General features: G+C 32.7%; 2 protein-coding genes, 2 long non-coding RNA genes and 1 pseudogene across 4 annotated transcripts in view; 4 read left to right on the forward strand and 1 right to left on the reverse strand.

The window, feature by feature from the left end:
- LOC111369421 (ABC transporter B family member 1) overlaps window positions 1-1,003 on the forward strand; it is a 5,902-nt gene extending 4,899 nt beyond the window's left edge. The window contains exon 9 of the mRNA XM_022990935.1: window positions 1-1,003. This exon is cut by the window's left edge and continues 450 nt beyond it. Coding sequence (XP_022846703.1) covers window positions 1-840 — 840 coding nt within the window. The 3' untranslated portion in view covers window positions 841-1,003.
- Window positions 1,004-15,171: 14,168 nt separating this feature from the next.
- Window positions 15,172-16,865, forward strand: LOC111369207. Its single transcript, XR_002698073.1, has 2 exons — window positions 15,172-15,317; window positions 16,622-16,865. It is a non-coding gene; the product is annotated as an uncharacterized LOC111369207 (long non-coding RNA).
- A 17,487-nt stretch (window positions 16,866-34,352) lies between these two features.
- On the forward strand, window positions 34,353-58,331 carry LOC111368965 (annotated as a pseudogene).
- On the forward strand, window positions 43,215-43,997 carry LOC111369422. The gene is made up of 3 exons (XR_002698129.1): window positions 43,215-43,361; window positions 43,459-43,685; window positions 43,830-43,997. It is a non-coding gene; the product is annotated as an uncharacterized LOC111369422 (long non-coding RNA).
- A 7,488-nt stretch (window positions 58,332-65,819) lies between the features above and the next one.
- LOC111369423 (membrane magnesium transporter) lies at window positions 65,820-68,954 on the reverse strand. Its single transcript, XM_022990936.1, has 4 exons — window positions 68,788-68,954; window positions 68,645-68,697; window positions 68,422-68,522; window positions 65,820-66,231 (listed from the first exon to the last, which is right to left on the reverse strand). Exons 1-4 carry the CDS (start codon window positions 68,858-68,860, stop codon window positions 66,141-66,143), a joined length of 318 nt encoding a protein of 105 aa, XP_022846704.1. The 5' UTR covers window positions 68,861-68,954; the 3' UTR covers window positions 65,820-66,140.
- Between the last annotated feature and the right edge of the window lie 3,135 nt (window positions 68,955-72,089).

The raw sequence follows: 72,089 nt of genomic DNA on the forward strand, positions 1-72,089 counted from the left end.
ACCCCAGTCCCCGATCGACTCCGTGGTGAAGTAGAGCTCAAGCATGTAGACTTTTCTTATCCCACTCGGACAGATGTTTCAGTTTTCCGTGACTTAAACCTTCGCGCCAGGGCTGGGAAAACTCTCGCGCTTGTGGGGCCGAGTGGTTGTGGTAAGAGCTCGATAATTGCACTGATACAGCGGTTCTACGAGCCATCATCCGGACGTGTTATGATCGATGGCAAGGATATCAGGAAGTACAATCTCAAGTCACTGAGACGACACATAGCTGTGGTGCCACAAGAACCATGCCTCTTCGCGACAACCATTTATGAAAATATTGCTTATGGACACGAGTCAGCCACGGAAGCTGAGATAATCGAAGCAGCAACCTTAGCAAATGCTACCAAGTTCATATCATCATTACCCGATGGCTATAAAACATTTGTCGGGGAGAGAGGAGTTCAGTTGTCTGGAGGACAGAAGCAAAGAATCGCCATTGCACGAGCTTTCTTAAGAAAAGCAGAGATAATGCTGCTGGACGAAGCCACAAGCGCCCTTGATGCTGAGTCAGAAAGGTGTATACAAGAAGCGCTCGAGCGTGCCTGTGCAGGAAAGACAACAATTGTGGTTGCACATAGACTATCAACAATAAGAAATGCACAAGTTATTGCTGTGCTCGATGATGGGAAAGTAGCCGAACTAGGTTCTCATTCTCATTTATTGAAAAACTACCCTGATGGAATATATGCACGTATGATACAGTTACAAAGATTCACGCATGGAGAAGCCGTGAATATGGCATCAAGTTCAAGTTCTTCAGCACGCCCTATCGAAGATGAAGATCATAAAAGCCAGTGAATCAAAGGATAACACGTCTCCCCACGAGTGGTTTTTGGATCTCTTATTTTGTTTACCTTGTGATATAGTATAGCATGTGTATTATCTGAATTTACTGTAATATATAGTTTTTCATTTTCTTTCTAATCTACCCTGCAAATATCAATATCGTATCTTTTTGTTTCTTTTTAGAAGCATCAGCAGCCCTCCATGGAGTATATTTGTCCGTCCCTTTTTGCAGATGATAAAGATAATGTTGGAGTAATGAAAAACACTACTCAATGTTCATGATGAATGAGAGACTTGGGTTGGTTGCACATCATATCTACTATTTGATCAAAACTTTAATATATTGGACCCCTACTCTCCATTAATGGAGCTTGATGTACTTCGGGTACAAGCATAATAAAATAATGATATATAATGCCACCAATGCTATAATGGCAATGTAGGTAGTACCACGTGATAGATTCAATGAGAGGTGGAATTAAATGATAAATTTTATTGTATTTCCCATTTAATGTGAAGTTAGTGTCACTCAATATTGTGTTTTAACATCTTTGGCGCTAAATAGCATCACTCTGCATAATAATGATAAAATGCCTGTAATTTGATTGCACTATTGATCAAGAATGTTAGGACTTTCTCACTTTCTCTCGTAGTTTGTGCAGTAAGGAGGTCAAGGACCATACCCAAGATTAGGATATATGTTGGATTCGCAGACAAAGATTATGAATTATATTCCATTATCCATATATAATAGATAGAAAGCATTAAAGGTTGTTTTATTTTTATTTATTTATTATTATTTTTTTTTGAGTCAGGTGTCCGACCCCAACTAATCCTGAGGAGTAGCGACTTTCCCAACTACTGGTTTTATTACGGGACAACTTACGATGTTCATATCGATCTATTATGCGCCTCTACATTTAGCATTGGATAGTAAGGTGAAACTTAAGTTGTGTGTAATAACCACTTGAACACCTTCTCTTTACAAAGCTCGTCCATACTACAAATGGTTTGACCTGAGGGGTTGCTTTCCGTCCGTGAAGTTGTCAAACCCAAGCGCTTAATTGATTTAGTTAAAAAATGAGATTAAAATTTAAGTCAAAGTCAATAATTAATTTTAACCACACATTTAATGAGATCCACCACTTTTCAACCACACATTCCATCAATTTTTATCCAAAATCTACAAAATAATAATAATAATAATAATAATTTTTATCTACACCAAACATGTGCTGAGAATATAACCTACCACGAACACCAATTGTGAAAGGATGGGTTGAATGTAATAAATTCATATCTAGGGAGGTTACTTCCACTAGAAGACCAGTATGGTGAAGCCATCTAACAAGATATATGGATGAGGCAAGAAACGTCAAGTTCGAAAACAAGGGTAAAATGTAACGACTCTAATTATGTTACACAATTCACCCTACCGTACTATTTGATCATGTCAAAGCATCTAATATGTCTAAAATGACAATGACTGAGAACTAAATGAAAGTGGGGGGAACAACATTATTAACCAAATTCACATGATGGTTGCACATGTGAAAGAGGCATAGAAAAGAGAAATCAACTACCCAGGAAAAACACAATGCAAGAAAGAGGACAAAGTGCCTTAACCTAATATGAGTAAACTGGTGGTGGAGGTGCATGAGGAAAAAGGAGGATATGAAACAAGAAAATGACAGGGATTTGATGCTAATGATAGACTTTTGATATAATTGCATATGAATCTCTTTTTCCATGATGGAATTGATTGATTTTCTTTTAGTGGTCCATGTCTTGTTTGAAAAAAATGCCCAAGAAAAAGGGTGTTGATGAATGACAAATATATTATACATCACCGCTGCAAGTTGTAATTATAAATTGCTGTAAGAAAAGTAAAATGTTTGAATACGGTGAAATTGGTTCCGAAGGTAAAGTTCAATAATGATGAACAACAAAACTTTTCATAAAACAAGTTAAACCACTTCCACCTAAAATCGAAATACTTTTTCATATTTTTCTTATGATAATATTGTTGAAAGGAAGAAGGGAGTCCAATAGTTGAGCTTTGAACTCAATCCATAGTGCATATTAGTTAGAGCTACACAATATTTGCCTTTCGGGGCATATCTCAGTGGTACAAAGGACAATGGTGAGGTATATTCAGCCTTGCTGGCAGCCGCAGTGTGAGGATTCGATTCCTGAAACATTGATTTGGACTTTTTGTGGGCACCAGTATACATGCAGCTCTTGTTTCCTGACCTACTGGAGCACATTCCGCGATTAACCTCTCACACGATGCTGTAGGGATGGGCGGTGGGGGACCCTTAATTAAGGTTGGAGTTCAACCTTTTTTTTTTTTTAGAGCTACACAATATTTTAGTTAGATTATCGTATGTCAGAAGAGACAAGTCATTTGTTTCCTACCGCATCAATTCCTTGAAATATACACTGAATAGATAGCAGATTTCTTTAAAGAAAGCAAGATATCGATGTCTCTACATAATTGATTAGGTATTGCTTCTCAACTATATTTCATTATATCAAATTGTATTTTTCTCAGTTGAACAAAGAACGAATTTCAAAATTTTTAAAGAAATGAAATTTGCTTCTGATTATTAGTAAAGCCCCTGTTTAACGATCATTATTTGGGTAAAATGAAGTTTTGAATAGTGATTTTTTAGAAAATATAGGATTAAAAAGTAAGAAAAGCTTTGGTTCTGCATACAGAATATTTTATTGTGTGATTGTATGATTAAAAATGAATGAAAAAAGCTAAGTTAATCGAAAATGCCTGGTAGTGTCTCACATGCATGTGGGATCGACGTGAATAAAAAAATTTAAAAATTGGTCCTCACCTCTCTATTGTGAGTGTCAGGTCAAGGTTTTGAATAGTCGATTTCGGTCAGTGCAGTAGGATTAAAAATGAACTTTAAGACTTTTTTTTCTTTTTTTTTAAATAATAGTTGTCAAAGGGTTAAGTAAAGTTCAAAACCTATCTGCAAGCATCCTATGAGTTGGCATTGGACCCATATATTCAGTAACTTTGGAAATTCTGAGGTATATTGCTGTGTCGGTGTACCCTACTCTGATTTACAAGAAAATACAAGGAGTCAAGTCAACAACAATTTTGACTGGCGTAAAGCCCTTAACATTCTGACTCACTCTCCTGGAGGAAAAAACAGCTTTTCCTTCGTGGTTGTTTGCAATTGTTTCTTAAGAAAAAATTACTAGAACTGTTCACTTTTACATATTTATTTGCAAAAGCATTCATCATTGGAAATCCTTGCAAAAATGTTGTTAACAATTTATGATTCCACACAAAGATAAAAATGGACATTTTTGTAATTAAAAATTTTATTGATCAATAAAATTTTGAGAGATGACTTGTCCTATTTTATTTCAAAAGTACACACGTCAAATTACAATAAATATTATTTTTCCCATTGACACAGAAATGTTGAGAACTACATTTCGAATTGAGAGAAATGTCATGTTCAGAATAAAATGTCATTCTAGACATTTAATATGTCGGAAACAACATTTGAAATGTCAAAAACATTTAATGTTGTGATTTGACATGTGTACTTTTGAAATATAAACGGGGTTTAAATATCAAGAACGACATTTGAAATGTCGCGAACATCATTTTAATATAACTTCTCATGGAAGTTACTACTTGAAATTAGCGAAAAATTGGAAAAAAAAAAATTAATGGGCATTTGCAGAAAATGTGCAATTTTACATATGTCAAATTAAAAATGTTCACTTTTGATAATCTTTGCAAAAATGGCCAAATTTAATACAAAATTCTCTATTTTACCCTTAATGAAAGAATAAATAATCTCATATTGTACATATCGAATCACAATTAATGCTAGACACAGAAATGTCGAGAACAAAATTTAAAGTGTAGAGAAATGTCATATTTGGAATGAAATGTCATTTTAGACATTTGATATGTCGAGAACAACTTTTGAAATGTCGAGAATATTTAATATTGTCATTTGACACGTGTACTTTTGAAATATAAACGAATTCAAATATCAAGAACGACATTTTAAATATCGAGAACAACATTTTAATGTAGATTCGCAAAAATGGACATTGAAAAAGTTTAGATATTTTTGCAAATGACTATATCAAAATGGACATTTTTTGTAATTTCCCCAAAAATTAATTGCTTCATTTTTTATTAAGGGCATAATAGACTGTTTAGTACTAAATTTAAAAAGTGGACATTTTTCAATTGACACTTATGAAATTGGACATTTTTTAAAATATCCGTTGTTTTAAAGTGCTAATCAGTGAATCCAACTATGAGAATGATGAGGAAAAAAATTATCATTATTAAGCCTATGTTTGATGATCATTATTGAGAAAAAATGATGTTTTGAATAGTATTTTCTGAAGAATGTATAGTCAAAATTTTGGGTTTGTATGCAAAATATTTTATTATATAAATGTGTAGTTAAATAAAAGTACGAGAATTAACAAGTTATATTTTAAAAGTAGATGGTAGGGATTTTGATAATTGATTTTTTGATCGTTAGAGATAAAGTGAGTCCTACGTGTGAGAGAAGAATTAAAAAATGAAGGCTGAAATAATGAAATAACGGTAAAAAAATTGATTTTAATTGAATTAAAATCTCTATCAAGCAAGCCCTAAATAATATGGAATAATAACAAGAAACTAAGATCTTATTAATCGATATTGTGTATATTAGCCCTTATTTGATTTAGATAAAAATTAAACTTTTAGCAAATTTTGATAAAAATTCGTGAAATGTGGAGTTAAAAAATTTGATAAAAATTGTGGATCACGTAAAATGTATAGTTGAAAATGAATTTAAGGATTTTTTTTTCATTTTTATTATTATTATTTTTAAATATGGAAGTCAAATAGGGACTTGGGATAGAAACTTATATGTATTGCATTAAAATTTGTATAATTTATATTCAATTACAGTAAAGTTCCACTGAGACCAAGATCCATATTAAAGCCTAAATTGAAGTCATTACATAGTGAAAGACTAAATTTACTAGAGGAATAAAGTTTTGAAAATATGTCTCATATAGATTTCACAACTTTAATGCATAAATGACTGTGCCTTTTGAACTTGAATCTTCACGTAATAAAAAACGTCTTCAATTTTAACTAAGGTAGCATGCTAGACAAGTTTTGAACTAGAGACCCTATGTAGCTAACTGAAAACACAAAAGTTTCACACTCTCATGCGTTCATATAAACTCACACGTAAATACGCAATGTGTCGTTTATCCTAATTTTTTCGTGAATGTTTTAAATAGCTACGAAAGCAACCATAGAGACGGCAACATTCCTAACATTCATATTGGTTAACTATCGAAGAATACTAAACTAAAATATTCCATAGGTATACTAAGTCAATTAGTTAAGTAGCTTAATCTATCCTTATCGTTATGTATACCAAGCATAATTTCTTATGGACAAATAAACGGGCATTGAATCCAATATCTAGATATTTCTTGTGTTAGGATCGATGTTTCATTATTGATGAATGAAAAAATGGTTTCCATCCCTATGATATTTGATGAATAAGTGCCTACGTAAAATCATGTCATAGTCTGATTATTTATCAGTCCACTCTCAATTTCATTCACTTCTTGATCCGGATTTTTACACTTATATGGTGATTCATTAGTTGTCAAATATAGAAATCAAGATACAAATAATTTTGTATATAACCTTATCAATCAATCTTTCTTGCATTCAGTTATCTTATCAAAACTTTAATAATATCTTAGTATCTTTGTACCTTATTGAAGATCAACCCAGGTAATATTGATACGTTCTTATTTTTTTAGTATGCTTTACTTTGTAATTCTCTTTCGTGTGGGTTCCTTAGTTTTCCCTTCCGTCGGTTCCATTTATTGGTTCTATTTTATGGTTCATTTATTCTTTATATAATTCTTTTTATATAAATATGTTTTTATGAACTTTTATTCAACTATTACATGTTTCTTATAACATCTTAAACGAGACATCTAGTTACAAAATTATTTTGATCTCTCTTCTTTATTCTAGAATATGCCAACAAAACTAAAATACTCCAACAAAACTTCCTCTATATTTCTCTAGTCTTTGCAAATCTCTTCAAAGTTTTGTCAAATAAATAGGTTGAATGCGTATATCGTTAGCTAATTTAAACATTTGATCCCCTTACGTCTCACACACCTAGATATCACTCACTTACGGTGATGGATCTAGGAATTCAGGTGAGTATAGACGCCCATCCAATATAAGAAATAAAAAAGAAAAAAATCAGGTGGAGCTAGCACTAATGGCCACATCGAGGTATAATATACTGCTACTATATTTAAAAGTGCAAATGTATAATATATTAAATATCACATTAATAGAATTATTTTTAAACGATTTTAACCATACTACAATTCATTATTTCAATAATACTTTACTTTTCATTTTTTAATATGTAATAAATACTATAAAATCCTTAATCATATGTAAATTTCGTGTTATTTATTATCGATTAATAAACATTTACATTAATCTAAATTCAATGAATCTTGATCTATATGAATCTAGAGTTATATGATGAATTTATTTCTATTAATGCATCTAAGAATTTTAATGGTTGTTCAAATTCATGTATTAGCAATTAATTCTTATGTATCAAATATAAAAAGATTGTTCATTTGTAATATTTCATTATTATAAAAAATTTGAATCATAGAAGTTGAGTTTTGAGAGTATAATTTTTCTCTTAAATTTCTATTCCCAAATTTTATTTTTTAATTTGTTTGAGACTCATCAAATCCTTCCAACAAATTAATATCAAATATTACTTTCACAACACTTATAAAGTATTTCAGATAACGTGCAATGCACGTTCAACTCTGACTAGTATTCTTAAATATCTCTAACTTTATTTTGAAATTTAAATATATCACAGTTAAAAATTAATAGAATACAATGTTAAAGTGTTGATTGTATTTGAAGAAGCAATTGTCAAAAAGAAGTTACATTTATAAGAGGACAATTTAAATTATTTTTTAAAATTATTTTGTTTAATTTAAATGGTCATCAAACAATTATTATCATAAACAAAAATCACCAAACCACAATTACTGAATCAAGTTGATTCATTTTAAATTTCACACTAACCACATAATAGAAAAGAATTAGCATATTTTATTCTTTTAAAGTAATTCTTAAATTAGAGAATTTATTTGATGTTAAGTAGTTATTTAATTTTTATTTATTTAAAAACTAAGGCCTACTGAAAATTGTATCAGTTTATTTTCATTAATATTCAACAATTACATATAAATTTAGACAAACAATTTCTTGTTTGATCTTCATTATTTTCAAAATACATTTTTCTCTTTTTTCTTTTCAATCACATATCCTTAATAAATAATATTACACAAAAGTTCAAAACTTTTTCTTATTTTTCAATTACACATTCTCCATCAATCTATTATTCCAAAATTCATTCTTCAATAAAAACGGGGCTCAAATAGGCCAAGATGAAATGAATATCTATGTAAAGTTGGTGGACAAAGCCACAAAGATTGAGAATCACCTAATTTTGACTTGTTTACATCTATACATTCTCTCCCTAGTCCTCACTGTGGAGACCAATTCTCTCTCTCGCACCAGAGTGTAAATCCCAAACATTTCAAAATTCTCCTTCCAATCTCTCTTATATTCTATTTCTAATTGTCTTTGTCAATTCAATTTATTTTAAAAGAACAAAATATTATAATATTTTCCACATGTTAGTATAACTATGATCGATTTACTCATAAAGCTTATGATAAAGTATGTTTTGGATAATTATTTTAATACAATATTGTTCATGCACAATATTAGATATCGAACCACAATAAAACGTATAGATATTTTATTGGGAAAAAGTGATAACTCTTATATTTAACGTTACATTTGAAAAATGAGAAACATTTTGCAAAGCGATATAGTAGGTTTTTCCTATATTAAAAGATTTATACGAGAACTAATCGGTGGATATATGAAATAGTTAATTTCTTTTACATCTATGCCCTATAATATAGCAAATTAATTATTTTGTCTTTCACAAAAAGCTCGATATCATCCGTAATTGAAATCTTTTAGAGTTGGGCAAATCTCCCAAACCCGACGGTTCTTGTCAATTAAATACCCGAATGGGTATCTGAATTGAGAACCGACGGGTACGGTTCGGTTCTCGGTTCTAGACAAAGAACCGAAAAATCGAATAAGAATCGAATCTTTCTAATTTCTTTTTTTATATTTAGTAAATCAAATTATTTAAATTTTAATTTTTTCTAAACAAATTAACAAATTAACAATTTCTAAATCCAAATTTTTGGCCCAATAATTTGTTTCATTTCTAATTTTTTTGATTTTTGGCTCGATTACCTATTTTATTGTTTCATTTCTTAGCCAAACAAGATCAAATCCACTAAATAACCCTAAACACCTACACTAAAGTATATAACGTTGTCTCGACTCTCGTACTCACTCTCGCAGCCTCGCTAATATTCCAAAACCTATATAATCGTCGGCCGACACTGTGACTTCCGATCGAAGCTGTGACCTCCGCCGACCGAAGTTTTGATCGTAGCGATCATTTGAACAAGTTAGTTTACTAGTCTCTGACATTCAAAAATCATTGAATATATCAATAGTTGTATTTATATAATGTTGTTATAAATGTTAAAAAATTTAATTATAGTACAGAACCGAACGGAACCGAACCGAATCGAACGAAGCCGAACCCGAACGGTTCCATAATTATATTTGGACCCGACGGTTCCATTTACTAAATACCCGAAAAGTTTGGTTCGGTTCGATTTTCTTTAGAACTGAACCGAACCGACCCGTGCCCACCCCTAACCGAACCGAACCGACCCGCGCCCACCCCTAAAATCTTTGCACACAATGTGTGGTCATAGTACCCCTTCTACCTATTAATCGTATGTAATCATTGTGATATTGGATAGATTGTTTAACAAATAGCAATTGTGACCAACTCATTCTATTCATTTAATTGTGACTAATGATACAAGTTCAGGTGATATGCCATAAACAATTGTGACTCTAACTTCTATCTCACAGAATTACGAAAACTTCATATGACTCTGACCGTTGTGACATTTGATGGAATATTTAACCACATAATTATATGCATTGTATGATCTATCCCTTCTATACTGTAGATTTGCATGACCACGAACTTATGGCACTTCGAACTATTTACAAAGAATAATAATTATTTTTCTTAGTGCGAATTAAATGAAAGAATTCACTCTCTGTCTATATCGCAATAAAAATGAAAAAAGTATTGTTTAAATTATTATAATTTTGGGAACAGGGTCAGAAGTGTAAAAAAATTACAAACGAAATTCCGAAATTTTTGAATCAATTAAATTTCTAAATATCTGATTTAACAAGTTCTTAATCACCTAATTTGTTAAAAGTAAAATATTAGATTGGTTTTGATTCTTTTTATTTATTACTTGACTGATGCCCATCTAAAAAGAGATTAGAATTCAATACGAGCCCACCACGTGATACTTTTTAGTGGGAAAAAATTTGGGCAACTTATAAAAATACCTCTAAAATCAGGAATCTTTTGAAAAATTGGTGACAAACACTAAATAAAGTGACAGATAAAAAAAAAAGGGAGAAAAAAAGAAAAAAAAAAATGATACACTCAAAAAGTGATAGAAATTTTAAAAAGTGACAAAACACCAATTAAAATATTGGAATTACTTCAATAAATTGACTAAACTTTTCATTTAAATTCGTTATTATCTCATATGAAGAATATAACGTGGCTATTCTTTAACCAACATTGTTGAGGGATTATTAAATTTCAATTCTAAACCCCCCCTCTCTCCCCACCAACAAGAAAGAAAGTGACACTCAAAAAATAAAAAACGTGACAAACACTAAAAAAAGTATCAGACCCTAAGAAAAGTATAGATATTATATAAAAAAAAAAAAGTGGCGGAAAATTTTAAAGTGACAGTCATAAGAGTGACACAAATTAAAAAACAGTGACAAAAAATTTAAAAAAAAAAATCACAAACATGTAAAAAGTTACATAAATTCAAAAAAGTGACATATAGTAAAAAAAGTGACGAGTTAAAAAAAATTGACAGAACATAAAAAACCGACAAACAATAAAAAAAGTGACAGAAATTCAAAATAGTGATATATATCTTAAATTCTATGAGATGAAACAAATATCAATGTAGGAATATCATTAATTTCCAGACAAAAGCAACGAGTATTACTCCAAAACTTTATCTTCTATCTTCCACTTGCAATCTCACTGTATTAACTGCAAAACATGGAGAATGAACACTTTTATAGTCACACCATGATCTCAAACACACTAAATGTAAAAGATGACTGTAGGACTGCTTCTTAGCTTTATCAATTATTTCCTGTCATTTCCATAGGTATTATGCTTCGATATTGAAAAAATTAAAGGAGGCAGAGAAGGAAGAAAGGTGGGACATTTACCCATCATATGCTCAAAGCTCTTTGCTTGTTGCATCACATGAAGGGTTCCCAAAGCAATCCCCTATTTTTCTATAACCTTTCATCTGTTTTATGATTGCACTTAAAAGAGCTTAAACATAAAACACACTGAATGTAAGTACAAATAAATGGATAAGCAGATGTTGAAAGAACAACTGTTAGACAAGGGAACATAATAGCAACAATAAGGATACAAATAATCATAATTGCAGTATAAAGCAGAGAACTTTTACATCGTTATTTAGGAAAAGGATCGCATCTGCAAAACGAAATGCCATGCCATGAAGCCACTAAATGTACATCTAATGAGCTACAACCATCAACAATGTCATTACATGGAAGTAGAGATGTCAATAAGGCTTGTCGGCTCCACGGGGCGCGGCTTAGCTTGTAAAAAGCCCGACCAACTCCGCTCGTGACTCGGTCGAATCTAGCCTCATTTTTGTGTGATAGCTCAAGCTCGAGCCCGAGCTAGTCCACGTGGCAGGCTAGGAAGTAGCTTGCTTCAGGCAGTTACTGCGGATTGCCTGAAACAGTATGAGCAGGTTCGGTTCGATTCGTTTACATCCCTACATTAAAGAAAAATTCCAAATTTTGAATAAGGATGGTCCAAATTTTGAGTAAGGATGCTTTCCATTTGGACAATAAATCTACAATCATAGCATTTTTAAAAAATATAAATTAACAAAACAAAAACGCTACACGTACTGATATAACTAAGAAATTCGAATTATAGGCCCCAACACCACAAAATCCACATGGTTCGCATAATAATCAAAGGTTCATATGTGGAGACTTGGAATGGAATATCATACCAATTCTTCTTTGCAAATGGACCGACTCTATACATATACAAACACATAAATGCAAGCAAAAAATTTCAAGAAAAACAAAAATCTCAAGAAACAAATCTAATTGAAAGAAAATGTAACTCATAAAATAATTAAAAGAGCTCACGCTTTCTTCTTTCCTCCCATCAGTGTCTAACTCCAACATTATGAGCTTCAGTTCCTCATTTTCAATTTTTGAATCGAGCAGTTTCAAAATTTCACCGAATTTTGATAACGAGATTTTATGATCTCCGTTGGTATCAAATTTTTGGAAGAAAAATTCTACTTGTACATAATTATTGTACATAATGGTATCCATAATGTGATGTGACAATCATACTATTGTTAGTGTGAAAGTGTGAGATTTGAATTAAAGGTTGGATTCAGTGCCACGTGTAATTATGGATATCATTATGTAGACAATTATGTACACGTAGCACTTCCATTTTTGAAATACCTTCTCAACTTCTCCACAGCTTTCCAAGATTTTGGGTTTTGGGGATTTTGAGTGTATTAATTACAGTATAATGGTGTTAATTAGTTTTAAGGGTATTATTCTAATTTATTATATTTCGAGGGCGGTGGTTCAAAGTTGCCCAATATTTTTGGGGGAAATTAGGCAGCAAAATTGAATGATAAGCTTTTACACTAATTAAAAAATTTAAAACGTAATTAATATGTTTAAAAGCCCTAAAACTCAAAACGTAAAGAGAAAAAACTAGTTGTTGTTTCTTCAACTTTTTCCCATTTTCATTATCGTACATGATAGTGGAGCCTAGTTAGCAGCACTGTGATGCAGGTGCTGCCCTATTACCACCATTCTCAGAGTTGTCTCAAAACCCTTCATTTTCCTTTAATTTTCTATCTGTTGTTTCTGCCTTAATGAACGCTAAACAATTGCAAAAATAATTAGAAGGCAACGGTGTATCCATTCATCCTCAACAATCAACTCGAAAACCGAACCACTCAGACTCATCATCGGCCAAATCCACCCCAATTGCAGTCACTGCTTTTGCTAAACAAGCCATACATATGTATATATTACTGGGGCTGAACAACAAAATCGTCGAATCACCAAATCGAATCGAAATCGTTTTTTGAAATCGTTGGTTTGGATCCACATGAATTTGTCAATGTTTTGATTTCGAACCGAACCAAACCACTTTGAAGTGGTTTAGTTTAGGTTTTAATTTTTGATAAAAGTTTCAAACCAATTACATAAAAAAAAAAAAAATCAATTTTAATTTTATTCAACACTATTAAAAATTTAAAACCAATTACATCCCAATTAAAAAGAGACCTTCATATTAGACCCAATCCAATTAAATTCAATACCCAACTTAACCCAATTAAAAAGAGACCTTCGCATTACAAACTTACGATACTATGTGAATTGAGAAATTGAGAAACCTCTTCGGCTGTCTCCCAATCTCCCTCTTCTAGTATTTCCTGTCCCAAGAATCTAGATCCCCAATTTTCGCTAAAAATAAATATTGCAAATGCACGGGTCGGGTTCAAGTAATAAAGTGAACCTTTTGAGTCCGAGTTCTCGAATCTTCAAAGAATGTATACTTTCGATTATACAATTTTAATTAATTTAATTCTAACAGTAAAAAGAAATAGACAATAAAATTATGATTTTGGAAAATAACTAAAAATTTAGAAAATATAAAAATCTTAAAAATTTCGAAAGCAGTTGGGATTCATGGTTTCGCCTAACCGTCGCCTAATTAATTTCTCCACATGCCAATTAACAAATTACTCATTTACGATATTAGACCCGATTTTCCTAGTTTAGTTAATTACCTCTCTCAAGTGAAATTAACCCTAATTGATATATCGATTAAAACCAAATAATTACATTAAATCATTGTGAAAATAACTCATTGGGGTTCCACTATTTGGTCTGAAGTATACAATCTTCTCTTGAAAGATGTACAATTCACTAAACATAATTATTCATTGACCACATAAATAAAAATACAATAAATACAATAGTAGAAACACATGGAAACAAATAATTTAACATTAAAGAGTAAATATCAAAATTAATTAAAAGCTAGGTTAACCTAATACTATAAATCCCAACACAACTTAGCCCATATTGTATAAATGGTAAAAAGAAGAATATTTTATAAAATACATTACAAGTTTGACAAAATAATTAAGAAAATACAAAATTATAGATACAACCCAATTTGAAGCTTGACTTTTATTTTTTCAAATATTTCTCCACCTCCTTGAATGATTCTCCTTTTGTGCTCTATGATTTGCTAAAAAAATATCAAGGAAAAGAAAAGAAAACAAAGAAGAAGAAAAGAAAAGAAAGAAAATGAAAAGGAAAGTAAAAAGAAAGAAAAGGAGGCTAGGCTTTTCTTTCCAAGATGAAGAATGATTTAGAAAATGGTTGAATTTGCCTTTCAAAGGGCCCAAAAATCGTGTTTGGTTAATTACAAAATGGTCTCCAATTAAAAAATCTAACCAAACAGGTCCTAGTACGCGATTGCGGCGCCTTGAAGTGGCGCTGCAACGCCACAGCTCTTTTATTGTGCAGCATTGTGGCGCTGCGGCACTACTACAATGCCACCTCTCATTTTTCATTATTTGCAGCTCAAGTTCTCTTCATATTTGCACACTAGATCCCTCAACTTTGGACTTGTACACTTTTTGTTACAACCCAAATTTTTCTAGTCAAAATTCAAATGTTGATTAGTTAAGGTCAAAGTCAGTTAATGACTAAAATAAAATTAAATATTCTATTGGGGTTTATTTTATAATTGGCCATATATGAGGGTTAAATTGTTTACAATTTAAGTTGGGAATTTACTTATATATATTTTTGGAATTTTAAGATTTAAATGTTATATTCTATTAAAGAAGAGGGACCTTCCTATGCAATTTTGAACAAGCGGGCCTTTATATTCATCCTTTGACCATATTTTTCTCTCAAATCACACACAAACACATACTAGAACCTGTTGAGCGAGAGAGAACACAGAGAAGAGGGAAAAACCAAGGAAAAAGGGAAGAAAAGAAAAAGAAAGGAAGGAAAAAGGAAGAAGAAATCTTGTGCCAACTACTTCAATCTTGTTTATTTAATTCTTCAAGAGGTAAGGTTAATAATTTATGGTTTAGTTTTTGTAAATTATTGTTTAGGGTTTTAAATTTATAGCTTATACTTGAAAAATATGATAAGGAAGCTAACTATTTTAGTATTTTGAGTTAGTTATTCTAGTGGATTGGAAGAAATGATATTTAGATATTAGGGTTTTGTTATATGTGGGTTAATCCGAAAATTTGGGGAAAAATTAGCATTATTGTTATTTTTCCTTGTGATTGTTGTATGGTATTAAGTTAGTTTGGTTGAAAATAACTTATCTTGTGATTAGTTCTCAGTTTGGAAGAATATGGAGAATATAAGAAAGAAGCTTTTGATAAGATTTATGTATTTAGTTAAAATAAAATTTAAATAAGGAATGAGGATGATTATTATCATGAAAAGCTTGTTGAATCTTGATGGGGCAGCCAGGAAAGGTTAGTATTAACGAGTTAGGGATGTAGAGTGATTCAAAATTAAGTGAATGTATGTTTAAGTAACCAAATGAAAAATAAATATTAAGTCTTATCTTATTGCTTATTGAGGGATATATATTTTGTTTTGATGATAAGAAGGGGTTATTATTGAGAAATTCCTTGTAATTGTGTATGGATGGAATTGAAGTGGCTTATATTTATGATCGTTTGGGGGGGGGGGGGGATTTGAACGTGGGAACAACATACCAGCCCCGTTAGACCAGCCTACATCTGTGAGTGGAGAATCTGTGTTTTCAAAAAGAAGATTTTTCGTTTATTTTATAGAAGCATGTTAATTACATGAAATGCTTTATTTTCGAGAATTAGTAAATGAGCATGATTGTTTTGAAATTATCATAAAATAATTGATGTGATTATCTCACTCTAGTGCACTGAGGGGCTACGACCGTGTACTAGAGTCATGTACTTAACTCTTATACACTGAAGGGCTACGGCCGTGGGTAAAGGTATCCAATATACACCGAGGGGCTACAGCCTTATGTAAGGGTAACTCTTATCCACTGAGGGGCTATGGCCGTGGCTAAAGTTATTCATTATACATTGAGGGGCTATAACCGTTATCCATTTTACATGGGATATACTTTGTTGTGAATTTTAACTATATAGTGGATTATTAGTCTTCAACTTACATTTTCCCGTTTACAATTCAGCTCATGGATTTCAAATTATGGTTTTAGATTATTTAACTATCTAATGTACTTACTCATCTTGTTGTGTGTGTGTGTGTCTATATATATATATAAAGGACAGTACAACTATCTTTTATGCACTTTACTCACTGGGATTATTATCTCATATTTTTCTTAACTTTTCCTAATAGGAGGCTGTTGATTGGGCTGTGGTGAAGATTATTTTGATAGTCTTGCAGCCACTATTACCACCATTTATAGGTTCTTTTGTTTGAAATTGTGTAATCATCAAGTGACATATTTGCATCATATTGGAGGATTTTTTTTTGCATTTATATGTACCAATGATCATGATGGAATATTGTAATTTAAACTGCATTCTATTATCCTTTTGAGAGGCAGTTATGATGCGAATGATATGGATGTTTTTGGCTAGATGAGTGAATGATATTATTATGTTGGTATATTGGAGTTCAGAAAAATTTTAGTTGGTCAAATGAAGTTTTATCATTAAAGTTTAGTTACTTTTGCCTTGATGATGGGTCCAATGCCTAGCTGGCACTTATCATCAGCGCACGTCACGTCTTGAGTCTTGGGATTGGATGTGTCAATTTTGGTCCTCAAATTTTGACTTTTATTTCAATTTTGCCCTCCAACAATTGCAATCTTATGTCCTTGAACTTTCGGCCCTTTTGCATTTTGGTCCCCACTCCACAAAATTACACACTTTTAATCCTCTTTCTTCTTTTGGTTTTGTTCTCTTTTTTTAGGTGATTTTTTATCCAAAAAAGCAAATATTACACAATTGTGAATAGAATTTCATTCATGCAATCAATTAATAACATATTTAGATATTAAATAACTTATCACCCAATTTCAAGTTGTAATAGAAAAAACAATAGCATGTAAGTCTAAAAAATAACCTTTTATTTATTTATTATTTTTATTGTTTTTATTTTTTTTTGTAAATTTCAAATTTCTCTATTATTAGCTTTGAAGTTTTTGGGTCCTTGGAATTTCACATTTTTTGGGTTTGTTTTAGGAAAAGGGAAGAAGATTCTTAAGATTTGATGGTTTGCTTGAGTAGTTTATGTGCTGATTATTAACTATTATGTAATTATATTTGAACTTTTTTGCTTCTTAATTGTAAATTGGGTTTACTTGACTTGTCTCGCGAGTTATCAAACATTATCTATTTTGATTTTGCGTATTATTTGCAATTTTTGCATCATTATCTTAGCTGCAATCATGAGAGCATGTATGGCTAAGAAGTTTACTTGTAAGTAAATAAGTATTTGTTGGTAAAAATTGAAAATAAGTGCGCACTAATCTGCAACTTGTATTTACTAGTTATACTCTTGATTGTGAGCAAAGAAATAATGGCCGCTATGTAATTACTAAAAATAAGTGCTAGCCTTAGCCAATTCTTTGATGCAGCAAGTGCTAGCCTTAAAATGTCATTTTTGCACATAATACATTATTTTGTATATTAATTTTGTATAACATGATCGATTATAGTTGTCTTGTATAATATTAATATTCTTTTGTATATTAACTTCGAGGTCATGTTGCATAATATGATTTTTATTTTTATTTTTGGTATATAGATATTGGATATAGATTCGATTTTAGAAGAACAAAGTAATCATGAGATCGGTGATAAAATTCCAATGAAGAGTGAAATTGTGAATATGCAACAAGGTATGAAGGGTAAGAAGGGACATAAAAGATCTAATGTGTGGGCTCATTTTGATATAAAGAAGGATGGAACTACAGAATGTATTTATTGTGGACAAGTATATAAGCATCAATCTAAAGGGAGGGACTAGTATATTGCGAAATCATATCGAGGATTTATGAAAGAAATATCCATATAGGTTTCAAGACAAAAAGCAAAAGATATTGAATTTCTATGGTAACTCTAAAAATGATGAGATTTTAGAAAGTGTTGGTAGTGGTGGACAACTCGTCAAGTTTACTTAGAAAGGGGTGAGAGAACAGATTACTAAGTACTTTATATTATCTACGTTACCTTTTTGACACGTAAAAGATGAAGGTTTTCAGTGTTATGCAAGATATTTTTTTTCCATCTTTTGATTTTCCTTCAAGGATGACAGTTGTTAAGGATATATATTGTTTGTTACTCAATGAGAAGAATATATTGAGGAAAGAATTGAGTAAACACCAGGTTTGTTTGACTACTGATTGCTTGACTACTCATTAGGTTGACGATGATTGGAGACTTAAACAACGAATCACATGTTTCATCCAAGTCCCAAACCATAAGGGTGATATGGTAGGAAAAGAATTGATATCTTGCCTTCTGGATTGAGGAATTAATAAGATTTTTTGTGTAACAGTTGATAATGCCTCATCTAATGACGTAGCAATAATGAAATTGAAGAGTGTTTTTCTAGAGAAGAAGAATGGTCTAGTTCTTGGGAGATAAATGTTTCATATGAGATGTTGTGCTCACATTCTCAATCTTATAGTTTGTGATGGTTTAAAAGACATTAGCAATGCTATTTCATCTATTCACAATGTTGTATGGTATGTTAGATCTTTCCCAGTACAACTAAAAAGACTTTAAGAGAGCTGCAAGGATGCAAATATTGTTTTTCGAGGTTTCTTGTGTTTGGATGTATCAACTAGATTGAATTCCACCTACATGATGTTGCAGGTTGCAATAAAGTTTAAAAAATATGTTTTGGAAAGTAATGCAAACTATACAAAATACTTTGAAGAAAAAAGATCTAATGGGAAAAATATAGATAGACCACCAACACATGTCGATTGGGACCAAGCAAAAGCATTTGTTGGATTCTTGAAGACTTTTTATGATATGACCTTGAAAGTTAGTGGCTCTTCATATGTAATGTCAAACACTTTCTTTCAAGAAATATGTGAAATTCATGGAGAGTTGAAAGAATTAGCTAAAAAGCCAAACAGTATGATATGATCCATAGCAGTTAGCGTGAGAAGAAAATATGATAAGTATTGGGGCAATCCTAAAAAGTTTAATCAATTGTTGTTCATAACAATAGTTCTTGACCCCAGATGCGAAATTGCTTAAAGTTGGGTTTGAAATTATTTATGATATACAAATTGCAAACATGTTGTTAAAGAAAGTTGAAAACACGCTTCCTAGGTTATATGAACGTCGTAAGAAAATGTTGACTCCACCATTAGCCCCATCTAAGGATGCTACTCAACCTAGAAGTCAAAGTGCTTTACAAACTACTTTGGGAATTTCTAAACCCATTCCCTCAATTTGTAAAGCTAGATTTATGTAGGAAGCTCAAGATGAGAAGAATGATTTGATCGATTATTTAAATAATCGTTGTGAAGATTTGACCAATGATGATTTCATCATATTAATTTGGTGGAATTTGAATCAAAATAAGTACAAGATTGTCTCCCAAATTGTCAAAGATGTGTTAGCCATTAAAATATCTACAGTTGTTTCTGAGTCTACATTCACTACTAGTGGCCAAATTCTCGATTCCTTTAGGACTTCGTTGAGTGTAAAGATGGTTGAGACGGTGATTAGCACTAAGAATTGGTTACATAGTAACAAAGAACCCATAGTGATTCATCAATATTTGGATGAAGTAGAAGCATTAAATGATTTAGAAAAACCTATAGAAAGTATATCGTATTTATCTTTCTATTCACTTTATTTTATAGCTTTTTTACACTATTTAATTGTAATAAATGAATATATTTGTTATATTCTTATCTATGTGCAGAGAACGAATCATATGTTACCACTGAAGATGTTGTGCCAATTAGTATTGAGTAAGAGGTTAGAACAAATTGTTTCACTGCATTGAATTATTAGAAGCGAAGAACATGCATTTATAATATTCGAAATAATACTAATATTTATATTTTAATGTCATATTTAAAATTAATATTTACGATTAAACTTGTTCGATTTATGTTTTTTTGTTAAACTGTGGTTTTAAATTGAAAAATGTGGTTTGGATTGGTTTGGTATAGAAATTGAAGTGGTTTGATTTGGTTTGGTTTGAAAAAATTTCAAATTGCTTTAAGAAGCTTGGTTTGAACAATTTGTCACAAACTGTCCAAATCGATCCGTATTCATCCCTACATATTACGATGAAAGCCAATACAATGTTAATATTATCATTTATACTGTTAAGGTTTTCAGTTTTGTTTCCTTTGGACTTTGTTTTTCTTTGGGATTTAAAGTTTAATGTTAGGGCTTTGCTTGATATACATAATTTCATTACTTAAAAAAACTTTTCATCTACGAAAAATTACCAACGGATAACCCAACGGATGCAATTAGAAACGGGTTATCCGTTGGTGAGTTATTCACTTTCAACTACGATAATCAGCAACGAATTTTTCGTTAGTAACGATGATATCTCTTTACCATCGGATATTCTGTGCCTCATGTAATCGTTTAACATTTGGATCTTTCACCTACGGAATATCCATAGGTGACGTACCGAATATTACCAACGGATGCAATCCATTAGTAATTAGAAACGGGTTATCCGTTGGTAAAAGTAATTTACTTTCAACTACGATAATCAATAACGGATTTTTTATTGGTAAGGATGATATCTCTTTACTAACGGATATTCCGTTAGTAATTAAAAATGGATTATCCGTTGGTAAAAGTAATTTACTCATCCCACATCGAAAGTTCACAACAAAGCCTTCGAAGTTGCCCTCTATAAAATAATTTGTGGTCCAATAAGTGGTTAAACAATATTTTGGTCTTTCAATTCGGTTGGCTAAAAGTTAAAAAAAATTTAGAATTATTAAATAAATAATAATAACAATAATAAAAGATTAATTTTTTTTTACCATGTCTTACACCTATGCGGCTATTTACAGTATTGATTTTTGTCAATTGTAATGGTAGACATTTACCAATGGAAAGTCGGTTGGTATTGGTTTAGATTTTTACCAACGAAAATTTCATTGGTAAAAGATTTACGTTTTACCAACGAAAAATTCGTTGGTAAAATATTTATTCTTTACCTACGGTAGGATCCATTGGTTACTATCAGCAACCCTCAAATTAGCAACGGATCTGTGGTTGCAAATATTCCGTTGGTAAAGAGTAATAGCGACGGATATTGAGATTTTAGAAACGAAAAATCCGTACCCGAAGCCATTTTTTTAGTAGTGTTTTTTTGTACATCAATGTGTCCTATACTCACATGGGGTGGGGCGCATTCAAATATTTTATTATAGTGGGCCCCACCCTATGTGAGTGTATGGATGCCTCAATGTACAAAAAATTTTGTGCAAGTAGTGTTATCCTTAATGTTATAACCGTTTTATGATTTATATTCTCCGTAGTACATAAACACACGTATTCTCTTTTACACACACATCACCCAATGTGAGTGTATGGATGCCTCAATGTACAAAAGATTTTGTGCAAGTAGTGTTATCCTTAATGTTATAACCGTTTTATGATTTATATTCTCCGTAGTACATAAACACACGTATTCTCTTTTACACACACATCACCCAACATTGTTCTTAAATCTTAGGTATGGATGTCGTTGGAACTTTGGGTCTTCAAAATTTTATAGAAGAGAAGATTACCAGTATTTTACGTTAAATATGATTAAATGCAAAGAAAGTTCTCCTTGATGGAAGCAAATAGTTAAATTTACAAAGTGGATAAAAGCGAGTATTTCTTGTAAGCCTATGCTCTTTTATTCCATTGTAACAAAGACAATTTAATTGTTATTTAGGCATAGACTCCTGTCTCAGTAGGTCATAGAAAAATCTCTAGAATTTTCACAATAGTAATTGAATGTAGAGATATTTTCATAAATGTCACAAAATTTGAAAATACTTTCAAAATTGTTACTTTTACAAATGGTGCTAAAAATGCCACTTTTGGATATGAAATGTCCAAATCACCCTTAGATATGCCTTTTTGGGAACATTTAATGTTTACTAATGCTTGAATTTAATGTTCATTAATGTCATTGTGTGATATTTTGAGTTGTATAATAGAAACATTGGATATATGTATATTACGTTGGATAATATGAATTGTAAAAGATAAAGAAATAAATAACAAATTCATATGAATGAATAAACTAATTTCCATACACGAAAAACTCCAACTTTCTTCATATCGTCTCCATTCCAACAATAAGAAATTATTGGTGGATTCATCTTCCATTTTGAGAGGTTAGTATCTACAATTTTTTATTTTTATTTTTATTTTTTTATGTTTTTATCTTATAACTTATTATTTTTGAATTGTTAACTACATATATATTTGAAATTTTCCAAGTTATTATTCAATAATTTGGTCTGATTCTTAAAATATTTTTGAATAAGTGTATCAACACTTAATGTTGTGAAGAATGTCTTTCAATCACACCCATGAAACGCTTTCCGTCAGTTTTGACAATCAAATTGTCAAATTTGACATCTTTTAAATGTCAGGATACACATGTCAATTGCCAATTTCACCTGTTTGCTATTTTTTGAATTTAAATATTCGAATATGCCACTTTCATGCAAATAAATGTTGACTCATTGATTGTGCTGAATGCTTATCATTGCAATCTCAACTTTTCAAATCCGAGTAATAATATGAGTTTAGCCTACGCATCAGGAAATGCAATCGATGTTGAAGAGTTGGCCATAATTGGGCCACATGTTCAACTCCATTCGAACACAAAGCACATAATGGGAATGAGTATCAATGGTTGAAGTTGTATTTGACATCAGACAATAATGGCATTAAAAGATGTTATACTATATTATCAGTTTCATGTCATTATCGTTTGCAGGTGTTAATCATGTAGAATAACATTATAGTCAAAGTTATTAACTAGACAAAATATTTCATTAGCTGTCGACAGTTCAATTGTTGGTCCCGACAAATTGTCTCAATAATTCTCGATAGTTCAATGCAAAGTAGTGAACGGATAATCGGATGCACAACATTATGTACATTTGTTAACACGTGAATCCCTGACAGAAATTAGAAAATATAAGTATAGTTGATAACCTAAGCATTGAGGCCAATTTCAATCGTCGTTGACATTTGAATATTCGTCATCGCTATATTCATCCAAATCGTCCGAGCTTATGACAATAATCTTGGGTGATAGAACGTTGGGCAACAACTCTTTATAGTCGGAGTCATCTGCATACAGAACCATCTAGTCGACCACACCATTGACTTCTTTGTTTATTAAAGGGGATTCATTGAGGTCCAATGGTCCATTGCTTCTAGTGGATGAACCCATGTACTAAAAAATAATTTATTGAGTTGAAGAAATTGTATATGTTTGAACTTGACAATGTCACAAAGTTGGACAAGTGTTTAAATAGAAATGGAAGCAAGCCATGCCATGGTATTTACAAGCAAAGTATTGGAGGAAAGCAACTTTGGTCATTTAGTACACAATGACCCATACACAACTTAAGATATTGCTTGAATGACATTTTGTGTGATGGTTTAAAGTCTAGGTATAACTTTATTCCCTAAACATGAAAACTTTTTTCGGAAAACTTGAATCTTAAAGCATCTTAGTACTACTCCTTCATAAAGTATGCCTTTGTATTTGTTTATAATGAATGGGTATGTGCAATCAATTAATTAGACATAAGTAGTTACAGACATTAATTGTGTAGAAATCATATTACAGGCTAAATAGTTCATTACCTGTCGATCAGTTCAACTGTAGGTCCTGACAAATTGTTTGAGTAATTCTCAATAGTTCTTTGCAAAGTAGTAAATTAGACTAAAAGTTCGGGTGTAACTGATAATTGGAAGCACACCAATATGTACGTACATTAAATCATTAATCTTTGGCAAAAATTAGAGAACAAAAATATAGCCGATAATCTCAGCATAAATTAGTTGCAAAATTAACAAATTCAGCTATGTTATTATCAAATTTTCTTTAGAAACACACAATGTTTAAGTGAAGATTATACCAAAATGAAAGAAAGCGCATCACTACTAGGAACTATAAAACAAATCTAAAGTGGAAAGTTGCACAAAATAAAGTGCATCACGATAATTTTTCATTGTAAAAGAAACACAACTAAGAGTACTATCATGTTATCAACTACTTAAAAAAACTGTTATGCTTTCCTTGAGAATAGGTGACTATTACCCTAGTTAACTCCTAGAATGTATTTGAGATGTTGTTTAATTTAATGTTGTTTGACTCTCTTTCTACTCTCCCTCATGAATGGAGTCCTAAGCGATATAGTAGACACCCAAATGCTTGTCAATCGCCGCCTATTTGTGTTCACGACATCATTACCTTAAATGGTCATGGTAGATCCCAATGATACATCAATGTGTGCTCTTATACAAAAGTGGTTAGAGTTGTACTGGTTACCAAAATTTAATAATTGAAGAAGATAACAGATTCTGCCAACATTTAAAGTATAAAAATCGAAAATAAACATTAGTCTTCAAGTAAACATGCTTAATGTATTATATAAGAATTTGATATTGTGTAACTTCTCCATTACGAAGTTACCATTTGCCTCCATTGCTCTACTAACATAGGGAACTTCGTGACTGCCCAGGCATGTACCTTTTGGGTCGACACCTTCATATAAAGCAATTAAATTTCAAATCATAAGATTGAAAAATCCTAAAAACACACATAGAAGAGAAGTTGAGCAACAGAACCAACTATCGAGTTAAGTGCGCCAACTAGTGAGAATTTCAAAGACCAACTATTGAAATTAACGTTTACATTTTACACTCTTATAGGTTTTCCTTGGTAAATATAAATGCAAAGACATTATTGGCAATTCCATGAAATCAACAATTGAGAATTAACCAGTATGTGAATTTGAGCACTGTTGCATTTACATATCCAACATCAACATCTAAATCTTTAAACCGTTAAGAAGCTACAAAGTTTGGCATAAATTCAAGAATAATGAAAAATGAATTACAAATCTTAAGCTTGAATATCTATAAGGATGAATCTTTAATGGGGACCCCAACTCGGACCTGTAACAAAATCCAAGTATTTTACACGAACGTAGAATGGCAGCAAAAAATGTTAAACCCACTTCATACTTATTAAGATAATATTTTTACATTAACATAAAATGTATTTTACATTACATTATACCCGCTTCTCACTCATGAAATCGAAAAATAAACAAAATTAAATGTCACATAGGGAGTGAAAAATGGACACATGGATTGAAAAAATAGTTGGCGGCTTCACTTCATTTTTTTTTTTTTTTTTTTTTTTTTTTTTTGAAACCATATTCTATTCGTCTTGAACACAAATAAGTTATCGAAATAAAATTTTCAAAATCAATTCCAAATATAAAATTTCAAAACTTTCTCAGACACCTCAAAAAAGAAAAAAAAGAAAAAAGAAAAAAAAAGAGAGAGAGAATGGCAAATAAAAGATTTAAAAATCTGTCCAAATATCTCGGAACATTTTGAAATTTGAAAAGGAATTCTTAAATATTGAATTTTTTATTCATTTTCTTATATCCCACATTTTTCCAAACATTCCCAAAAAAATACAAAAAGAACAAGAAAACAATTTTTTTGACAAAAAGAAAAAATAAAAAAAAGGCATAGATGGAGAAATCATAGAGAGAACCCAAATCTAGAACAAGAAAATCTTGATTTTTGGGAAGAAAAAGATCTCCAAAAATTGTCGAAAGTAAGATTTTTCTCACAATTTCTCCTGGAGAGCAAGAGAGCATTTTTTTTCAATCTTTTGGAATTAGTTTGAATGTTGTTTTTGGGTTACGTTTAGAAAGTGGGGAGGACGGGTGTGGTTTAGATGGGTTTGACGGGATGTGTGTGTATTATTTTGTACAATTTTTTCATCTAATCACATCAACAATAACTAGGATATATATGGGATTTAAATTGTTTAGTGGGGTAAAAAAGTTCAAAAGTGATATTTTTGCAAAGATTATTAAAAAGTGACATTTTTGAAAATGCAAAACCAAAAAGTGACATTGTGTGCAATTTCCTCTTGAAAATGTATCACTCCTGGTTTTTTTACCTGTGTGTGAAGTGTTTGACGATCTGTCTCAACAGGGCGTGGACTTTGTTCAATTTTGGAAATATACTGAGTTAACTTCAGTTGCTACAATTATGACAATATACTTGTCATAAGAGAGAATAATCGAAGAATGAGTTGCAAATGGGAACCCAGACGAGCAATACATATTGTTTATGTAAGAATAATGCATAGTTGTTCCAAAAGAAATTATATTAGAAAATTGTAGTGTCAGCATATTTCCCATGTTTAGCTGTAAATTACATTGGCTCATGATATGCTTTCTTGTTGGAACACTATAGAATTTTTATATGGTGTCAATAATATCATGTTACACATGATGATTCTTGAATGTTCAAGGAATCATCATTTTTCACCTCTTCCTAGTAGAGTTCCAAATTTCAATAAGATCCGATTTTTATTTTTCTTCAAAATTAGATATGAGTGTCTGTTGGAACTTTGGGTTCTCAAAATTTTATAGAAGGGGAGATTACCAGTATTGTTGTTAGGTAAAAAGCAAGATCCGATTTTTATTTTTCTTTGCAGCATCTATTAGGTTATTAGTCATGCTTAGTTAATGATTTAGTCACTCTTTAAAAAAATAAATAAATTATTTCATTATAGGTTGTTGTGTTTGTAAAATAAAGTTATATTCTATGTTCAATTAATACAAATAAAGCACAATTACAAAAAAAATTATATGTAGAAGAAAATCATCAATCCGTTGAATCTATTCTAAGGTTCTGATTTGTGTTTGTCACTTTTTTGAGTGCTAGCCATTTTTATTTGTTTTTTATTTTCTGGCCTTTTCAGTTGGACATTTTTGGTGTGGTTAATACTTGACCATTTTCTCAAGTGGGTAGACTGTGTATAACTTTATAATAAAAAGTGACACTTTTTTGAGTGTTCAGTAATATTTTTTAGTATTTGTCACTTTCAAAGTGTATAACTTTATAATAAAAAGTGATACTTTTTTTTGAGTGTTCAGTAATATTTTTTAGTATTTGTCACTTTCATTTTTTGAATTTCTATTACTTCTTTTAGTGTTTATCACTATTTTGAATTTCTGGTATTTGTCAATTTTAATTTTCATCACATTTTTTAGTGTTTGGCACTTTTTTTTTTAATTTTCTACCACCTTTTTTATCGTTCGTTATTTCTTTTCAGTTTCAGTACTTTTTTAGTGACAACATCGCTTTTTTATGTACGTCATCTTTTAATAAAAAAGTAATATTCAACTTTAGAATGTGGCGTTTAGTATTTAGTAGGTAATTATGTTCTTCTTAATATTTAACTCGATCATTTTCTCAAGTATATAGGCCGTATGTCACTTTTTAATAAAAAGTGGCACTATCTCTATTTTGTCCCTTTTTTTAAAGTTTTGTCACATTTTGAGTGTATTTCACTTTTCTTTTTGAATTTTTGTCACATTTTTTATTTTATTTTCTATCACTTTTTTTTTCTGTTTTTGAATTTTTGTCAAATTTTGAGTGATAGACATCAATTTTTAATAAAAATGACATTGTATGCCAGTTTTTAAATTTGTATACCACTTTTTAATTAAAAAATGACGTTTGCCTCTTTTTATTCTGAACTTATAAATTTTTTTCTACTTCCAAAATATTATTATATGATTTTTCAGAAGGCATATAATTTTAAAGATATTTTTGTAAGTTGTCCATTTCTTTTTTTTTTTTTTTTTTTCAAAGCCCAATTAAAAGGCATGCATATCCAAGTATATCCCATTTAAGTGTTATTCAAAGAGCGAATCATCACCAAGCTTGAGAGGTAGTTTTAAATTTTTTTAGTGTAAAAATGGGCTTAATATGTTGAAATTGCACTTGATCTGATTGCTGTGAATGATTTAATTTCAACCCAACTACTTATAATTTATTTATTTTTCTAAAATTGTTGTTTCAACAGTAATTTTTTGGTCAACATTCCTCTTGAATTTTTCATGGGTTGCTCATGCATTTTTTTTTCCTTACTTTGAAAAGTGGCTGCCCGTCAAGTGTAATAGGTGAAATACCCAAGATGAAAATCCAGTGGCGGTAGTTGCCACCACTAGACCCCAGGTGGCTCTACCCCTATAAAAAAAAGTCTGTATTTGGCAGGGGGATTTTTTTGGTAGTTGGTTTATTATCTTGACATTTAGCCTTCTTTCATTTTGTGTATTGGCAGAAAGCAAAAGTACGTTTTATCATTGTTACTCTTCATATACAAAGCCTCCAATGGAAGTCACGTGGAGGCACTATGTGCATACACGTGGTAGTCAATCAAGTCAAAATAAATAAAAGACAAGAGTTGCCTTCTAGCCGAGGCACTATCTTTATCAGGGCTCTTCTATCAAGATGCTCTTTCTCAAAGCCGAACTCCTTCGTGTCCGAAGTTTTTTCTTGCGGCCGAAGTGTTTGTTCTCTTTAAAACAGGTCTGATAAGTATCTTTGAGAATGAATGATGTAACGTTTGCATTAATAAGTGTCAGATATGTCAGCACTAAGGATGTATGCCGGCTGATCCCTTGTCAATGTATTTGTCAAATATAATTAATGTATCATAGTGTGATGTGAGACTTTGATCAATTAGATGGGGTCACGTGGATTTGATCCAACGATGTCCACTTTGACCTGACTACTATAAATATCAACTCTTGAAACAATGCAAAGGACTGGAAAAAAAATAATACAAAGAGTATATGCTTATCATCGCTCTATTGATATCAATTTGCTTAAGTTACGATTATTTCTTAGGATAACTGTTCCCGATTGTATTTTGTTTACTTCCATTTTAGACATTATTGTCGGTGCTCAAATAGTTACTTCACGGAGCATTTCCCGATTATATTGTGGGATAAAAAATAATCACCACCCCTACAAAAACAAATTTTCTCGAGAAAATACAAAGTTCATACATTATATAAATGGTCATACATAGACTTGGGGGACTATTGTTACTCCTCATATATAAAGTCCCCAATGGAAGCCACATGGAGGCACTATGTACATACACGTGGCAGCCAATCAAGTCAAAATAAATAAAAGACAAGAGTCGCCTTCTGGCTAAGGCACTATCTCCATCAGAGCTCTTTTGCCAAAGTGCTCTCTCTCAAAGCCGAAATTCTTTGCGTCCAAAGTTCTTTCTTGCGGCTGAAGTGTTTGTTCTCTTTAAATCAGGTCTGTTGAATATCTTTGGGAATGATTGATGTAACGTTTGCATTAATAAGTGTTAGACATGTGAGCACTAGGGATGTAGGTAGAGACCACTAGTCAATGTATTTGTCAAATATAATTAATGTATGACAGTGTGATGTGAGATCTCGATCAATTAGATAGAACCCCATGGATATGATCCAACGATGACCACTTTGGCCTGACTACTATAAATAGCAACTCTTGTAACATTGTAATGAATTGAAAAAAAAAAATACAAATTGTATATGTTTATCATCATTCTCTTGATATCAATTTGCTTAAGTTACAATTATATCTTGGGATAACTGTTCTTGATTGTGTTTTGTTCACTTCCATTTTAGACATTATCGTCGATGCTCATGGAGCATTTTCCATGTTTGTAACAGCTGTCAACTCTCCGACGAAACACCAAATCAAGACGTGCCAGGACTTCCTAACGTGGACATGAGCAGGCCTAACATCTGTTAGCACATTTTTTGGGGTCAACAATCATTTTCTTTATGCTTTCTTATCAAAATAATTTTTGTTATTTGCTGCAATAAAGGGACACATAAAGTAATAAAATGGTGAAAAAAATAATTGAAGTGAAACAACTTCTTTGCAGAGAAATCACTTTACATTAGTTGGGGTGGAGTAATGTTTTTGAGCAAAAACAATGATTCATTTTATTAGTGTTTGTCGTTATGAGTGTATGTATATTTATTTCAAGAACTGATTCAATTCTAGAAATGATCTCATGTGTTATTCATGTTTAGGTTGTATGCTTTTACGTTATTCTTTATGCATTTTGGTTTTTGAAGGCTTGAGAAAATTGTTCAGAATTTACGGTTGATTTGTGTTTTAAATCAAAGCATAAAACATCACACAAAATGAAACTGTAAAGATGAACACAAGAACACCAAGAAATATTGACACAGTTCAGCCAATTGGCCTAATTTGAAGGGCAGGGGGACATCCCATTCCACTAGTACATAATCTATCTTCCAAGAGAGCAAGATCAGATAAAAAACCACTCAAACCAAGTTTTAGTCATAGATCAAACAGATCTCATAAAACCAATAAAATAATTTAAAAATAAATAAACCAGAAACTATATGGAGTTGATCTGTACAAAATCAGCAACTCTCTCATGCCTGATCGTAGATACACACTGTATTCTCCATTTAGATCAATTACAGAAAAAAAACTCAAAGACCAGAAAGGAATTTTTCAGCCTGAAGATGGAGGAGGAGCCAAAAGAAAAAGAGAACCAAAACGTCTGGAATGATCCCAAAGTCTCATGACCTAGACCACTAAAGGGATGCTTTGGATTCCAAGGCAAAATCTCAACCCTTGATTGAATCTAACGGCTCACAAAGGACCTTAACTAGTATAATCCATGTGCATACCAAATCGCCAACAGATGGATGCCATTTAAGCAAAGATATCCAAATAGTCAGCACGGAACAAGTGAGAGAAATAGCACTCCTTTTAAAGTATTTTGAGAAACACGAATTTCACAGTCTTCACCTTAGTTTTCAATAACACTCACTCTCTGGCTACTGAATATGCACGTGGAAGTACTGTCCATCATCATTGCCCAAGTACCTGCAAAAAAATTAACTCGTGTTAATATGAAGTAAGGATAAACACATTTTAAACTTATTTACAGGTAGAACTTTGGTTCCCATGTCTGAGGGATTTTTATCGCTGTGAATTTTAACCTAATTAACTTTACCATGAGACAAATTTTCTCTAATAAAGTTATACTTCACCTCAATATGCTTTCATCTTTCATGATAGACATAATTTTTACTAAGTAAAAGAGCACTTTGGCCATCAATAAATATAATAGGAGTATCTTTTATAAAGTTTAATTCTTTTAAAATCCCTTTTAATCAAAAATATTCTTTTAGAGCTTCTGTTATGGCTACATATTCAGTTTCAGTGTTAAATAGTGTAACCAAGGGTCGCAATTGAGATTTTCAATTTATGCAATTATCTCCTAGAGTAAAAAAGTAAGCTGTATTTGATATTCTACTATCTTTGTCACCTACAAAGTCGGCATCTACATAAACCTTTAGGGTTAAATTTTCAGATCTTCTCTCATAAACTGGTCTCAGATTTAATATCCCAACTATATATCTTAACAATCATTTCATTCCGTCCCAGTGAGGCTTCTCAGGGTTGAACATAAATCTGCTTAAAAAACTAATTGCATAAGAAAGGTCGGGTTTGGTAGTTATCATAGAAAACATGACAGAACCTATTGCATTTGCATAGGGTATATTTTCCATTTCTTTTAATTCTTCTTCAGACTTAGGAGAGTGGTATTTAGAAAGGTTCATATGAGCTGGAAAGGGCACATTAACACCCTTACTTTCCTTCATCCTAAACTTGTTTACTACTTTGTTTAGGTATGCTTCTTGTGTAATAATTAACCTATTTTTAGGCCCATTTCTCTTCATAACTATTCATCAATGTTTGTAAAACTGGATCGGACCGGCCAATTCAATCAGTAAAATCGAGAACTGGAGCAAAATTCGGTCCGATTATATTAAATTAACCAATAAATTACACAATTAAATTAACCGATTAAATTACTCAATTTCTATAGATTGCTAAACATTTTTTTAATCTTACAAATTATTTAGTAAAATTGAAATGAGTTTTTAAGCGATCTAAAAAATAAAAACTATTAAAATTTATATTAAAAACATACATTTGACATATTAGTATTTATTTTGAATTGATGGTGTAAAAATTTAATTGTATATTGTTGTGAAAATGAAATATTTATTTATCATTTCTGGTTTGACACTGGTTCGACCCCGGTTCAACCTTTTGACCCTCGGCCCTTTCTATTTTCCTGGTCGATGTCGGACCGGGTTTTAAAACATTGCTATTCATAGAATTTTTCTAGCACTTCTGAAATCTTTCATATCAAATTCTGATTTTAAAAGATTTTTTAGTCTTGTGATTTGAGACTTACTAGGGCTGGCTAAAAGCATATCGTCAACTTACAATAGTAGGTAGACCTCACACCCACTCTTAATGTTGTTATAGTATAAACAAGCATCAAACTCACTCCTTTTAAGACCTATCGTTAATACATAGGCATCAAACCTTTTATACTATTGTTTAGGGTTTTATTTTAGTCCATACAATGATTTTTTGAGTTGCATACATAATCAGTCTTATTCTTAATTTCAAAACATTGAGACTGACTCATGAAGATATTTAAGTCCAACTCTCCATGTAAAATTGTGATTTTAACATCAAGTTATTCAAATTCCCAATTATATTGATCAACAAGTGCTAGAACCAACCAGATGGTTTTATACTAGATTACATGTGAGAATATCTCATTGTAATCAACACTTTCTTTTTAAGTATACCCCTTTGTCATTAGTCTTGCCTTAAACCTAACTAGATCAATAGGATTATAGTAATGTGTCAGGGCAATACATGTAACGGGGAATGTCATGTGGTATGACAAAACCAAACTCGTTCGTTTACCGTGAAACTATAATCCCTTCGTCAATATGGTCCGATCAACTACGAGATATGAAATTGTGTCAATCCCAAATATCGATCATATCTTTTACTCCACTATTAAGTCAATATAAGTCGAAAACTCCTTTTCGACTTATGAGAACACTTTGGCCAAAGATTTCGTTATGGACTTAATTGAATGAAACGCAGATCATAATCTCCTACTATCTAAAAGTGACGAATTCTCTATTGGTCATTCACAACCTTCATACGATTCTTAACATACCCGAACGATGCCGTATTAGCGGCCCTTGGCAGAGCAACATCCAACACCGTCAAAACATGATTGTCCTCATATAAGATACTATGACGACCTCAAATCAAAGGACCAATCCCACTATCGAATATTAGAGATTAACCACTGACACTCAGATAATTATCCATATGGAATCTCTCGAAGGGTTTCCAATATTTTGTTCTATAACAAAACATCCACGTGTTCATTTAAGTGTCACCACACTTTAGATTGTGAGATCAGTTACTTACTTCATAAGTAAGAAATGTCACACGTGATGGTCTATCAGTAATAACGATATCCGTATCTCATTATTACTTATGACCATAGACGATTTAAGATTCAATCATATTTAATTTGTATCTCACAATCACAACTCCTTGTGATTAACAAATTACGAAGATTTGAATCTACGGACTCTATTATTTATTTAATTGTCTATTAATTAAATAATAGATCTGCCATTAAATTGCATTAATTATATATCAAAAGTATTTATGTCCAAGATTGATTGGACCTAGGGCATAACACTTACAGTTAAATGTTGGTATTCTTTTATTTGTATCTTGTGCCCGATTTTCTTTCAAATTGCTGAATAAAATGGCCAATATTCATGCATAATGCATATAGATATCATAGATGAGCATTTTGCCCTTTGTTTGGCCCCATTTTTCTAAAACTCATTTTTTTCCTCCTAAAGATTGTTTTAATCACACATTTCGCAGGATATACAACTTTTATCAACTTTTTAATCACATTTCATCAACTCTTACCAAAATCTACTAAAAATCTATTTTTAGCTACACAAAACAGTGGCTTAATAATGTAGAACTAAAGGAAGAAAAAGCTTGAGTAACCCTATTCTTTTCAGTATAGGGATCACGTGGTTAATTTATGCTAGCTGATGATTGCATGATTTTTGTTAATAGTAGCCATGTTTCATGGTTGACCATCTCTTAACTTTTGCATATTTTTGAACTTTTAAGATTTTTTAATACTGGCATACAATTAAGGATCTCAAACTTTTCTTCTCTAGTTTTTCAGCTTCCCAAATCTAGACCACCTACAAAATGGGAATTGTTTGCTGAAAAGGAAGCTTTATATCTAATATGTGAAGCTGCTGCTGGTGCAATTGATCTTACGAGTAAACGAGCTTTCTTTTTTTCATGTCTGATTCGAGTCAATGGTTCCATTACTTGGCATGTCATTTTAATTTGTTAATTCTGTCGATTTTGACATATAATGCAGGTATTAGAAAACGCAAGCAAGACAAGTTGCCTTTGATGAGCAAACAGGTACTAGGAAGCGGCGTCATGGCTATGATCATGTAAATGGTGACAAAGATATACCAATCATTGAGGCCAAGATGACGGCTGGTAAATAATTTTGAGTTCTCTTGCTGTTTCTCTTTCCGCTCCAATCATTTTGGTTGAACCGGTGGCCAACTTGTACAGTGATAATTATTCATTTTTACTTTTCAGACAATACCGTTGTTCACAAAAATATTTTTCGATCTAAAACACCGCAAGTGTACAATTCATTACCAAGTAATAAAGTGGATGTGAGTTCAAGTATCGTTCAACAGAAATTGTTTTTGTTCGATTTGAATTATCGCGACCTTAACCAAAACAAGAGTAATAAGGTGTTTTTGTTGTGATGAACTTATAACTAAAATAAGCTACGTATGCAATTATGAATGAATTAAGTAAATTAAATGTAAATTGTGCTAAATGAAAATTGATGTATTTTAATGAATGACAAACGCACTAGGATCGCGAATTCCCATGTAATAATCCTTCTTAAACCTTAGTTTTATACTTTGACAACACGATTGTATGTTGAAGAATCAATGTTCATATTATATTCAACAATATCTCTGGAGTAATGTTAAAACCTATTCTTATATATGACGCCAACTATATCTCTATGATGGATGCGAATATATAAGAACATGAATTTTTATGAACGCTTAAAGATTTACATAAGGTATATCGATATATCACTATCCCCTATCGAACCCTATGATGATTTATACCATGTCGAGCCTATTTCCTTTCTTTCGAATGCATAAAATAAACCACCATATTCACACAACTATGATGCACAATAATCGTGGATAAAAGAAATTCATATAAACCATTCAATATCCAATACGTGTTTTTAATGTCAAGTATGTAATACTAAGGATTAAAAATTCATATTACACAGTTCATCGTTCTCCTAGTACAAATAAATCTAACCTAACATTTTAGGAGGAAGAAAACAACAAGAGTATTGAAGAAACATCACCAATTTAAATCTTTAATTAGATGTTTGGTTCTTCAAATCAATCTTTGCGTTCCTTACCTACTTCTATGCTCTAAATATGAATGCACTGGAATGCACAATTAACACTTAGGGATCGCCCTAAGGCTTTAGAGTCACCCCAAAGATTTGTTTCCATAAGAATTTTAATCAAATAAAGAAATCAGATTTTTCCCGTCGGATTTGGCACAGTATAAATCAATGCTATAGCATAGTTCAATGGATTTTGGCCCTGAAAATTGTTGAATAGGTACACAACCGCATAGGAATTAACACTATGTGACCACATAGTGTTGCTGAACTTCCAACATTTGTATTTTAGTCCTCGAACTCCATTTTCTCTTTCATTGACCTCTTTTCTTATTTCTTCTTCTTATAGTACTTCATGTCTTCACTAAATTGGTCCTTGACTATTTCACATCTTCGTTCCTACTTTCGGGACATCTTTCGATTATTTGCAGTTTGATCCCTGAACTTTAGTTTTGGTCCTTTTTGGCTTATTTTCCCTAAATTTCACCCTATTTATCAATGTTGTCCTGCAAAACATAATTTATATGGAATTAAGCCATATTCCAATATATTTGCCATAGGTATCCATGTTTTGTGGTATAAATAAGTGTGTAAAATGCACATTAAACCCCTAAATTTGAACTATTGTTTGTTCTTAAACGAAATTGTAACTTAACTCCACACAAAACATGGTTTGACAACCTACCATGTCTCAGGATTAGAATTCAGTAATCAACACAATGACAACTTTAACAGTTCAAAATCAAATCAACCTCTACCTGTTATATGAATAACTCGACATGTGTGTGTGAATTCATGTCAACATATCAAGCTCATGATTGGTTCAACTCCCGACCCATAGTAGTCAAATATTTTCTTTCTTCACTCGAGAGATATATATCCTTAAACTTATTCTTTTCACTCAATTATCCCGGGCAGTGTTTTAAGGTTGAAATTTAGTTAATTTGAATCCTTATCCACACTTAATTTAGATATATCTTACTATCACAAGTTCAAACCTCAACAAATAGAGATTCTCTTATTTTTTATTATTTCAACCTTTAAGACTTAATTAAGCTACTTGCTTGGCATTAAAGGTATAGTTCTATCAACCAAATGTCTTAGAGCTTAACCACTACAATTGTGTATTTCTTCACTTATTTTCAATTTTTCTCTCTCTTTTTAATATCTCATTCGCTTTCTATATAACCCATGTATCGAGTTTCAGGCCGATGACTCCCAAATCATTGACTTTAGGGAACTAGATTTTCAAATACACTTACAGGCTTATTCACTCAATTTATAAATGTTCGAGAAGGTGATTTTTATTAACTTCCCTCTCTTACTCTCTATATGACCTCTTTATTGAGCTTTAGGTCGATGACTCCCAAGTTAGTTGATTTTGGGACACCGAATTTTCAAATATTCATACAGGTTTACTTGCTTGAGTCATAAAGGCATTGAGAGAAGTATTGTTCTCACACATATTAATGCTCGACCCCTTTTCTTTTAGACATTTAGCTTCCAAAACCAACCCCTAACTTAAGACTTTCATCTCATTGGTTTTAGATAATCTATACAAGATAAATTTATGCACGGAACCCGGAACTCATCTCAATGTTCCTCCGTAACAACTTGACCATCTCCAACTACTCTAACAATGGATTATCGATAAGCATAATAGAGGTTTTTCGGGTTTAAGTTATTCTGTTCAACTCTTTTCTAAATAATGAACCAATCTCCAACTTAACGTGTAAAACATGAGTGTCGTACACAAATAATGTCAAGTTTCACATAAACAAGTATTAATTAATATAATCATGCACTATTTCCACTATTTCTATTCTTAACTATTCTAAAATTCAACATCATTACCAACAAAACTATCAAACTGACACAATTACACAAAATAATAAACAATTACTAGAAAATAAGTAAAACTACAAAAAAAATTTCACATGAATAATCACACAAGAAGCAGTAATTTATACAAAAATATGAATGAATGTGTAATGAAGATTCTACCACCCCCAAACTTATACAAAATATTGTCGTTAATGTAAGAGCAAAAATATTTAGAAATAAAGTAGTAAGGATCAGAACTCCCGAGGTAGATACGGATAGGTGGAAAGATTGGGTTGGTCCAATTGGTAGATGTATGACAACCACCACTTTTCTTTGTTGCTAGGCTTCAATTTTAGTTTCAAAAATTCAAAATAAATATTAATACTAGCATAAAATGTTTAAATATTTGTAATGTATTCACACTAAAAAGAATTCTAATCTTCTAAAATTAAGAAGATTGAAATCTAGGTGCAACATCAAGAATGCATATCACATCAATACAAGCTCAATATAATGCTAGAATGTTAATGATGAGCCTAAATAAAATGAACTCAATAAGTAAATATGCCTAAATTACTAATGCAATTATTAAAATACTGCCTAAAATGTGTTATAAATCATTAAATGCATGAGTTCCTAAATCTGGTCCTAAAATACTAATGTAATTCCTAAAAATACATGTAATGCAATACCTAATCAAAGTAAATGAAAAGAGATAGAAAAATGAGTTACCTCCCATTGAGCGCTTGATTTATAGCTAGACCTTGACTTTTGGCATAAGTGTGTCATGGTACTTTGAATATGGTTTTGGAGATCGTGCTTAGCTTGCTCAATATGACTTTGTTCCATATTGCAACTTTCCTCCAAATTTGACATTATCGTTTTCTAAGTAGTATGACTTTTCCTCTCCTCATAAGGTTTAATCACAAAATCAATTTTTGAGCAAACAATAGAGTCGAGGGATTGTATGCTAATTTCCTATGCTACGAGTTCTTTTTCGGCCGTTATGAGTAATTTCTTGATCTTTTCATGCTCTTCTTTGATTGAAGTTTTCTCGAATTCAACGTCCGTATTCAAAACTTTTGGTAAAGAAATAATGACATCTTCATAGAGAGTATTCTCCTCTTGTTGTATTTGTAAGAAGTCTGATTAACGCAATTCCATTAAATGATGTCCATTAATAATTTGTGGAAGAAATAATCCCATAGGCAAATCATCCACATTAAATTATAGTGAGAGAAATAATGCAACAAATAAGTCACTCAGGACAGATTCATCAAGCTCGCATTCTGCGTTTAAATCTCGTAATCGTTGTCCTATAATGAAATCTCCCATGTGCATCCCTCAAAAATATCTTTCGATTAAAAAATTACCACAAGTGTATGATTCGTTAACAACTAATATAGTGGATTCTTGAGTTCAAGTATCGTCCTACAGAGATTGTACTAGTTCAAATTCGAATTAACTTATCCTTAATCAAAACAATTGAAATTTGTGATTTTTCCTATAAGTTAAATAAATACAAGACCTAAATTAACTAAAATTAATGCAAGATTATAATTAAATGCAAGTGTTATAAAACTTTGATGCCGAAACATGTACTAGGATTTCGAATCCCCTTTAATATCGAACCTTTCAATTTGACAACACTGTTCAATTATAAAGATCAATATTCCTAATTTGTTTAACAATAACTTTCGAGTAGAATTACACCCATTTTTATATTTTACCTGACTATATTTATATGACAGGTGCAAATATTCAAAAATGCAATAATGGATTTGTACTTAAACATTATGTAAAGCATAGTAGTATATTTCTATCTCCTATCGGACTCTACAATAATTTACATTATGTCTAAATTATTTTCCATCTTTCAATGGTAAAACAAACCACAATATTCATACAATTAGTGATCAAGTAATTGTAGAGAAAAATAAATCCATACCGATCATTTAATAATTGAAAACGTGCCTTGAATATCAAAGAGAGATAAAATTCAAAAGTTAAAGTTCATGATATAAGCTTCATCGAAAATCCTAGAATAAATAATTTAGCCAAGCATAATGTTAAAATTAAACAAATAAAGGATAAAAGATATCACCAAAAATTGACGGAACGTGATTAATTTTTCCAATTTTTCTCAACCGTCTTTTTCTGTTCTTGCATGTCTTCTACCTTCTCTCTCTCTCCCCACAGCCGCCCAATTTCCATTTTTTATCTCTTCTTCCGGCCATCGTTTTCTGTGTTTGTATATGCCTTCAATTCTCCAGCCGTCTTTTTGCACGTGTATATATCATCAATTCTCTTCCTCCATGCAGCCGTCGAATTGTGTATATGTATGTATGTATAAAGGAAAAATAACACAAAACCATACTTGTAAACTTTACATTTCAAAACTAGGGTGATTAGGTTTAATTTTCTAAAATCAGGTGTTAATTATTTATTTTAAAATTAATAATAATTATAAACTAATTGTTCATTTACGTGATGAAATCTGGACCCTCTATATCTGAATTACATAGTTTTCATAATACTTCTGCACGTAATCACTGATCATCCAAACCACGTCCTTCGCGTTTTATCATAAACCCTCTCTCTCTCTCTCTACAGTACAGTGCAGTGCAGAAAGAAACCACGTTCTTCTCTCTCTTCTTCTCTCTATCTCTACCAGGAATATAGCAACGACGTTGCTCTCTCTCTCTCTTCTCTTCTCTCTCTCTAATACAGTAAAGTAACCTCCCACTCCGTTTCTCCACTACTACGAACCGCACAATAGTTTATTAAATTTTAGTTTCAACAATAGTTGTGTTTGGAATGGCAAAAACTCGTAGTGTTGGTGCGAAAATGATGGAGAAGGATAAAGGAAAGAGGAAATATGTTGAAAGAGATTCTTCTTCAGCAAAGAGAGTTAAAATGTCATCCTTTGGCGGGAAACCCATGAAGAAGGTGAACTCCGATTTTGTGACCTATTATTTGAGTAGTTTGTGACCTGATTTGGGTATTCTGCGTAGGAAATATAATTTTGTGATCTGTTTTAGGTATTTTGTAATTTGAAAGTTTTGTGACTTATTTTATGTATTGCGTGATTGTGACTTTCTACTTGTTTGTGTTATGATTTTGGAAAATTTGTGACCAACTATTTTATGATCTGGCGGGAAACTCATGAAAAAGGTGAACTCCGATTTTGTGACCTAATTTCTGAAATTTGTGACCTATTATTTGAGTAGTTTTGACCTGATGTGGGTATTTTGTGTAGGAAATATCATTTTGTGACCAACTCATTGAGTAGTTTGTAATTTGTACTGTGTGATCAATTACTATTTATTTTAATCGAATGTGTTTTTTAAGGAGTGCTGGATTGTTTGCGAATGAAATAGGTGTTGTGACTTTTTACTTCTTTGTGTTATGATTTTAGAAATTTGAGACCAACTCAATGAGTTGGTCACAGCAAAATGTTTGTGTGTTGAAGGTCAGAGTAACATTTTTTATTTTACGATTGTGCAGGACTGAAAATACTTAATAAAACCAAGGAATTGGTTTTCTGGAAAAATAATCACAACGCAAAAACAGAGTGTGATTACGCACTTTGTGATGAAACTTAAGGCTGCGCAGAGGGCAATTCTAGAAAACACATATTTCTCCTACTACATGCATTGTAGGGAGATAGTTGTGCAGCCACAATTGATTCACCAAGTTTTACTACGGGAGGTCAAGCAACCGAACAAGCAAGAGATGTGGTTTAATGTAAATGGGAGATATATTCGTTTTTCAATTGCTGAATTTTGTTTGGTTACGGGATTGAGGTATGATGGGGTCGATGGTCTACCAATGTTAGATGAAAAACCGTCTTCAATGAAGGACACATATTTTAAGGACTTAAAAGTTGTTACAAGTGAAGATGCCAAGAGGGTTTTTATTTCACTTGATGATGCACCAGATCTTGACGTTGTTAAGATTAGAATTATCTATCTCATCACCTCATACTTATTTGCTACATCCTATCCCGAAGGTGGTGGATCAATACATATTTGCACTTGTAGACGATTTTGCCACTCTTGAAACATTTCCTTGGGGTAGATATTTGTTTGAGACCACCTTATTGTCGCTAAAAAAGGAATTATCAAAACAAACTATTCACTATAGATTGACAGGTTTTTTAGTGGCTTTCCAGGTGTGGTTATATGAGTGCATACCTGCACTTGAGGGGAATGTGGCCACAAGAATTTATAAGAAATATCCACGCATTATTAATTGGACTGCGCACAAACATCCTTTAGTGTCAATGTTGGAGGACAAAGTATTTGGAAATGAGAATGTAAGGTTTTAAATACATTTAAATTGTTATGTAATCATTTGGTTGATTATATAAATTTTGAAATGGCATATGCTCAATATTTTTTCATCTTATGTGAAACGGGTTGTGATAAATGACATTGATCCATCTGAAGTTGAGCTCACAATGCCATTTATGACAGGTTTTAAATATGAACTTCACATTTATTATGATACGAAATATGATTTGTGACCTGAAGTATGAATATCCTGTTTGTAAAGTGACATATGTTCTATGACTGTGACCTGAAACATGTAACTTGTGACCTGTGACTCTCTTTGTCCTTATGTATGTTGTGGCTTGTGGCTTGTGACTTAGTTTGCTCTTATGCGACTTGTGACTTGTGAATGTGATCGAAAACGTATGATATGTGACTTTCTTCATACGATTGTGACCTGAAGTATGAATATCCTGTTTTGTAAAGTCACATGTCTCTTAAGTTTGTGACGTGAAACATGTGACTTGTTTCTTGTGACTTTCTTCATTCTTATATATGTTGTGTACGATCGGTAGATGTGCAGTACTCAAAGCCTAGACAACCAACTAGGAATGTTAGGATCTCTAAAAATCAATTGGGCACAAGTGAGGCAACTCCTCTACTGTCGAAGGTAGACGTTGAAGATTCAGATTTTGTGGACCCATCGCTGTATAAACAAACAGGGACTGCTGGCTCTAGCTCTCGCGATCAGCAAAGTGCTGCCTACCATCCAGATTGCTTATGTGTTGAGGTAAGTAATATCATTGTCTTTTCACTTCAGAACACATTTTATATACAATTTTACTAACTACAAAATTAATCAGGAATGTGGTCGACTGAAGCAGTTGATTGATAAGGAAATAACCAAGCTCCAAGCGGAGAACAAGGGGTTGAAAGAGGAGCTTATGTCGATGAAGTCAGAACTCTCTAAGATGAATGTAAACATGCGTCAATCAAACAATTCTTTGAAGCTCAATGAGGTCATTCAGAGTCACAATGTGTTGAAAGATAGCTTGAGTGACATCAGGTTGTCTCTTAAAAATTTTGTTGAATCTGTTTCTGACATTTTATCTTCGGTGATGGATGAACTTCATAAGAAGTTGATTGGTAAAGATGTTTTGACGGAACAAGTGCCGAAAGATGATGATGATGTTGACAAAAAGGGCAAGGGTCACATGGAACCTGAGCCAAAAGGTGATGATATTGTTGAAAAAAGTGACAATGTTCACATAGAACCCAAGCAAAAAGGTGATGACGTGGCTGAAAAAGTGGACAAGGGTCACATGGCACCTAAGTTTTCACATGTTCATGATGACTATGTTCTTGAATCTCCTTTATTTGATCTAGAAGTTGGCTCCTCACAGACACCTAAAAGCTCTGATGATACATTTTTTGCCAGTAAAGAAGTGCAGGATCAGGTTGATGAGGCTATTGCACGTGTGTTGGAGTCTACTGAACTTCATTGTAAAGATGTCAGTTTAATGAAACATTTAGTGTTTTAATATTATAAATTCAGATTTATTGTCATACACTAATTTAAGAAACGTTGTTTTTATATTTTTTATTCAGGAAGATACACTTGCACCACCATCATCTGGACTACCTGTGAAGAGAGCACAAAAGCCATCGAAAACTCTGCAGTCACCTTTTGTTAAGGTCGATCCACGTCATGCTGCTACTGGATCAAAATCTAACACTGTAAACGTCGTGTTCCAAAATTATTCGAAAGGAGTTGATAGCACAGATCTGAGTTCATTTAAGAATTGGTTTGACAGAGGATACAAGCCCAAGAACAAGTAAATTAAACGTAGATTTTAAGTGTTTTTAGTGAATTGTGACCTTCCATTTCTTTTTGTGACTACAGCATTTCTGGTCACAGACAGAAATAAATTGGTCACAATCATATTCTTTGTTTGATGAGGGCATATGTGTGTGCACAGGGTAAAGTTTAACGATGCAGATAACGTGATAAGTCCTCAATTTGTATGTGGCACTGTCGCTGTTCATTATAAAACTTGGTGGCATGCATTGATTGATTCTAATTCATCATTGAACAGCATGGTACAATTTTTTCACCATTTTCCACATATGCATAGTAGTTTTGTATTACTTATGTATATTCTTTCTTATTACAACACTTGGATGCATGCTTTCATTACAAAAGACAACTTGCCAAGTTCGGTGAAGGTGTGAAGATGAAAGCTACCACTACAGACTACATATTTGATATGTCAATCAAGTCGACATACTCCAAGTTTATTCAAGACCCAAGCATTGTTGAGAAGAAAGATGAGCTAATCAAAACCATCAATAGTGAACGGTTATCATTTAATACTGCTTGGAGAGAAGTTGAATCTGTGTTGATGCCCATTATGCCCACAAATCATGCTCATTGGATGTTAGGGCAGCTTGATATTACTAACCATGTTCTTTACATATATAATTCAAACAACAAATCATACAAGGACAACAAAGTTCGCGAAGGGGTTTTATCGCTTGTGAAGACTCTTACACACCTTTTAAAATTTGTCGGGCTATGGAAGGAAACTAGTGATAGTATTAGTGACAAATCTGGGGAACTGCATGTTAATATTGTCCGTGGTTTACCCCAACAACAAAATGGGTAAGTTTCGTTATGGGCATTGCAAGTTTTATCATTTTCCATCAACATTTAGTAATTACTTATGGTTTGTCTTCTTTAAATATTACAGGCATGATTGTAGGGTTTTTGTGAAAAAGTATGCACAGCATTTGTTGCACAATGATCTTGGCAATATGCCAATGTCATTTGATGCTGGGAATGCCAGACTTGAAATTGCAGCGTTGCTGTTCAAAAACAAGCAACTGAAGCAGATTGGAAAGGGAAGTTCAAAGTCAGATGAATGAACTCCTGTTGATGGCATTATTTTCATGATGGATTAGATTGATAGCTGTTCAAAATTAGACAAACAGATATTTTTATGATGTAGTTGATAGATGTTATCTTTGTAATATGTTTTGGAATTGAATTTGAATTTATTTTTGTCAATTGGTACAAGGTGAAAGTATTGGTGTTTATGTGAATGATTTTGTTTATATCTTCTAAGTTTTTTTATGGATGTAAAAGTCTATATTCGCACGGTCTGAACAGGTCACGTGAGAATACTGCAGAGTCTAAACAGGTCACAAATAGTCACGTGTGAGTAATGTGTTATATAACCGCAGGTCACAAATCGTCACAAATAGCAACAATTGGTTAATTTGCATGACTTGAGTAGGTTACAAGTGGTCACATATGAGTACTTTCTTATATAACTGTAAGTCACAGATGGTCACAAATAGTTTGATTAACTTGTTACATATGAACAGGTCACAAATGGTCACAAATTCTTAACATTTATCATCGACACTCTTACAAAAGAAGTAAGCATAGAATTGGTCCCATCTAGCGGAAGATGACATTCAGATTTAGTTTGAACACACAAGTTGGTCCCATCTAGTGGAAGATGACATTCAGATTTAGTTTGAACACACAAGTTGGTCCCATCTAGTGGAAGATGACATTCAGATTCAGTTTGAACACACAAGTTAAACAAAAAACATAGAGCTTATTTTATGCTTGAAATGGTCACAGACGGTCACAATCATCAAAAACAGAGTTACAATCAATGTTTGTTTACACAGCCCTTTTCCAGAAATAAGTGACATCGTGAGAATAATGAAAGCTCAATGCATAAATCTATCAACTTGTATAATCCAAAAAATACGTCGTTCGGCAATAAAATGAAACAATTTGCAATTACAAAGAATATCATTGTGTAAAAAAATTATGCTAAGCTATTTGAATTTCTTTGGATCTTTCTTTATTTTCAGTTTTTTGTCATTCTGGTTAAGTGGCACCAAGTTCCTGCATGTTCGACGATTGTGCCCGAATTCACCGCATCTTCCACATTTCACAACTTGTGATCTTTCATATGCTGGCTTCTTTCTCTTCTCAGTAGGCCGTCCAGAGCTTTTCTTTTGGTTTGGAGCAAAAGTAACTCTATTACTTACATCTTTTGACAAATTCCATTCTGATTTATTACCTACAGGAAATACAGTCTCTTTGTAGGTATTTAGATATTCATCTCTTGTGTAATACATAGAGCAAAAGTCATATACATTCAGCTTCAATGTTGCTATTACTGCCAGTGCATGTGGATAGGGAAGTTGATCCACTTGAAATATTCTACAACTACATGTATGTAGAGTTATATCAATCATGTATGATGAAGAATTGTCCCTCACTTTAAACAAAGTGTGACTTGCAGGTGAAACCTAAAAATAAAAAATATTTAACGTTATACTTGTGATCAACATAATAAACATAGTTTTCTTGTTTTTACCTTTAGATTTCTCACATCATTGCTCATTTCCCTTAACAACTTCTCATATTTTGTTGCAAGCTTTGTGAAAGTGCCATGCGCGTCATCTCTATTTTTGTAAAACCAAGATTGGACCATTTGCCTCAATGATTCTAGAAGTGCTTCAATGGGGTAATTTTTTGCCGCCTTCGTGACTGCATTAACAGATTCTACTATGTTTGATGTCAGAGTAGAGTATCTATTGGTTGGCATGTGCAATCTTGACCATTTTTCATATCCAACATCCAACTACAAAATAATTTTAGTTATTAGATAACAGATTCAAGTAACAAGTCACATATGGTCACAGTTAACTCTAAAAAGTTTACAGATAGTCAGTATTATCACAGAACAGGTCACAAATGGACACATTCATAAAACTATATTATGTTTTCAATTATAAATGAGACCACATGCTAAATATGCACTGTATATTTCATTCATAATCATGTTTCAATTTCATATAATAAAAAATGAAATATAGTTTGTACATTAAACATGCGTGATCACAGATATTCATAGAAATTTCATAACATCAAAAAAAAAGTGACAGGAAGTCATATAACATATGTTTCAGACAATCACATACCAAATATCCCCTGATATCTTCATTTATTGAGTCCAATTGCTGCATTTGGTATTCAAATTCATCCACTGTATAAGCTCTTACAGCAGAATTGAATGCATGTGTGACATTGTGACCTGATTTTGCATAATGTGACTTCAAATTTTTCAGCAAATGGTACGAACAGATCCCATGCATTGCCTCTGGATATACAAATTCAATGGCGTTTCTTATGTTATTGTGTCTATCGGATACTATACATAATCCATCTCTAGATCCGTACGCCCTCTTCAACATCTCAAGAAACCATCTCCCCGACTTATCGTTTTCATTATCCCCAATCCCAAAAGCTAGTATGAAGATATTGTTGTTTGCATCTTGTGTACAAACTGTAAAGAGTGTACCGCCATAGTGACCATTTAAATATGTATCATCAACAACAATGACTAGCCTACAATATTTCCAACCAGCAATCGATGCACCCAAAGCCATAAAACAATATTTAAATCTATCTAAATGATCAATTTCTATTCGTGTGACTGTCCCTATGTTCATCTGTTGTAACATAAAAAAATAAGAAGGTAGCAACTGAAACGATGTTGTTGGATCACCTCTAATCAATTTTAATGTCTGCTCACGTGACCTCCATGCCTTCATATAATTCACCGATACTCCATATTTGTGCAACATGTCATTTGAGATATCATTAGGAGTGTATATTGTACGTGAAGAAGTGTATTTGTACCTGATGTAGTTTGACACCATTGAGCTAGATGCTTGTCGATGAGATCCTAAAACAATGTTCATTGAGCATGTGTGACCATTATAGATTTCCCTGATCTTAAACATTTTCGTTTCTCCCAAGCGTCAAGATCTAAATATCCACTTGCAATCATCTTGGGAACACTTTATTACGTACTCTTTTTTGTCCGATCTCAACACCTTATATTTAAATTTGTTTTGTATGGCATAGAGGGCCAAGCTCATTTTCAGTATTTCCTTATTGCGGAAAACATTTCCCTCCACTACTTCTCTAGCATTTGCTTGAGATATCAATGTCACATCTTCTTCAATGTTTCCTTTCTCAATTGTAGTAACCGAGTCACATATATCCTGAGCTATTTGTTGTAAAGAAAACACATTAGTCGATGACTCAATGGTAGTAATTGATGACTCTAGGCATTGCAATGCTCCTGTTGACTGCCATGAGTCTGTAGTGGTAACATCAACTGTAATAGGATAGTTCGATACAATGCCATCCAAAGATCTTAGCCTCAAATACGTTAAGACATTATTATTACTTAGTATCCGAACTGGAGGTAAACTAGAATCCAAAGAATATGTTAATCTCACACCTACTTCTGCATGATTAAGCCCCAATTCTGAAATAACAAGGTTAACCAACTCATCATACTTGCACGTATCATTTACTAGTATAAGTGATGTGTGACCTCCATATAACAGGCAAACATTCAAATTGTCATCCCTGATCACAAACAAATAACAGCATGTCACACTTCATTCACTAAAATTAGGAAATGATCAGATGCAATGACATTGATGAATACATGCCAAAGATGAAGAAGTCACAGATCTATCAATACAGGTCACAGAAGTTATTTAATGTAAAGAAATTCACATACGGTCAACAAATTTAGTGTCGCAGAGAATCAATTTTCAATGCAATGACATTAATCACAGAATAAACTAATTCTACTTATGGATTGTCAAGACATTTAACATATATGTCACAATCTATTTAATTCAGTGGTCACAACTAGTCACAATTAACAGAAATATGCACCAATGTGATTGAATCACAAAAACAGTCATAGATCAACACGTTCATGACTATAAATTGAAAAACAAAAATTGCATATTACCAATGGTTAATGAAAAAACACACGTCACACACTGGGCAAAATATAGTTTATTCTTAACGGCGTGAAATCTCTGATTATGTTTAGATAAATGTTTCAATAGCTTCGAAAACACCTGTTCTTCAAAATCATAAGCTATACTAAGTAATTATATGCTTACCTTCGAAATCAGATCAAAAAACTTCAATTTCTGCTTTGGGCAAATTGAATTCTTCCATACTCGAACTTCGACTTTCTCCAATTAAATGAAAATTACCAGCATATCGACGTTATTGATCGATTGCAGAGAATGCCAGGGAAATTTTCGTGATTTTTTGGAGAGTTTTTGGTGAATCTGTTGTTTAGAAAGAGAGTTTTTGTGGAACCCGTTTTGTAGAGAGAGAAAATCTCGTTTGATTATGGTTGGAAAATAAAAAATGTCTTTAATTATGGCATATTGGTAATTTGTAGAAGATTATAATTTTTTTATCCAAATTTAACGTATATAACATTATATTTTTATATATTTAATATTTTCAATTATCACCTGGATTATGAAAGTTTTAAGGAACTTTGTTAATTGTGAAACATGTTTATATAATATAGTAGATATGTGGTTATCCCATGTATAAATCACAGCCCTTTGTAGTCCAATTGAAAAGGGACTACCCTTTTCTCCTGTTTTCCCTGTGTATATACACCAACAACATGCAACCCTTTTTCCAGCCCATCTCTCATAGTCAATTTAGAAGTCAAATTAATTATTGAATTTTGATTCCAAAGCAAGTCCAATTGAGGCCCATTTGATTAATTGCCCTTTTAATTTAGGGTAATTGGCACAAAACATCCCCACCTTTCAAGTGTATTGTGGAAAACATCCCTATCTTTTATTTTTTGGCACAAAATGTCCCTACCTTCCACTTTCTTGGCGCTAAACGTCCTTTTCATCAATTTTTGACGATTTTACCCTCCATTCAAATAAAACAAAAAGGAAAGAAAGGAAAAAAACAAAAAACTAATTGCAACCACATTCCCAAATTTTCTAAAAATTGCAAATGGTAACTTGATAATTACCATATTAAATAAATTGAAAAAAATCAAAAAATTAAAAAAAATGGGTTGTCTTCTTCACCACAACCCACCCCACCCCTACCCTACCCTACCCCACTCTACTATTCATCTTCTTCTTTGTAAGAAAAAAAAATGAAGAAAGAGAGAGAGAGACTTTTCCCCAAAATAATTATTTTGGTGCACAGCAAATCCTCCAAATCCGAAGCCCCATTGCATCTCTCTGCACTTCCCCTCTTTGTGCAAGCTCCTTCATTTTCATATTCAGTACCAAACCCCATTGTGCAAAGAGATGTAACGGGCTTCGGATTTGGAGGATTTACTGTGTAGAGAGATTTTGTATGGTATGGTGGGGTGGTGTGGGGTGGGGTGGTGTGGGGGAAGAAGAAGATGAATAGTAGCGTGGGTGCGTGGGGTGAAGAAGACAACCCATTTTTTAAACTTTTTTCTTAATTTTTTGATTTTTTTTTCAATTTATTTAATATGGTAATTATCATGTTACCATTTGCAATTTTTAGAAATTTTGGGAATGTGGTTGCAATTAGTTTTTTATTTTTTTTTCTTTTCTTTTCTTTTTGTTTTATTTGAATAGAGGGTAAAATCGTCAAAAATTGATGAAAAAGACGTTCAGCGCCAAGAAAGTGGAAGGTAGGGACGTTTTGTACCAAAAAATGAAAGGTATGGATGTTTTTCACAATACACTTGAAAGGTAGGGACGTTTTGTGCCAATTACCCTTTATAAATTTCTCTCCAAGGTTTCCTCTTCTCCATATAATGCAATTTAGTCCTTTAATTTTTATAGTGAGACTTTGATCCCAAAATTGTAGATTTCATCCAATTTCATCATTCTTTCTTTTCCAAGTGTTTTGAACGAGTCCATAACTAAAAATAAAAGAAAATTAACTCAAGTTAAGTAGAAATCAATAACTTGACGACATAAAGAGTTAATAATATGGCCTAAATAAGTGCACAATACGCACTTATCAACTGTCGACAACTAAATTTGTTGGTAAACATAAAAAAGAAATCTTCTTACATATCATGTATTAAATTGATGGTTACCAATGAAATTTTACACCTAAAATTTTCATGTATTCAATTTTAAGCATAATTAAAATATATATATGCTCTTGCCCAGGATGGTGATATTCCTTTTCTTTTTCATGATATTCAAGACAGTCTTTGTAAAATTCCTATATTATAGTATAATTTTGTATAATCAGTATTTTACTTTTTCAGAACCAGGAACAGATCCTTTTGCTGAGAGACGAAAAGAGAAGAAAAGCAGAGTTGACAAACAAGGGAAAAATAGGTTTCAGAACTTGAAACATGCTGCCAAAGTTGGTGCCCTGCCAAGCCTCCCCAAATTAACATTTCCGTACAAGAGTACGTTTAGAAATTTTTGGCATGAATTTTGAAGAATGGAATTCACACTTCATCCTGGTCCTAATTATTTTCTGAAATTAATAGTACAATTGAATACTTAAATTACAATTTCAGGGAAATATCTTGTTCACTAGTGCTTCCAATATGATGAAATTTTTTACTTTGTATTTTCTGTCCTTGTAAGTCCATAGCACTTCTTCTTGTCATTCTACTAATGATGTAATGTGTAAACTTCCTCCAAGTGTTTATAACTTGTCAGAATATACAGTCCTATGGTCCTTGCCAAATAGTTTAATCATACTGCAACACATCATCTGATTTTGTTTTTGGTTTGCAGCCATGTTCAGCTTGCTGCCACAGCCTTACCTATTATGGGAACCCAAACAATGCCCGGAAAAGTTGGCAAGGATTGCCGGAATGGCATCGGCTGCAACAGCCAGTGGTGGAAAATTTGAAAAGAAATTGCCCAGAGAGAAGCCCCCAAAGCATTCAAAGAAATATAGGAAGGTTTGTGCGGTACATGAACTCCTTATCCTCGAGAATTATTACATTGTCATAGTAAGCATGTTCAGAAAGATGTGTTGGAAATTAGTTTCCAAGTTAACAAAAATTGGTTAAGTAAAAAATTGAAATCGGAAAGTGTGACTAACGGTCAACTTCGGCCAAATATTCGGACTTGATCCGATGGTCAAATTACGAAAGTAAATAGGCCAACTTGTTCTACTCATCGAGTAGATGTTCGGAGTATATTTGAACATTAGAAACCAATTTCAAGTGAATGAGAAATTGCGGTCCAAAAGTTGGAGGAAGTAAACGAAAAATAAAATAAAATTGTGATTTCGGAAAGCTAGCGAAAGTGAAGTGCTGCTTCTATTCGAAAGAATGCGTGGTTTGGCCCACACCAGTTCACTTGCACCCCTTCTTCCTCTATAAATAGGACCATTTGGACGTCCTTTAAAAAAAGATCATCTCATATTTTTCATTGAGCACTCTTCTCTTTTGCAAAATCTCTCCTCCTCTTTCTTGCATAAAATTCTTTTGTAGAAAGGAAATTCTGTTGGTTCGCCGGTTCTTGTTGTGTGAAGTGCTACTACCACAAGATTAAAAATGCGTTGTATCTTGGGAGACAAGTGCCGCCAACCGTGAGCACCATAGCGGGCCAATATTGTCTTAAGGAGAAAGTGCTATCACTTGCCTCGGATTTGATCTTCGTTTTCTACTCCTTATTTTATTTTTCTTATTTGGCTTTGTGGTTTTGTACTACATTTCCATTTCATAAATTTGTGATTTAAACTACGCTCACAAACAACCATCTTTACCGCTCACAAATAAGCCTAGGTCCAACAATCTTAAGACAATATTTGTGGATGGTTGTTTGGTGTTCTAATCAAATTTTGTTCGTTGTGCAGTTATATTCTAATTCTTATTGGAATTTGATTTTGGAAAATCAGTGAGCTATTTCTCTGTGATCAATTTCTGGTGGCATTGGTTGAGGAATATGAGAGCACTTCAAGTTATGTCTATTGTTGATTTGGAAATGAATCCGTGAATCATTATGTGACTGCAATTATTCCAAAAAATTAGTCAAAACCATCAAAGTTGGTTTTGATTTTGAACAAATGCATGATGCAAATTGTTTACCACTGTCACATGATTTTGTATACTTTCATAAGCATAAAAGATAGAAGATTCAGGAACGTGCAAGTGTTGTTGAAATAATTGTTGCAATAAATTCCAATATGTTGCTTTATTTGGTACCTATTAAAAAGGTTTGCTGGTGATTAAAATAAATGAACCTTTATGCGTATATTTTATTTAAGACATGCCAAAGGCACCGTTTCGAAAAAGTATAGATGGATGCATTAACTGCCATTGTTATAATTACTCGAGAGAACATGAACAAATTTGATTTATCAATTTCTGGAAAAGGTCTAGCCCTTTTGAAATTATGTATTATGGCTTGCACTATCTGAATTCATCTATAAATGTTTGTCTGGTATAATAATTATATTCCCATTGAATGATTAAACTTGCACGACTGCCGGTGTCTTTCCATAATCAGTTAAAAACCTGTAAGTTGGTTCTAATCTTTGGAAAAGTGCATGTAATCCAGTTTATGGTGACCTTTCAACTTTAAATGCAATTTGAATTTGCAGTAATTTGAAATGGTGGATGTATGCTTGAAATTTTGTCCAAATCTGCTTCGTGCCTGTTCAAATTATGCTTTGAAAGCAGTTACTTGATAAAAGCTGGAACGAATTTGAGTTAAGGCGAAAAACTCCTTTTCTCATTTATGAAAATATTTGGTTGAATGAATGGATGCAATTGAATAAATAGTTAATTTGAAATGGTATATATACACTTGCATGTGGAAACAAGTGCCAAATATTTCGAAATGGGTGATTGTCTTTAATCTGCATTGGGACAGTATAAATTGGTTGTGGAATTGCATGATGCCGGTTTCGACCATTGTTAATTTAATTGTAGAATGCTAACTCTGGTTGTAATAATAAGATGGCTATGGCACAGAGCATCGACATTTTTATAGATGGAATAAATATATACTATAAATGTGAGTATCTTTGGAATATAAGTTATTATTCCCTTACTTGGTCATGATGAATTGAATGCATAAATATTGGAAGAATGCATTTGTTGAGAATGTTTCCATTTCTTTGTTGAAATATATGAGAAAATTCTAAAGTGTTAGAATTTTATAAAAGAAAGTATGTGAACTTCCACAACCATTTCTTCTACTAGAAATTGGAAATGACATGATAAATTGTTGAGCCTCAATTAATTTGATAAAATTAAATGAGATGACTTATGCTAAAATTATATGTGCATATGATGAGAAAATTGTTGGTCCAATTATTGGAATATGAACACAAACGGTGTCTATAATTGCTGGTGGTGCCAATATCCTTGAATATAATAATTTTTAAGGATAAAAACTATGTAATGCAAAATTCTGAAGAATGTTATGGAGATCAATATGGATGAAAAGGTGTGTCTTTTCATATAGAATATCATGACTTTGATATGATAAATCTCCAACGAGTAAGTCTCCTCATAGAAATTAATTGCAAGAGGTGTGTCCTCTTGAAGGGTTGTGACTTTTGAGAACACAACTTGATTGAGTTATACTTTCATATTAAATATGGTGAATAAGGTGAATATGCACCTTATTACGTGACATGATTAACATTATTTTGTGAATGTCAAAAATGTTAAAAGCTGCACACGCTTGAAAAGGCTTAGTCTTCTTCATTGATTGAATGTGACTTCAAGTGTGAACCAATTAAATTGGTTTATACTTTGAAAGTGTTGTTGGTCTATGTGACAACCTTGATTTAAATAATCAAATTATTATAGTTGATTGAAGCACAACTTCAAATGAAAAATGACTTTTCATTTGTGTGAATCGACGATCACTATTTTGAAGCACTCAATATTGATATTATCTAAGTGATAAATGGATTGAACTATGAAAGAGTTTGTAACTCTAAAGTTCAAAGTATAACCCAAAAATGTGGGGGTTATCATAAATGCTTGAGAACTTATACAAAAAGCTCAAAACGTGTGGGTGCAACATTACTAATTGACATACATTCCTAATATAGGAATTGTGGGGGTAACTTAAAGTTACACTTTTCTGTACCTCTCAAGAAAATGGAAAAGACTTCATATTAGTTATGGAAAAGTCATCATTCCTCCTACCAACACTTAAAAGTGTAGGGGTGTTTGGCAAAGACTGAAGTTCCTAAGCCTAAACAAATAAAGATTGGTCCCAAAGTGATCGATTGCATATTTATTGGATCGCGAATAATAGCAGTGCATATAATTTTCTGTACACAAATTGGATATACATGAGGGTACCATAGTGAAATAAAGGAGTACAATATTCTTTGAGAATTATTCCTTGAAAAGACAAAGGAAATGTAAGTTTAATAAAGAACTTATGAAACTACAAATGGATCTTCAAATGAGAAAGAACCAAGGCGTAGTAAGAGGTTTAGAAAGAAGGACTTGACTTCTTTGATACTCGCTCATCCATAACTAGAATTACTTTGAGAAGGTTACTAATTGCAACTGCGGCAATATATATAACCTTGAGATTCATCAAATGGATGTGAGAACGACACTTCTAAATGGGAGATATACATGGAGTAACCTGAAGGATTCGTTTCTCCAAAGTGAAAGCCATAAAGCTTGTAAACGGATTCAAAATGAACTAATGTGACAAGTGTGTATAAGTGAATACACCAAATGCCTATGTGATTGTATATTAGGCAATAGCCACGAACTGTTGGTAAACATCAAGAAAATGCTAACGAAGCATTTTTGATATGAGAGGCATGGGTGTGGCAGAAGTAATACTAGGGATAAAGATCTCTAGGAATTGTACTTTCCCAATATCATTACGATTGAGAAAATACTTAAGTATTTGAGGGAAATAAGTCAAAACAAATATTAATACAAGTATACACTTGGTTAAAAATAAGGGTGGAAACGTGTCACAACTAAGGTATTCACAAGTGATTGGCAGTCTAATGTATATTATGAACTGCACTCGACCAGATATTGCTTTTACCGTGAATAACTTAGTAAATTCACGAGTAATCCAGGCCATGATCATTGGATGGCATTGACAAGGATCCTTGGGCATTTGAAGTATATTATGACCCGTGGATTACATTTCATAAGATATCCTATCGTATTCGAACCCGTGGATTACATTTCATAAGATATCCTATCGTATTCGAAGGATATCGAGATGCTAATTGGATATCCGGCATGAAGGATTCCAAGTCCACAAGTGGTTATGTTGTTATCCTTGTTGGAGTTGCTATGGAATCGACAAAGCAAACATGTATAACTCGATTAGCTATGGAATCTGAGTTCATTACTTTGAATAAAGTCCGAGAAGAAGCAGAACGTCTTCGTAACTTTTGGAAGATGTTCCATAAGTATACCTTGGAATAGTCAATCGGCTACTGGAAGGGCTAGAAGAAGCAACAAAAAATTGGAATATTTGAAAAATATTCATAAAGTTCAAATACATTGTGATAGTTCAATATTAGAAAGTGAACACCCTTCAACTATAAATGATTGACTATAAGAAAATCCTCCAATTGTGTTTTGATAAAGCTTTAGATAAAGCTAATAAGAAACATGTAACTTCATGAGATGATTTTTTTGCTGTGACAATGTGTATCTATTAAATAAATCGATCGTTGGCTAGCTACATTTGATAAGATACTAAGTCACATGTAACGGTAAGTTTAGTCGTATATGTCGTAGACATAATACCGCTAAACAGTTGATCTCAATGGTGTAAACTCGTGGTACCTTTAAAAAGATTTATTAAGAGAGATCAAAAATACTGTATATCGAAGGGAATGAGGTAAAGCCTACTACGTTAGAGTTCTTGTAATGGTAACTCTACCTTGTTGACTGGGGATCTCAAGATCTTGGTTCAAAGGGATAACTAAGTTATGAGGATTCCATAAAGCACTGAGGAAATAATTTCCTAACTCATTCCTATGATACCAAAGTGCTTTCTACAGAGTTGGAAGAGGTTAAGATAATATTTTAATGATTCTTATATCTTGATTAAGTCAAGTAGAGTAGGACAGAATACTCTTAATAGGAGGTCACCTATTTGAGTGTGAAGTGGGGCCGCTTCAATGAGAATTATTCAAGGCTTGAATTCTCTAAACACTTGCAGAATCAAGAGGGGTTCAGGGCCAAATGAACCAAGTCATGAGAACCAAGAACAGAATTAGCGAAGATATTACGTGAGTATTGTTGTCTTGGCTTACACTAACGGCTGGTTGGTTCAAGACATAGCGTTCACCAATTAGCCAAGTAAGCTCGATAATATTTCACTAGGGAAGGTTCAAAGCTGAAAGCTACCTCGCCTGATGCAATGTTTTTTCGCTCTCTCTCTCTACAACTACACGTATCGTGTCGCATTGCATTTGCACGTCCGAATTTCCATTCATGTGGGGGATTGTTGGAAATTGGTTTCCATGTTAACAAAAATTGGTTAAGTAAAAAATTGAAATCGGAAAGTGTGGCTAACGGTCAACTTCGGCCAAATATTTGGACTTGATCCGATGGTTAAATTACGAAAGTAAATAGGTCAACTTGTTCTACTGATCAAGTAGATGTTCGAAGTATATTTGAATATTAGAAACCAATTTCAAGTGAATGAGAAATTGCGGTCCAAAAGTTGGAGGAAGTAAATGAAAAATAAAATAAAATTGTGATTTCGGAAAGCTAGCGAAAGTGAAGTGTTGCTTCAATTCGAAAGAATGCGTGGTTTGGCCCACACCAGTTCACTTGCACCCCTTCTTCCTTTATAAATAGGACCATTTGGACGTCCTTTAAAAAAAGATCATTTCATATTTTGCATTGAGCACTCTTCTTCTTTTGCAAAATCTCTCCTCCTATTTCTTGCATAAAATTCCTTTGTAGAAAGGAAATTCTGTTGGTTCGCTGGTTCTTGTGGTGTGAAGTGCTACTGCCACAAGATTAAAAATTCGTTGTATCTTGGGAGACAAGTGTCATCAACCGTGAGCACCGTAGCGGGGCAATATTGTCTTAAGGAGAAAGTGCTATCATTTGCCTCGGATTTGATCTTCATTTTCTACTTATTTTATTTTTCTTATTTGGCTTTGTGGTTTTGTACTACATTTTCATTTCATAAATTTGTGATTTAAACTACGCTCACAAACAACCATCTTTACCGTTCACAAATAAGCCTGGGTCCAACAAGATGCGTTATATTGCATTAACTGTAAAGCATGATCTAATCCATTTTAGCAAACATACCAGTAAGGTCTAAATACATCTTATATCCATCTTCCCTACAGTTCCTACCAACTGTTGAAGGATCGGGAATGGGTGCATTCAAACTGAGAATGTTTTGAATAAGTTGATCTCCAAAAATTCTCACGAAATGCTAAATGTTGAAAAGGTGAACTCTTTTTTACTCGTAGTGCTTGTAGATTTCCTAAGCTTTTTCTTCATGTCATTCCCAGTATTTGGAAGCAAATTCTGGCTTGGCTAATTAGTTTTTGGGTTTTTTAGGCTATGAACATGGACAATGTGAAGAAGGAAAAGGAACGAAGAAACAAAGACGGGTCCAGGGAAAGATTTAGAGGTGGGCTCTAGCCCACTGTTGACCAGACATAGATGCTTTAAAAAAAAAAAAAAAGGAAAAAAATCATATCTCAGGGTTATGTTTACCCCAATTCAAAAATCAAGTAAATAGTTTAAAAATTCAAAAATCAGGTATGCATTTAATTAATTAAAAATATTTATTAAATAAACATAATAGAGTCACAATTACATGATTAATAGTCACTGATTATTTACTGGTCACATATCGTCAAATTAATTGGTCACAAATTATTTCGTGGTCACAGATCATTCAAATTACATGTCACATTTTATCTATGGGTCACATGAGTTACAATTTATTGGTCACAAATTATTTTTTAGTCAAACACCTAATATTTAGTCACAAATAAGCTAAATAATTAGTCACAGACGCCTAAATAGTTGGTCACGGATACCTAATTATTGGTCACAGATACTCTACTCGTTACCGTCATCGCCATTGCAACAACCATCGCCACTACCATAGCACAACGCACCACCCACAGGCCACAGCACCCGACCACCATTTCCTTTATCACCATTTACACCACACCTAACCACCACCCCACCAAAGAATCCACAGAGCCGCCACCTCCACCTCAAAAACGCAACAAAACATGCCAGAAAATCACACCACTACCACCAAATTCAACAACCACCGTAGCCTAGTCATTTCACCACCATAGCTCGCCGGAGTGGGTAAATCTTCATTGCGAGGAAGATACGGATAGGAAGATGAAGAGAAGATCGATGGAGAGTTAGAGTGAGAATAAATTATTACAATTTAAAAATGGCCTGAATTCTGATGGTCTCGTGTCGACACTCGGAGTCGGAGGTGTCTCCGGTGGCGGTTGCTCCTTGACGACGATGACAATCGAAGGATAAGGTAGAGAGAGAGAGAGAGAGATGATAAGGGAAGAATTTGGAAGAAACGATTAGGGTTTTAATTGAATTGTATGGATTAATTATATATAATACCAGATTTTTGCATAAGTAAACTTCATTCCCTAATTTTGAATTTGAAAGTTTTAATACCTGGTTTTATGTAATTTCCTAAAAAAAAAAAAATTGTGTGAATTGTAGTCTATTAGCCCACAGTAGCCCACCAACAATAAAATTCAATGGACTAGTCCACCTCAAATGTTTTTTTGTTTTAATCTTTAGCCCACTAATTTAACCCACTTATTTGTATCAATTGATAATACCCATTTATCTCATTTCTTACTATTATTTATTCACGTATAATCCCCTAGTTTGCAAAACCAATTAAAATAATTCCCAATCAAATATGGTTTTCTTACTGATTGTTTAACATTAAATATTGAACAAGAATTTAATATGAACTTAGATCTAAATTCTATTATAGATAAATTTTATGTGTAAAACATCATCGAGTACAACTAAAATATGTAACTTATATTATGAATTTTTCTTATTATATATAAATTTTATTTTTACATTAAATTTTTTAAATTTTTTGCCCCCATAACATTAATTCCTGACTCTGTCCCTGAACGAGAAAGTCATCAACTCCAAGCAAGTTGAAGTCGAACAAGAAATCTTTCAAGAAAAAATCAAAAGGAAGATCTTCGAAGAAAGGGAAGTAAAATCAATGTCGTGTAATGGAATTCCTTTGATAAATACGGAGGACAGAAATGTTGCAGTTATTTGACCCCTTCTTTTTGGTTTTATTTTATATCTGAGCTGAAGAGTATCAGCTGCCCTATTTTTGTGTTGTATAATTTTAACTGGAAAAATATCATTTTATATTGGTGAAGTGGACGAGATCACAAAGAAATGGAAAATGAACTACTAAAATAGAAAGTGTAACATTTCTCGTTTATATGGACTAATGAAATGTTGGATTTTGTTATTTGTACCTTAAGTGTAACACTCCGGGTTACATGCATGGGACCCGCCCTTCATGTGAGGGGCAAGTATCCGGGTAACTGAAGTAAATTTCTAAAAGATTTTGATCATAGTACTTTAGAAATGTTTAATGGCTCCCTTTTGTGCAGTTTTATCAGTTTCTTGACTCTTCTGAAATCTCATTTAAAATTTAACAACGAGGAATTATTTTTGTATTTCTTATGAAAATAATGGCACTGATAATACTCGAAAATCGGTAAAATCAATTAAGTAACTTCCTTTTAATTTTCATTGAAAAAGTATTTAAGTAAAATTACTTAAAAAGGGTAAATTACGCTGGGGTTCCAAACCTTTGAATTTGTAACGATGGAAACTTAAACCTTTGATTTCTTGCATTGGGGTTCTATACCTTCTAAAAGTTTGCGTTTGGATTACTTTTGTGATTAAAATCATCATTTTGATAGTTACAGGTAAATTTTTTAAATGAAATGATCGGTACGCTTAGTTTGATTTAAAACACTACTATTATTTCACATTATGTATTTGATCCAAAAAGGACTTTAGCGGATGCCAAAAATCAAAATTTGGGACTCGATAATCATTCAGGACCCAGATGCAATTTACCTAAAAATAAGTTTTGAATCTTAGCCAAAATATGCGTCAAAGATTAAGCCCTGGTTTGAGTCCCTTTTTTTTTTTTTGGAAGAATAAATTTTTGAATAGTGTATTGATGAAAAATGTGTGCGTAAAAAATAAAAAATAAAAGTTTGAGATTTGCATATAATATTATTTTATTGAAAAATATGAGTTTGAAATGATGTCAAAATACTGTTAAAAAATGTATTTTTTTCAAAAAAATGGAGCTCAAACTAGGACTCAGTTAACACTCGATCGATCAATTAAATCATTATTTGAAAATTCGTTTCTATATATTTATTTTCAACCAAATATTCATATACAAAAATATTCTATAAATAAATATAAAATTTTTCTGATTTTTTAATCACAAAATCTTCTAACAATTATTATTCAATTGTCGGGCCAATGGAAATGTGACATTAGAGACCGTTTCCAGATTCTTCCATACCAGTACCTTAAGAAAAGGTGAAAACGACATTAATAGTGTTTCAAACCCAATATTTTCAGCAAGAAAATCCATTCCTGGGGACGATCACATACCAAAATTCCTATTTCCGGAACGGAACCAGAAAAAATGCTAGTCTATGTAGTAGATGATTCCCCCTTCCTCTTCTTCTACTACCTCATAATCTTCGTTTTCGTTCTCATTCTCTTCCGTTTCGCCATCGTCTTTTTGTTCCTTTTACTACTTTTTGCCCTGTGCTCCGACCTCGTTTACCTCTTAACTTCTCTCGTATGCCCCCCCTAATCGTGTTCTTTCGCGTTATATGTCTTATTTTGCATGTATAGTTTATGGGTGTGTTAATTTGTCTGATAAAGGTGCAGGGGGTGTTTGAACAGAAACTGGGAGAGTGGACCATGCCAGATGCCACGGACTCGGTTTTGGTTCTGTTAACGACGTCGTTGAACTTATACCAACTGTTTGATGAAAAGTCTCATTAGGAAAGCTTAAGGGAAGAGCTGGATTAGTAATAATAGAGTTGCTATTATCAGTATCATGTGATCTTCTTTTTTATTTTTTGCACGTTATGAATAAATTCTTGTATATTATTACTTTCTGAATTCTATATGTATTCGATTAATAATTTTTCTATAAATGTTACCTATGTGTTGAAAATATTGCTTATGTTCCCAAATGGTTTCATTATATATAAGCAGGTTCTGTCTAAATTAATAGTAGATCTCATGATCTTTTGTTTATATGATTGGAATTAGCTATTTTGAGTCCCCTGTTCGTTGACTTTTGAGAATGAGATAGAGAGTAATATGGTAATAAATGATCGTGGTAATATTTCAAACTCCCTCAATATGTTGAGAATTCTACAAGTATTCCTTCAGTTTCGGTGGTAAAACAATTGTTCGAAATCAGGGGACAATTGGATTTCTAAATTATGGTGTGGTGGTGCCACGGTGTCTGATATTCTTCTGTTTGAGATTCACCATCACCTTGTTAATGCCTAAAATGTATGCAAACTGCCAATAATGAATCTAGCATTTAATTGATTAAAGTGTTTTTATCTTGTATAAATTTTGCTTACTTTCGCACTTTCAAGATTACTTGCCGAAAATACTATATGACAGAGGATGTGAATACATAGTTTCCGGCTCTCGTATTGATTTATTGTTTCTTTGTTCTTTCTTAAAGCATTCTTCTGTCATGTCTTGATTTTCTGCATCTTTAGGATGGTGGTGTATGTATTTGATTCCTATTTTCTCTGTAATTGATATCCTAGAAGTTTACATGCTTGTCTATCATGTCTTGATTTTCTGCATCTTTAGGATGGTGGTGTATGTATTTGATTCCTATTTTCTCTGTAATTGATATCCTAGAAGTTTACATGCTTGTCTATCATGTCTTGATTTTCTGCATCTTTAGGATGGTGGTGTATGTATTTGATTCCTATTTTCTCTGTAATTGATATCCTAGAAGTTTACATGCTTGTCTATCATGTCTTGATTTTCTGCATCTTTAGGATGGTGGTGTATGTATTTGATTCCTATTTTCTCTGTAATTGATATCCTAGAAGTTTATATGCTTGTGATATTTATATTTCTTAATATTCCTGAATCACAAATGTGTATTTTCCGGTAATTCATGTCTTGTCAATGGCTCCTTCCCTGCATAACATGTGCTAGTTGTAGTGTCCATGTTTTTGTGCTTTTCAATTTGCTTAAATAGTATCCCATAATGTGAACATTTGTAATTGAAGACATTTCGACATAGTTAACCTATAATATTTTCCTTTTGAATTCGGTTTTTTAGTTATGAAATGGTCTTTTATGGTTTGCCACCATCCAATTTACTTGACAATTGAATAAAAGCTGGAAGTTACAAATCAGAAATTTTTAATTCCAAGGCACATGCATTTAGATTGTATATACTTTTTGGTATCTGATGTTTTGTTTCCTGCAAAAGCGAGTATAAATTTCGATGCAGTCAGTTTCTTTTGTACTAGATTTTATATCTTGTCAGCTTCGTATATGTGCAATCAAACATTGATGATGAAAAGATGTCTACTAATCCATAATCCTGTGAAGAGAAAACTGAGAAAAATCCTCACATGCATTGATGATATTTTTGATGAAGATGGGTTTTCATTGCCATAAAATCTACCAGACGTTGTGAGGGAGGGACACTTTGCGGTACATACATTCGATGATCGTCAATCGAGGAGGTCTGTAATAGAGTTAAGTTGCTTAGCCCATATGGGTTTTCTGAAACTGTTACAGCAAGCAGAGGAAGAATTCGGGTTCAGACAAAAGGGTATTCTTGCTGTCCCTTGTGGTTATGGTGACCTTCAAAGACTTCTTGAAAGCAAGAAGGAAAATTTTGGATGGTGATCAATTGTCTGTTGTCTTACTGTCGTGCAGTTGGTTGCATCTGTTTGCTATATAGTATTCTTGGATAGAGACTTGTAACTTTAATGGATTGTCAATGTTGTATGGAAAGAATCTATGATTATTTGAATTATTTTACACTACAGAAATGGTTTTAAAAATAGATTAAACCAGGCGCTAGTGAGTTAGTTCACGCAGTTCGAAGCTTTGGAAGGATGGTCCTTCACTTTATCTTCAATCTTGAGCCACTAAAAATTGGACATTTGGGAGTTAACGTATAGGGCCTGTTTGATTGTCAAGGATCTTTTCCATTTTTCAATATTTGTGGTGTTTGACAAGATAAATTTTTCAAGGAAAACTATTTCCATGAACCTTGGTCACTTTTTCCACCATTTCATGGTACTGGTGAGAATTCAAATTCCATGTTAATGTAGCGAGTTTTTAAATTTTTTTTCATTTTTTTATTTTATTATTTGCCATAGAAACAAATTTTGTCCCTAATTTTTAAAAAATATTTTCATTTAATTGACAATTTTCATGTAAAACAAAGTCAAATGAACACTTAAATATAGATGATTTTTTTAAATCTTTTTTTGTCTTTTTTTTTTATTAGTTGGCAATGAAAACAAATTCTAGGAACAATGGTAGAAGTTGATATTCTTTAAATTGACAATTTTCAAGTAAAACAAAGTCAAACGAATACTAAAAAACACTTTTTATTTCAATATTTTCCACGTGGAAAATTATACCAATCAAACACTATCAATTGACAATGTCAAGGAAAACAATTTTAGGCAATTCAATTTTTTGGAGTTTATTTTCTTTCCACCCAAATTTCACCTTTACAATCAAACGAATCCTTACTTCATTTCTCTCTTATAACTTCAGATGTCCAGGTTTCGTGATTCGATTTGTTGGAGGTTTGATGTGGTGTGTAAATGAGTTGTCCTATCATGTGTGAATATAGAATGAATCAAGTTACATGTACACTGAGCTTGACAGCTCGGTGTACATGCCTTTCACACAAGGGACGGGCCCGCTTATTAAATGCTCCGGTGCCCACTCCGTAATGTGAGGTGAGCTCGGTGTACAAATGGCTTAAGCCGTATAGAATTGTTTCATTTAATCTCTAATGTTAGCACTTCTTTTGCGTCGTGGCATGAGATGAGTTAGATCGTGGAACCTCATGCAATTGTGTTGGACCAGTGTCATAGGCCCATTGCAATGATTTACCCATTTTGCTAGAGTTGATAAGAATTTCTATTGGTTGATAAAGTAATGAATTTGTCACTCGTTTCTTGAAAGATTTTATGATATGGTGTACCATGAGAGGTGAGAGAGAGATCCTCTTATGTTACGCCCTTGTTATGTATTTATATGTGGTGAATTTAGGCTCCAAAGAGGTGTCCAATTTAGATAGGGAGTATGTTGTTCTTTTGAACCTAATATCTCGATTCTTGAGGCTTCAAAGGACCAAATGAACTAACGTTCTTTGCAAACTTATGAGAACCATTCTACAAGTACGCCTTTTTTGACACCTTTTTTCACAGTGCACGCACATGCAAATGGGTGGGGTCCATAATTATTGTGAGGAGGTATGAAAATTGCTGTAAAAAATAACATTTTTGAACTGATGAAGTGGGTGCAAAAATTCAAGCTTATTATGAGTCAAAAGGGCCTCTCTCCTTAGAAGAGACGATCAAAATATCCACAATTTTTTGGATTCACAGAGCAAAATTATCAACTCTCAACAATAATTGAAAACAAATTTGCATATACAAGATTCAAGGCAATAAATACATGGTTATTATGAGAAAATGAAATTCTCATGAAAAATATACCAGAAAATTGGTGCTACAATGAGGTGAACACTTGGCTGATTTGTAGAGAGAGTTGAGAGGAGTAAGAAAGCATATTTTTCTTATTCGTCATTTTACAAGATTTTACCATGAAATGAACAATGTGGACAATTTGCGCAAAGTTTGATTGCTCCAAAAATAAAAATGTTAAATAAAATGATAAGAACGATTTGCGCAAAACATACAGACAACAGGGAAATTTTGTGCCAATTATCCGTGATATAAAATCCTTGTTTTGATCATATTTTTTAAAACTCATTTTTTTTCAAATTTATTTTCAATCATACACTCGATGGAACCCAAAACTTTTATCAAATTTCAAACTTAAATTTCATCATTTTTTACAAAATCTACTTCACAAAGAGTAGGCACAAGTACAACCAAAATAACATTACTATAAAATCATCAAATCATAGTGTGCTTAAAACATGCTAAAAAGGGAAGGCTTGTTTCTGCAGTCCACTAAATTCCCATATACCACGAGCATGCCATGTAGGTAATTCGACAATTACAATATCAAAAACTCCAATCTTGTAATCTGTTGGTAAAATCTCCTCCAACATTTTTCCACGACTTCATCTCTTAGGTTCAATAACAGTACGGGAGCACCTCTATGTTACTTCAACTTGGCATCAACGGACAAAGGAAATGCTTTTCCACGATGATTGAAAATCACAAAATCTAGATTGTCGGACAAGGCAACAACCCTACATTCCAAAAGAAAGGAAACCTTGACAAAATTAGTAATTGAGACTTATATTCTAAGAATAGAATTGACCTCTTGCCCTAGGTAACATAAAAATTTTCTACTGTTAACGTGGCAAGAAAACTTTAGTTATAGTTCTTTAAATTTATGATCATTTCAGAGAATCATAATTAAGACTATCTTGTCACGTCAATAATGAAAAATTTTTACCTTACCCATTGAGGGCAAAAGATCATATGACTGATTCTAAGAAATAACACAAATAGCTCTATTTGTTTCACCATATGGTTTTATGCTTCATAAAGTCTTTCAGAAAATGAATCTATATTTCACCTTTAACACAGATAATCAAATTTGGAAAAGAAGACAAACTTGGTGATACATCTTTGATTTTATTGCGATAAATAAAACACATGGATAGAAATGGAAAAGTTCCTTAGACATCCCATTCACTACTTGTTTCCTTCTGAAACAACTATGGGCCGTTAGAATAGCAGGGCTTGCATGATAAAAAGGAACATGGGAAGCACAATTGCACAGTAAACTTTCTGAAAGAAGTAATCTAAGTTTAATTTAGCTATTTTCTCTTCACTTCAATCTCATTTTTATATCCAAGGATCAGGTCACAAAAGGCCAAAATTCTCCACAAAAAATGTTTGTTGACTCAAATTTCAATCATTTATGTAAATAACATTTTGAAGCATTTTCTTCACAAAGTAGTGAATCGGACTTCAATTTTCAATTTCACATTAATAGTGTATCGCAACAAATTGGAGAAGCCCCAGAAATGGAGGATTTATACTTCAGATGCTTGGTAAGGTAATGATGCAAATGAGAAAAAGATATCAGGAGAATGCATGAATGTGTGTCAAAAATCAGAAAAGTTATTTCCATTGGGGAATGCCATGTTTTCTCAAATTCTAATTTTACCCATTCAATTGCAAAATGGGAAAGAATTGGAAATTATAAATGAAGCACATGATCTATTTTTCCAATTCTTTAGGAGAAATAGCTGAAATTTATTGTAAAGTAACATTTTATTGAATTCAAAACAGTCTGATCAAGGTGCAATAGTTTTACGTTGTACAAAACAAAATAACATTAGATGCAAACCATCTTTGAATCTAGGAATGGAAATATTTTTAAAGGATTCATAGCAATTTTATTGAAGCATCTTCACGGTTTCACTGCTTATTGACCAGTTCCCTATATAGAGACCACCAAAAACTTCAAATATGAAGAATAATTGTTATTTTCTTTCTAATATTTCACGAAACCCTCTGTTTGGAACACAATGAACACCATATCTGTTTTCAAAGCTAGTTTGAAAGACAAGAACAAAGATAAAACTAGATGAAGAAAACCAACAGAGGGCAAACAAGATGCAGTAAAAGAAAGGAGAATGCACCAAATGTTTGATCTAATCCCCTCTAAATGATCCACTGGTGATTGATTATCAATTTAACTTTTTCCTTCTCAGTCGTTAACTAATCCTGCAGTTTGACCAAGCTATTGGAAATGATTGCAATGTGTGTCTTGTATGAGAACAAGATAAAGTTTAAGCTTTGAATAACGAAAATTTAGACATATAACTTCCGAAAATGATCAAGTTGAGATATATCTAAGTAGTATTAAATAAGCGAAAGTTCCATTCAACTACAAAATTCTCTTAATATTGAGCAACATTAGCAACAATAACCACTTCATAGCAGCAAAAGATTCGAATTCAGACCACATCTCATCAATAAATATTGTGTAAATTTTCATTTTTACTGGGAGCAGATACGATGAAAATTCGTACACAATTCAAAAAGCAACTCATGTGATTTACACAGCAATCTTCATTGCAAATTTGTTAAGTCATTATATTCCCTACTACGTCACATAGCATACCTGTATAGGATTATTAAAACGGATGAAGACTCAACAAAAGCCAATATAATTTAATAGAGTGGATTGAACCATTAAACAAAATGCATGCTACACAAATTGACAAGAAAACACCCTCCCTCTATTTATCCAATTCAGTTTCTTCAAGCATTCACTATAAGCACATTAAATCAAAACATCCCATACTGAACTGGAATTTGAATATTCTCAAAATAATTATCACACTTTACATGTCCATTTCGCTTGGAAAAATAAAAGATATTAAAATGAAGACAGCAAAAATTGAGAAAAAATTGTATACCGGTTCTCATCTGATTGGGGAAGTATGGAAAGGAACTTTCCAGGCACAGTTAAAGCAGCCCACATGCATAACACTAACCCTACAATCAATTCCATCACCACCTGCAATCCACACATAACCCTAGACCCATAAACAAACATATCTAAAAACACACACAAATAAACACCAAAACCAAATACATATATAATTATTCATAACAATGAGGACAGGATTTGAGAATTACATTGATGGGTGGACCAGAAAACTGCTCATCAGTTATTTTGAGAAAGGACCTGTCTGCAAAATCGAAAATTGAAAAAACGAATCAAATATGTAACTTATTAGATTAATCCCCAAAACTATGAGGAATCGATTAGATGAGGGTACATTGGATAGTGGAGTAGGCTGCGTGGGAGAGAATCAGAACTCCGAGAACACCGACGGCGAAACCCGCACCCATGGTTTTTCAGTGGAGAGAAAAATAATAGATCGGTGGCCGGCCAGGAGAAGTACAGTTTTTTATTAACCGATTAAAAGTCATGTGACAATGAGACTTGAAGGGTATATAACTATGGGTAAATTACACCTGAGTCCCGAATCTTTTAAGTTTGTGGTGATGGTGGTCCTAAAACTTTAATTTTTACCATCTGGAGTTTCAGCTTTGGGAATTCTTTCATGAAGACAATTGAATTCAAGTTACTTTTAAAATGAAACCAAGTTGATACTTGGGTAAATTGGCAGATTTTCTTTTAGTAAGATCTTATCATTCCTAGATTGGGAGGTCTGGTCTTGCTGACCTAGACAGTTATTTAAACCACCTAAAAAAAAATTGGGCATTGGACATGTTTATAAAAATGGGAAAGAAAAGTTATAGGCGTCTGGGCTTGAAAACAATCTTTTGGCCATTCATACGAACTGTCGAAGCACTCCATCAAACCTTAACGATTCTCGTCAACTTGTACTATTAACAAATGTCAATTTTAGTCAATGAGATTGTGTTAAGATATAAATCTCATATCGAATAAAGATGAAATTATAAATAACAATATAAGGGTTTGTACTACATCTCTTAATAGAATTGACTTTTTAATATGAACCCTCAATTTTAAAATCGATTGTAAATTTAAGATGTTGCCTTGTCTATCCGTTTGTCAACGTATGACTACTGCTTTGTCCACCATGTCATCATCTCATCCGTGCATCCCAATTCGCATCAAGTGACCATTAGTGTTACAATTAAGCTATTTTTATATGTACTTTGACATTCTTTTTGATAGATGGATGATATGGTGAGATTGTGATGGTTGTATTAAATGTGTGAGATGTGAAAGATGGTGTAAAATTATGCCAAGTATATATTCAATAAGTCAGGATGCACATGTAACAAGATTGTTAGTGTTAAATCACAAATCCTTATTACAAGCTACTTTCCGCAAATTCAATACATGGATCAATGTCACCTGAAAACTGTAGGTTTCTTACCTTCAGTATGACAAGGCGACTGAGCATCTACTTTCGAATTTCACTAATGTTCATCGAAATTCTCCAAAACGTGATCCAAAATGTTGAGGGGACTTATTTGAGTAATTGTTTCTCCAAAACGTTGATACAAGAAAAGGAAAATCCATCTGTAACGTATGGAACGTGATAGTTCAATTAACCTACCAATGACTCAAACACGTAAAGTGGGAAATGATTCACAATAGAATAGTTCTAAGAAAAATGCTACTCAGTCAAGTGCAAAATCAGGCTCAAAAACAGGAAGCCGAGGTAGCAATACCTCGGCCCTTAGATCTGAAAAAGAAAAAAAGTAAGTGAAATCGGGGACTGAGGTTTATTGAGCCTGGCTCACTAGCGGGGCTGTAGTTCTAATCCACATTAATGGATACATATTGCGTAATTCTATAATTCAGCTCCACAACAAACAAACAACATTCTCACAAATATAAAATGTAAGCAATGGCGGACCCAGGGCGAAAGTTCAGTGGGGGCGAAAGTGGGAGAAAATCTGAAAATTCGACAGTCGAGTGGGGGCGGCCGACCCCGCTGGTCCCTACACAGGTCCGCCCCTGAATGTAAGATATGCAATTCAAATATAATGCAAATTACTTTCAAAAGATCGTACCATTATAACATTCATGGACCCCAACTCGTCTATTACCTAGAATACCAAACAACTTGACCTGCAAACTTGAGATTTGGCGATCGATCTAGACATTTGACAAGCAACTCGTGATTTACTCATCAACTCAAGATTTGCACAACAAACACGAAATTTACACGTCAAACTCGACATTTTTATAGCAAACTCAAGATTGTCCAGACAAGCTCGAGATTTAACAAACTGACTCGATATTTGCCAAGTTAAGTTGGGATATGCCTTTTTCAAATTTCTACATTTGAAGTACAAATTTTCTATCTACTACTGTATCCAACCACCATTATTGATCTTGGCGTATTCGCGAATAGCACACTGATTTTTGGAAATATAATAACACCCAACACATGAAATTTCAATCCCAACAAATTAAACGAAAAAAAAAAAAGAAAAAAAAATTAAAAACAAAGATTCATTACAATTAAATGTCCTAGCCTCTACAAATAGGGTAACGAGCAATGCCCAACTCCCTACACAGAATAGATCCAACAATCATTCACCAATACACAACGCTAAACCATCATAACTAAGCAACATTGCTTAAATGAAAAGAAAGTGACTTGTATCTTAAATTAAGCTAATTCTACTATCCCATGCTTTAATTTTGCTTCTTATTAATCCATTTTGAATGTATAGACTATTCTTAAAACATGGTCAAGCTCAACAATATCAAGAAAACGAAAGAAACTTAAATTTTGCCAGCATGTTTAAGGCTCTTCGACTTCTAACCAAACCTCATGAATGAAGATATTTTCTGCCTTTTCATTATGTTCCTTGCATTTAGTGTAATATATAATTATAAGGTCCCAAGAGCCTTGATTTGAGGGCAAATCGAGCCTCGTTTCGTCCACATGTATTTCTTTTCTTTTCTAGTTGTTGCGAGAACTTCTCAAGAAATTTTCGATCTGGGCTCAAAAATCAACCAAATGAACACCATAGGAACCAAGGCTCAACCTACAACATTCAACACTTTGGTTGCCACTATGGTTCCACTCAAGTATGGAGATGAAATGGTGATTATACAGCCACTATGGTGGAAGAAAAAATAGAAGAAAACAATGGTGAAATTTCTAAAAATCAACACAAATAATGGTTGCATGCTGTTTCTCATTTTCTCTCCAATCTTGCACACACCAAAATTCAAACTCAAGTGATAATCGCTGCAGGCAATGGAAATATAAGGCCCAACATTAGGTCACTTCAATGGGCTAGAGGTAAGGTAATTGGGCCTGCAAATGGGCCAACAATAATCTAAAGCTACCAATCAATAACCCAATTCAATAACTACTATTTGGGCTAAACTCATGGGGCATCCTAAAGTGTTCAAAGTTGTTTTCGGATCGAGTCATCGCTTTTGGTATCGATAAAATTTCCTACATTATTTTATCATCATCGCCCGAATTTAGTGGACATCAAAAGTTAACAAATCTCTAGTTTGATATCCAATCAACTTGCAAGCAACTAAAATACAAAGTTTATGCTTGTATAATCAAGGTAACAAATAAAATTTGAATCTCAAACTTTACCTCGT

Source organism: Olea europaea, chromosome 20, assembly GCF_002742605.1.
Source record: "Olea europaea var. sylvestris chromosome 20, O_europaea_v1, whole genome shotgun sequence".
Lineage (NCBI taxonomy): Eukaryota > Viridiplantae > Streptophyta > Magnoliopsida > Lamiales > Oleaceae > Olea > Olea europaea.

Excerpts from the sequence above, each read along its gene's own strand:
- LOC111369423 (XM_022990936.1), bottom strand. The coding sequence starts at position 68,860 with ATGGGTGCGGGTTTCGCCGTCGGTGTTCTCGGAGTTCTGATTCTCTCC. Across the intron at positions 68,698-68,787 it reads AGCCTACTCCACTATCCAAT|ACAGGTCCTTTCTCAAAATA; the intron begins GTACCCTCATCT and ends TCGATTTTGCAG. Across the intron at positions 68,523-68,644 it reads TTTCTGGTCCACCCATCAAT|GTGGTGATGGAATTGATTGT; the intron begins GTAATTCTCAAA and ends TGTGGATTGCAG.